This window comes from Salvelinus namaycush, chromosome 28 (genome assembly GCF_016432855.1).
Source record: "Salvelinus namaycush isolate Seneca chromosome 28, SaNama_1.0, whole genome shotgun sequence".
Taxonomy (NCBI): domain Eukaryota; kingdom Metazoa; phylum Chordata; class Actinopteri; order Salmoniformes; family Salmonidae; genus Salvelinus; species Salvelinus namaycush.
In genome coordinates, this window is record NC_052334.1 from 2586596 (window position 1) to 2658684 (window position 72089).

Consider the following 72089-nt stretch of genomic DNA (forward strand, 5'->3'; position numbering starts at 1 on the left):
AAGACCTGTAAGGATACAGTGAGAATGAAATCAATAGAGTTAGGTACAGTTAGACCTGAATACATCAAGACTCAGGTGAAGGGAACATATGCTTGGAAACATTAATATCTATAACTAGAGAAGACCTTCATTGTAAATAAGAATGTTGTTCTTAACTTTCCTGGTTAAATAAATGAAACATTATGAAACTGTACCTGCAGCACAGAGCAGTGAGACAGTAACAGTGGAGAGAAATGTGAACATGTTTGATCACGTTATATGTGAGAGTGCTGGAAAGAGTCTGGTATCAATGTCTATAAAACAAGAGGAGTGTCACATAGATGAATAGATGCCAATCAGTAGACCACGGCAGGTTCCACCATATTCAACATGTCAGTGAAGTGGGAGGGACTGATGATCTGAATACATCATGCTAATTAGTGGTCCAGACTGTAGAGACATTCACATTATTAAAGTTAGAGGTCCCCTACAGTCCATGATGAGACCATCAGCTCTTTACATATTATATTCTATCCTATAGAGCTCGCCAGCTTGTAGTCCTAAAACACGGAAATGAGTCAGCATTTTCTTCCTCTGGTTCGTTGACCATTGCTGTGGGAGAAATGAAGGGGTGAAATAATGGGGTTTTGGGATAAAAGGTCTGAAGTTAAAACAGGCTTTGGAGATATTATACATTTTGTTCTGGGCAATAACTTAAGGATCGGACCCTTTTTTTCAATTTCACCTAAAATGACATACCTGAATCTAACTGCCTGTAGCTCAGGACCTGAAGCAAGGATATGCATATTCTTGATCCCATTTGAAAGGAAACACTTTGAGGTTTGTGGATCTGTGAAATTAATGTAGGAGAATATAACACATTTAATCTGGTAAAATATCTGTAAAAAGAAAACGTACGTTTTCCCGACCGAAAAAAATGTATCATTTTTGAAATGCAAGAGAAAGGCCATACTTTCAGATTGGAGTCTAGGTGTAATTTATATTTTAGCCACCAGATGGCAGTAGTGTGTTTGCAAAGTTTCAGACTGATCCAGTGAAGAATTACATTACTACACAATATTTTGAATTAATCCTGATAGGAGTTTTACCAAATGTGCCAATTTTGGTCCATTGATATATTTTCAAGTACATAACTATAGAGAACACAGACAAATGATATGGCAATATCAAAGTAGAGTTTACACACTTCCAGAAATGTCATACATGATGGATCGTTAGCTCATTCACTAACATTCATACATCTAGATGCCCGGGCGGAGTGGGTATGGAGCCAGAGACAGCAGTGGGGTCAAACTGTAGAACATAAAACTAGATTTTATCAAACAAAACTATGCTACATTTTATCTCTGGGACCCTCAGGATGACACATCAGAGCCAGATTACTGAATGTAAGTACATTATTTACCTTCAGAGGTGAATGTATCAAACCAGTTGCCGTGATAAAAGTGTTTTGTTGTTGTGGACTCTCCTCAAACAATAGCATGGGATTTTTGTCAATGTAATAACTACTGGTGAACGGGTGAAAGTGAGTGGTGCCCGCTGGGATAGTGTCACGGCCGTCTTCGGGTGAAAGAGAGGACCAAGGCGCAGCGTGGTATAAATACATTATGTATTTATTTAAGAAAGACAAATAACACTAAAACAAACTAAACAAAACAACAAACAGACGACCGTGAAGCTATACAAACAAATAAGTGCAGACACTGGCAACTTACACATAAACAATTACCCACAACCTACCTAATGCCTATGGCTGCCTAAAATATGGCTCCCAATCAGAGACAACGATAGACAGCTGTCTCTAATTGAGAACCAATCCAGGCAACAATAGACTTACATTGGGCGGCTCCGGATTGAGGGGCGGCTCCGGACTGAGGGGCGGCTCCGGACTGAGGGGCGGCTCCGGACTGAGGGCCGGCTCATGACTGGAGGGCCGGCTCATGACTGGAGGGCCGGCTCATGACTGGAGGGCGGCTCATGACTGGAGGGCGGCTCATGACTGGAGGGCGGCTCATGACTGGCGGGCGGCTCATGACTGGCGGGCGGCTCATGACTGGCGGGCGGCTCTGGCGGCTCCTGACTGGCGGGCGGCTCTGGCGGCTCCTGACTGGCGGGCGGCTCTGGCGGCTCGGGACAGACGGGCGGCTCTGACGGCTCGGGACAGACGGGCGGCTCTGACGGCTCGGGACAGACGGTCGGCTCAGACGGCTCTGGGCAGGCGGGCAGCTCAGACGGCTCTGGGCAGGCGGGCAGCTCAGACGGCTCTGGGCAGGCAGGCAGCTCAGACGGCTCTGGGCAGGCAGGCAGCTCAGACGGCTCTGGGCAGGCAGGCAGCTCAGACGGCTCTGGGCAGGCAGGCAGCTCAGAAGGCTCTGGGCAGGCAGGCAGCTCAGACGGCTCTGGGCAGGCAGGCAGCTCAGACGGCTCTGGGCAGGCAGGCAGCTCAGACGGCTCTGGGCAGGCAGGCAGCTCAGATGGCTCTGGGCAGGCAGGCAGCTCAGATAGCGCTGGGCAGACGGCAGACTCTGGCCGGCTGAGGCGCACTGTAGGCCTGGTGTGTGGTGCTGGAACTGGAGGTACCGGGCTAAGGACACGCACCTCAAGGCTAGTGCGGGGAGCAGCAACAGGGCGCACAGGGCTCTGGAGACGCACAGGAGGCTTGGTGCGTGGTGCCGGAACTGGTGGTACTGGGCTGGAGACACGCACCACAGGGCGAGTGCGTGGAGGAGGAACAGGGCTCTGGAGACACACTGGAAGCCTGGTGCGTGGTGTTGGCACTGGTGGTACTGGGCTGGGGCGGGGAGGTGGCGACGGATATACCGGACCATGCAGGCGTACTGGCTCCCTTGAGCACCGAGCCTGCCCAACCTTACCTGGTTGAATGCTCCCCGTAGCCCGACCAGTGCGGGGAGGTGGAATAACCCGCACTGGGCTGTGTTGGCGAACCGGGGACACCATGCGTAAGGCTGGTGCCATGTATGCCGGCCCGAGGAGACGCACTGGAGACCAGACGCGTTGAGCCGGCTTCATTGCACCTGGCTCAATGCTCAATCTAGCCCGGCCGATACGAGGAGCTGGAATGTACCGCACCGGGCTAAGCACACGTACAGGAGACACCGTGCGCTTTACCGCATAACATGGTGTCTGCCCGTACTTTCGCTCTCCACGGTAAGCTCAAGGAGTTGGCGCAGGTTTCCTACCTGACTTCGACACACTCCCTCTTAGTCCCCCCCAAGAAATATTTGGGGCAGACTCTCAGGCTTCCAGCCTCGCTTCCGTGCTGCCTCCTCATACCACCGCCTCTCGGCTCTAGCTGCCTCCAGCTCTTCACGAGGGCGGCGATACTCTCCAGCTTGAACCCAAGGTCCCTTACCGTCCAGTATTTCTTCCCAAGTCCATGAATCCTGTGTTCGCTGCTCCTGCTGCTGCTGCCGCTTACCACGCTGCTTGGTCCGAGTGTGGTGGGTGATTCTGTCACGGCCATCTTCGGGTGAAAGAGAGGACCAAGGCGCAGCGTGGTATAAATACATTATGTATTTATTTAAGAAAGACAAATAACACTAAAACAAACTAAACAAAACAACAAACAGACGACCGTGAAGCTATACAAACAAATAAGTGCAGACACTGGCAACTTACACATAGACATAGACAATTACCCACAACCTACCTAATGCCTATGGCTGCCTAAAATATGGCTCCCAATCAGAGACAACGATAGACAGCTGTCTCTAATTGAGAACCAATCCAGGCAACCATAGACTTACATAAACACCTACACTGAACACAACCCCATGAACTCTACAAAACCCCCTAGACAATACAAACACCCTAGACTAGACAAAAACACACAAACATCCCCCATGTCACACCCTGACCTAACTAAAATAATAAAGAAAACAAAGATAACTAAGGCCAGGGCGTGACAGATAGAGAGGCTGTAAGGTATTTGGAGCAGAGGTATGAACAGTTGAATGGGAGATGTTTATAACCATTTATATTTATTATTGCTACATTTTATCGTAGAAACACCAGTGAATTTAAACAAGAAGGTAATGTCATCTAAAACAATAATTGGGTTCCATTACGTGGAACAACGTCTGAGATTGAAGTAAATGTTCCACCTGCTGATACCACAGTATGGTGTTGTAGCTGGGGAGAGTGTGTTCAACCTGCTGATACCACAGTATGGTGTTGTAGCTGGGGAGAGTGTGTTCCACCTGCTGACACCACAGTACGGTGTTGTAGCTGGGGAGAGTGTGTTCCACCTGCTGATACCACAGTATGGTGTTGTAGCTGGGGAGAGTGTGTTCCACCTGCTGATACCACAGTATGGTGTTGTAGCTGGGGAGAGTGTGTTCCACCTGCTGATACCACAGTATGGTGTTGTAGCTGGGGAGAGTGTGTTCCACCTGCTGATACCACAGTATGGTGTTGTAGCTGGGGAGAGTGTGTTCCACCTGCTGATACCACAGTATGGTGTTGTAGCTGGGGAGAGTGTGTTCCACCTGCTGATACCACAGTATGGTGTTGTAGCTGGGGAGAGTGTGTTCCACCTGCTGATACCACAGTATGGTGTTGTAGCTGGGGAGAGTGTGTTCCACCTGCTGATACCACAGTATGGTGTTGTAGCTGGGGAGAGTGTGTTCCACCTGCTGATACCACAGTATGGTGTTGTAGCTGGGGAGAGTGTGTTCCACCTGCTGATACCACAGTATGGTGTTGTAGCTGGGGAGAGTGTGTTCCACCTGCTGATACCACAGTATGGTGTTGTAGCTGGGGAGAGTGTGTTCCACCTGCTGATACCACAGTATGGTGTTGTAGCTGGGGAGAGTGTGTTCCACCTGCTGATACCACAGTATGGTGTTGTAGCTGGGGAGAGTGTGTTCCACCTGCTGATACCACAGTATGGTGTTGTAGCTGGGGAGAGTGTGTTCCACCTGCTGATACCACAGTATGGTGTTGTAGCTGGGGAGAGTGTGTTCCACCTGCTGATACCACAGGATGGTGTTGTAGCTGGGGAGAGTGTGTTCCACCTGCTGATACCACAGTATGGTGTTGTAGCTGGGGAGAGTGTGTTCCACCTGCTGATACCACAGTATGGTGTTGTAGCTGGGGAGAGTGTGTTCCACCTGCTGATACCACAGTAAGGTGTTGTAGCTGGGGAGAGTGTGTTCCACCTGCTGATACCACAGTATGGTGTTGTAGCTGGGGAGAGTGTGTTCCACCTGCTGATACCACAGTATGGTGTTGTAGCTGGGGAGAGGGTGTTCCACCTGCTGATACCACAGTATGGTGTTGTAGCTGGGGAGAGTGTGTTCCACCTGCTGATACCACAGTATGGTGTTGTAGCTGGGGAGAGTGTGTTCCACCTGCTGATACCACAGTATGGTGTTGTAGCTGGGGAGAGTGTGTTCCACCTGCTGATACCACAGTATGGTGTTGTAGCTGGGGAGAGTGTGTTCCACCTGCTGATACCACAGTATGGTGTTGTAGCTGGGGAGAGTGTGTTCCACCTGCTGATACCACAGTATGGTGTTGTAGCTGGGGAGAGTGTGTTCCACCTGCTGATACCACAGTATGGTGTTGTAGCTGGGGAGAGTGTGTTCCACCTGCTGATACCACAGTATGGTGTTGTAGCTGGGGAGAGTGTGTTCCACCTGCTGATACCACAGTATGGTGTTGTAGCTGGGGAGAGTGTGTTCCACCTGCTGATACCACAGTATGGTGTTGTAGCTGGGGAGAGTGTGTTCCACCTGCTGATACCACAGTATGGTGTTGTAGCTGGGGAGAGTGTGTTCCACCTGCTGATACCACAGTACGGTGTTGTAGCTGGGGAGAGTGTGTTCCACCTGCTGATACCACAGTATGGTGTTGTAGCTGGGGAGAGTGTGTTCCACCTGCTGATACCACAGTATGGTGTTGTAGCTGGGGACAGTTTGTCAACAGAACGGGACAGCAGTTTCTCCAGAACTCTGAAATACTGAAGATGGAGACTGAAGAACGCTGGAACAGAGGAGTTCACCTGTTACAGAAGAGGAGAGAGAGACCTGTTTGTTATAACTACTGTAGTCATTCGGGAAATATATGGAATTATAGATTATTTCAGATGAGATTCACGTTCATCGGTGGAAAATATCCAACAGTGAAATATTCTTAGTTTAACACTGAGTCAAGATTAACATTCAAAAGGACATGGATCTTCAGCTCTCAGACTCCTTACTACACACCATAGTTTACTGGGGTACTGTGTCTGGTGAGTCCACATGGATTTGTTGAGCTGTAACTCCCCCTACAGGAAAGACATGATATCATACCATACTGTATCATGGTCTCCTGTATATCAGAGGGAACCTCCCCTTTCTGTTAGACCAGCTGGTGAGTGTTTTGGCATTGAATCAGAGTCAGATACAGTGTGATGTTAATACAGGTGTGATTAGTCTACAGTACACCAGGGAGGAGGTTTTTGTAGAGCAGAGAGGGAGATCTGATGCACTGTGTAAACTAGCAGCACAGTAATACACAGCACTGCTATTTGGAGTTAGTTGATTGATGGTTAAGGTGCTGGTACCACCTGCATTGGCATCTCCTTCTATATCAAATCCAGTCTCAGGAAATCCAGTTTTCAATTGTATGTATCCTAAAAACACCAATTCTCTGTAGTTGGATTGCTTGTACCAGAGGATGACATTATAGGTTGATATACTATGTGAACACTCCATCTTAGCCAACTCTCCCTGGTTCTTGTACAGGGCTGCAGGTTTCTGGTGAACCTGGTTACTGAGAGAAGAACCTGGAGAGAGAGAAAGAGATTGAGAGAGAGAGTGAGAGAGACAAACATATTCACCTGAAACATAAAAACCAATCAAATGAGGATATTAGTAGTTGATGAAATCAGTGATGTGAATACCTGCAGCCCAGGCTGTGTAACCCATGGTGATGGAGATAAGAATTGTGATCATGTTGACTCACTGTTAAGGAGACAGAATGAGACAGACAAACCCCTCCACATGAATTAGAGGTGGCTTCTCATCAACTCATCTCAGTGATCTAATAGAGGGATGCTGCCTCCTTATGAGAACATCTAAAACATCAGAGACCTGAGATGAACCCTGCAGGAGGAGTCTATGTGGGACAGGAAGCAGGGTTTAGTAGAGCAGAGAGGGAGATCTGGCAAGATAGAACAGCACACTCTGGTAAGACGAGGGAGGGCGGTCTGTGCATATTTGTAAACAACAGCTGGTGCACGAAATCTAAGGAAGTCTCTAGATTTTGCTCACCTGAAGTAGAGTATATTGTGATAAATTGCAGGCCACACTACTTGCCAAGAGAGTTTTCAGCTATACCTTTTGTGGCAATTTTTTTACCACCACAGACAGATGCTGGCACTAAGACCGCACTCAGTCAGCTGTATAAGGAAATAATCAAACAGGAAAACGCTCACCCAGAGGCGGCGCTCCTTGTGGCCGGAGACTTTAATGCAGGGAAACTTAAATCAGTTCAACCAAATTTCTATCAACATGTTAAATGTGCAACCAGAGGGAATACAATTCCAGTTCACCTGTACTCCACACACAGAGGCGTGTACAAAGCTCTCCCTCTCCAACCACAACTCTATCCTCCTGATTCCTGCTTACAAGCAGAGATGAAAGCAGGAAGCACCAGTGACTCGGTCTATTAAAAAGTGATTAGATGAAGCAGATGCTAAACTACAGGACTGTTTCGCTGTCACAGACTGGAACATGTTCCGGGATTCCTCCGATGGCATTGAGGAGTACACCACATCAGTCACTGGCTTTATCAATAAGTGCATCGAGGACGTCGTCCCTACAGTGACTGTAGGTACATACCCCAACCAGAAGCCATGGATTACAGGCAACATTCGCACTGAGCTAAAGGGTAGAGCTGCCGCTTTCAAGGCGCGGGACTCTAACCCGGAAGCTTACAAGAAATCCTGCTATGCCCTGCGACGAACCATCAAACAGGCAAAGCGTCAATACAGGGCTAAGACTGAATCATACTACACCGGCTCCAACGCTCGTCTTATGTGGCAGGGCTTGCAAACTATTACAGACTACAAAGGAAAGCACAGCCGCGAGCTGACCAGTGACACGAGCCTACCACACGAGCTAAACCACTTCTTTGCTCGCTTCGAGGCAAGCAACACTGAGGCATGCATGAGAGCATCAGCTGTTCCGGACGACTGTGTGATCACGCTCTCCGTAGCCGACATGAGTAAGGCCTTTAAACAGGTCAACATACACAAGGCTGCGGAGCCAGACGGATTACCAGCATGTGCTGACCAACTGGCAGGGGTCTTCACTGACATTTTCAACATGTCGCTGATTGAGTCTGTAATACCAACATGTGTCAAGCAGACCACCATAGTCCCTGTACCCAAGAACACAAAGGCAACCTGCATAAATGACTACAGGCCCGTAGCACTCGTCCGTAGCCATGAAGTGCTTTGAAAGGTTGGTAATGCTCACATCAAAACAATTCTCCCAGAAACCCTAGACCCACTCCAATTTTCATACCGCCCAAACAGATCCACAGATGATGCAATCTCTATTGTACTCAAATCAAATCAAATGTATTTATATAGCCCTTCTTACATCAGCTGATATCTCAAAGTGCTGTACAGAAACCCAGCCTAAAACCCCAAACAGCAAGCAATGCAGGTGTAGAAGCACGGTGGCTAGGAAAAACTCCCTAGAAAGGCCAAAACCTAGGAAGAAACCTAGAGAAGAACCAGGCTATGAGGGGTGGTCACTCCTCTTCTGGCTGTGCCGGGTGGAGATTATAACAGAACATGGCCAAGATGTTCAAATGTTCATAAATGACCAGCATGGTCAAATAATAATAATCACAGTAGTTGTCGAGGGTGCAACAAGTCAGTACCTCAGGAGTAAATGTCAGTTGGCTTTTCATAGCCGATCATTGAGAGTATCTCTACCGCTCCTGCTGTCTCTAGAGAGTTGAAAACAGCAGGTCTGGGACAGGTAGCACGTCCGGTGAACAGGTCAGGGTTCCATAGCCGCAGGCAGAACAGTTGAAACTGGAGGTGGACTGGGGACAGCAAGGAGTCATCATGCCAGGTAGTCCTGAGGCATGGTCATAGGGCTCAGGTCCTCCGAGAGAGAGAAAGAAAGAGAGAAAGAGAGAATTAGAGAGAGCATACTTAAATTCACACAGGACACCGGATAAGACAGGAGAAGTACTCCAGATATAACAGACTGACCCTAGCCCCCCGACACATAAACTACTGCAGCATAAATAATGGAGGCTGAGACAGGAGGGGTCAGGACACACTGTGGCCCCATCCGATGATACCCCCGGACAGGGCCAAACAGGCAGGATAAGCCCCCACACCACTAGAGTGATATCTTCAACCACCAACTTACCATCCTGAGACAAGGCCAAGTATAGCCCACAAAGATCTCTGCCACGGCACAACCCAAGGGGGGCCGCCAACCCAAAGAGGAAGATCACGTCAGCGACTCAACCCACTCAAGTGACGCACCCCTCCTAGGGACGGCATTGAAGAGCACTGTAATAGCCCCTGTAATAGGGTTAGAGGCAGATAATCTCAGTGGAGAGAGGGGAACCGGCCAGGCAGAGACAGCAAGGATGGTCCGTTGCTCCAGAGCCTTTCCGTTCACCTTCACACTCCTGGGCCAGACTACACTCAATCATATGACCAATCATATAACCTACTGAAGAGATGAGTCTTCAGTAAAGACTTAAAGGTTGAGACCGAGTCTGCGTCTCTCACATGGGTAGGCAGAACATTCCATAAAAATGGAGCTCTATAGGAGAAACCCCTGCCTCCAGCTGTTTGCTTAGAAATTCTAGGGACAATTAGGAGGCCTGCGTCTTGTGACCGTAGCGTACATGTAGGTATGTACGGCAGGACCAAATCGGAAAGATAGGGAGGAGCAAGCCCATGTAATGCTTTGTAGGTTAGCAGTAAAACCTTGAAATCACTCCACACTGCCCTTTCCCAAAGGACAAAAGGAACACCTATGTGAGAATGCTGTTCAATGACTACAGCTCAGCGTTCAACAACATCAAAGCTCATCACTAAGCTAAGGATCCTGGTACTTAACACCTCAACTGGATCCTGGACTTCCTGATGGGCCGCCCCCAGGTGGTAAGGGATGGTAACAACACAACTACAGCGCTGATCCTCAACACGGGGACCCCTCAGGGCTGCGTGCTCAGTCCCCTCTTGTACTCCCTTTTCACTTATGAATCCATGGCCAGGCACGACTCCAACACCATCATCAAGTTTGCCAATGACAGAACAGTGGTAGGCCTGATCACCAACAATGATGAGACGTCCTATAGGGAGGAGTTCAGAGACCTGGCCGTGTGGTGCCAGGACAGCAACCTCTCCCTCAACGTGATCAAGACAAAGCAGATGATTGTGGACTACAGGAAAAGGAGGACCAAGCACGCCCCCATTCTCATCGACGGGGCTGTAGTGGAACAGGTTGAGAGCTTCAAATTCCTTGGTGTCCACATCAACAACAAACTATCATGGTCCCAACACACCAAGACAGTCGTGAAGAGGGCACGACAAAGCCTATTCCCCCCCAGGAGACTGAAAAGATTTGGATTGGGTCCTCAGATCCTCAAATGGTTCTACAGCTGCACCATCGAGAGCATCCTGACTCGTTGCATCACTGCCTGTTTTGGCAACTGCTCAGCCTCCCACCACAAGGCACTACAGAGGGTAGTGCGTACGGCCCAGGACATCACTGGGGCCAAGCTTGCTGCCATCCAGGACCTCTATACCAAGCAGTGTCAGAGGAAGGCCCTAAAAATTGTCAAACTCCAGCCACCCTAGTCATAGACTGTTCTCTCTGCTATCACACAGCAAGAGGTACCGGACCGCCAAGTCTAGGTACAAAAGGCTTCATAACAGCTTCTACCCCCAAGCCAGAAGACTCCTGAACAGCTAATCAAAGGGCTCCCCAGACCCGTCTTTTACACTGCTGCAACTCTCTGTTTATTGTCTATGCATAGTCACTTTAACTCTACATGTACATATTACCTCAATAACCTTGACTAACCGGTGCCCCCGCACATTGACTCTGTATCTATTTTTTACTTAACACTTTTTTTTTCTTAAAAACTTCTTAATGCATTGTTGGTTGAGGGCATTTAAGTAAGCATTTCAATGTAAAGTCTATACCTGCTGTATTCGGTGCATGTGACAAATAAAATTGAATGTGATTTGACATGCCAATCTCCTTTTGTCCAGACAGCATCAGATACATGGTCTACACATACGGAGACAGATGGGAGCTGTTTCACTGTCCAGACAGCATCAGATACATGGTCTACACATACGGAGACAGATGGGAGCTGTTTCACTGTCCAGACAGCATCAGATACGTGGTCTACACATACTGTGTCACGCTCGCTATCCTCAAACTCCCTGTCATAAATAAAACCAAGGCGCAGCGTGCATGTAGTTCCACATCTTTTAATGGGAATGAAAAACTTAACCAACAAAACAAACCGGTAAACAGCAAAGAAGGTGACGCAACCGAGGTGCACACAAACACACACGGAAAATAGTAATTACCCACAACATTAGGTGGGAAAAAAGGCTGCCTAAGTATGATTCTCAATCAGAGACAACGATAGAAAGCTGTCCCTGATTGAGAACCATACCCAGCCAAAACATAGAAATACAGAAACCTAGAAAACAAAACATAGAATGCCCACCCCACATCACACTCTGACTTAACCAAATAGAGAAATAAAACGGCCCTCTAAGGTCAGAGCGTGACATACGGAGACAGAGGGGAGCTGTTTCACTGTCCAGACAGCATCAGATACATGGTCTACACATAGAGAGACAGATGGGAGCTGTTTCACTGTCCAGACAGCATCAGATACATGGTCTACACATACTGAGACAGAGGAGAGCTGTTTCACTGTCCAGACAGCATCAGATACATGGTCTACACATACTGAGACAGAGAGGAGCTGTTTCACTGTCCAGACAGCATCAGATACATGGTCTACACATACGGAGACAGAGGGGAGCTGTTTCACTGTCCAGACAGCATCAGATACATGGTCTACACATACTGAGACAGAGGGGAGCTGTTTCACTGTCCAGACAGCATCAGATACATGGCCTACACATACGGAGACAGAGGGGAGCTGTTTCACTGTCCAGACAGCATCAGATACATGGTCTACACATACTGAGACAGAGAGGAGCTGTTTCACTGTCCAGACAGCATCAGATACATGGTCTACACATACTGAGACAGAGGGGAGCTGTTTCACTTGATCGGATGCATTATCTGAGATTGATGTGTCTTTCTGTTTGTGTACGTCTTGGTAAAATAAATTATTAATATTTAAACATTTTACTTAGAAGGGCAAGGAGGTACGGTAGGGCGGGCCAGGCCCCAAAGTGCCCTTACATACCACCGGCACTTGTCCAGGCCCCCTAGGGCCCTCCCATACCACCGGCCCTGGTCCAGGCCTCCTTGGTGCCCTCCCATACCACCGGCCCTGATCCAGGCCCCCTAGGGCCCTCCCATACCACTGACCCTGGTCCAGCCACCCTAGGGACTTCGCATACTACCGGACCAATTCCAGACCCGCTAGGATCCTCCTATACCACCGGCCTTGGCACAAGCCCCCTAGGGCCCTCCCATACCGCCTGGCCCTGGTCCAGACCCCCTAGGGCCCTCCCATACCGCCTGGCCCTGGTCCAGACCCCCTAGGGCCCTCCAAAACCACCGGCCCTGGTCCAGACCCCCTAGGGCCCTCCCATACCACCGGCCCTGGTCCAGACCCCCTAGGGCCCTCCCATACCACCGGCCCTGGTCCAGACCCCCTAGGGCCCTCCAAAACCACCGGCCCTGGTCCAGACCCCCTAGGGCCCTCCAAAACCACCGGCCCTGGTCCAGACCCCCTAGGGCCCTCCCATACCGCCTGGCCCTGGTCCAGACCCCCTAGGGCCCTCCCATACCGCCTGGCCCTGGTCCAGACCCCCTAGGGCCCTCCCATACCACCGGCCCTGGTCCAGACCCCCTAGGGCCCTCCAAAACCACCGGCCCTGGTCCAGACCCCCTAGGGCCCTCCAAAACCACCGGCCCTGGTCCAGACCCCCTAGGGCCCTCCCATACCGCCTGGCCCTGGTCCAGACCCCCTAGGGCCCTCCCATACCGCCTGGCCCTGGTCCAGACCCCCTAGGGCCCTCCCATACCACCGGCCCTGGTCCAGACCCCCTAGGGCCCTCCCATACCACCGGCCCTGGTCCAGACCCCCTAGGGCCCTCCCATACCGCCTGGCCCTGGTCCAGACCCCCTAGGGCCCTCCCATACCACCGGCCCTGGTCCAGACGCCCTAGGGCCCTCCCATACCACCGGCCCTGGTCCAGACCCCCTAGGGCCCTCCCATACCGCCTGGCCCTGGTCCAGACCCCCTAGGGCCTTCCCATACCGCCTGGCCCTGGTCCAGACCCCCTAGGGCCCTCCCATACCGCCTGGCCCTGGTCCAGGCCCACACACATTTAGAAAGCGCCTGAATCCCAAATGACACCCTATTCCCTATATAGGGCACTAACTTTGACCAGGGACCATAGAGTGCCACCATACAGCATCTTCTAAATGTGTGTTGAGAAACACTCCCTCCTGGTGGAGAACTGAGGAAGTGCACCTAAACCATCTAAACTAGCCACTTATAACAGTATCATTACCATCTGTTTGACATCAAATGGTTCATAGCAAAGTGTTGTTGAAGTGGTTGAAGACAGGTGCAGTTGTATAGAGCTGTAGTCAGTATTATATGAGAGGATCAGAGAGGGTTTTTGTAGAGGAGAGAGGGTATAGTGAAACACTGTGCTTTACTAGCAGCACAGAAATACACTGCACTGTCTTCAGCTTCTGTCACTTTGGGAATATGTAGATACGCCATTTTATTAGCTGCAGCATCTCCACTGACATTAAAACGCCCTTTAAAGGAATCTTCCACCGTTGGACTGGTGAATCTCACATACCCAATGAGTTTCAGAGCAGTGTTTTGGGCTGACTGTTGGTACCACAGTATCGTGTCGTATCTTGTATCAGTGTGGCTGCAGGTGAGATTAACTTTATCTTCAGGTCCTTTTAGTATTGCAGTAGGAGTCTGGTGAACTTTGTCTGTTGGTGACAGCCCTGTGGATGAAAACAGACAATATGAAATATACAGTATTACTCAGCATATTGACAGCAATATATTTCAGTAGTAAATCTATCTTTCATGAGGGATTTAGTACCTGTCACCCATAGTGGTAGAGTTGCTACATGTATGAGAAGCTTGATCATGTTGATGGTTCTGGAGAGAAGAGTCACATGGACAAGGAGAAAGGGTTTTCAGATAGTCAGAGATGTGATGTCATCTAGTGGGAGTGTCAAATGTATGTCAGCATCCCAAATGGCACCCTATTCCCTTTCTAGTGCACTACTTTAGACCAGAGCCCATAGGGGGGAGAGGAGAATAAGGCAATAGAGAAGGGGAGCTGAACTGAGCTGCCGGAGGGGAAGGAAATGACATCACTTTGACGTCAGAACTTGTGTTGATATTCAAGCAGATCCCTTGTTCACCTACAGGTCTCCTGTTCAACTTAAAGGTGTATTGTGGAACATACCGGTATCTACATCATTGAAAGTCTCTTTTAGTCTTTAGATTTGATCTGTGTTATAGATTCTGCGGTCATCACACTAGAAATAGGATGTAATTTGAAGAAATACCTGAACCGTTTCTTCAAGACAACAACATCAACCACATTATTTGGTCTAGAGGTTTGATATCAACTTCCTCCATGTGCTCAGACATCTACAGCGGTGGATAGCAGGTGTGCTGGGTGTTGATGTACACTGCAGTTATGGACTAAAGGATCAGAAGGGGGGTTTGTAGAAGAGAGAAGGGTATCTACATCACTGTGTTGACTTCAGGTCAGAACAGTAATACACTGCACTGACTTGAGGTCAGAACAGTAATACACTGCACTGACTTCAGGTCAGAACAGTAATACACTGCACTGACTTCAGGTCAGAACAGTAATACACTGCACTGACTTCAGGTCAGAACAGTAATACACTGCATTGACTTCAGGTCAGAACAGTAATACACTGCACTGACTTGAGGTCAGAACAGTAATACACTGCACTGACTTCAGGTCAGAACAGTAATACACTGCACTGACTTCAGGTCAGAACAGTAATACACTGCACTGACTTCAGGTCAGAACAGTAATACACTGCACTGACTTCAGGTCAGAACAGTAATACACTGCACTGACTTCAGGTCAGAACAGTAATACACTGCACTGACTTCAGGTCAGAACAGTAATACACTGCACTGACTTCAGGTCAGAACAGTAATACACTGCACTGACTTCAGGTCAGAACAGTAATAAACTGGACTGACTTCAGGTCAGAACAGTAATACACTGCACTGACTTCAGGTCAGAACAGTAATACACTGCACTGACTTCAGGTCAGAACAGTAATACACTGCACTGACTTCAGGTCAGAACAGTAATACACTGCACTGACTTCAGGTCAGAACAGTAATACACTGCACTGACTTCAGGTCAGAACAGAAGCTGAAAACATACTTATTTCAATCAATTTCCAGGGATTTCAAAGTGCTCTTTGAAAGAGAGAGAGGGGGGGGGGGCAGGGGAGGGGGAGAGAGAGAGAGAGGGGGGGCAGGGGATATAGCGAGAGAGTGGAGAGAGAGAGGGGGGAGTTAGAGGTCCCCCTACAGTATGTGATGAGACCATCTCTTTACATATTATATTACATCCTATTGAAATACTGGGGTTTTTGTGCAGCTGTACTTGTTGTCTGTATCACTGTGTTGACTCACAGCACAGAAGTACATGCCGCTGTCTCCTGCCTCCAACTTCTTCACTGTGAAAGATCCCCTCTCAGCTACAGTCTTGTTGGCTGAGAATTTGTCTTCACTGAAGTCTCCATATTCGGCTTTGCTATAACTACTTGTGTAGACTACCTGCTTCATTCCCTCTCCTGGAAGCTGTCTGTACCAGTACATCTGGTTGTAGCTAGCTCCCTTAGTGTGACTGCAGTTCATCTGAGCATCCCTGTCTTTCAGTTCCCAGAGTATGGTGGGTGTCTGAGTGACTTCACTCCCCTCAACAAGACCTGTAAGGATACAGTGAGAATGAAATCAATAGAGTTAGGTCCAGTTAGACCTGAATACATCAAGACTCAGGTGAAGGGAACATATGCTTGGAAACATCAATATCTATAACTAGAGAAGTCCTTCATTGTAAATAAGAATGTTGTTCTTAACTTTCCTGGTTAAATAAATGAAACATTATGAAACTGTACCTGCAGCACAGAGCAGTGAGACAGTAACAGTGGAGAGAAATGTGAACATGTTTGATCACGTTATATGTGAGAGTGCTGGAAAGAGTCTGGTATCAATGTATATAAAACAAGAGGAGTGTCACATAGATGAATAGATGCCAATCAGTAGACCACGGCAGGTTCCACCATATTCAACATGTCAGTGAAGTGGGAGGGACTGATGATCTGAATACATCATGCTAACTAGTGGTCCAGACTGTAGAGACATTCACATTATTAAAGTTAGAGGTCCTCCTACAGTCCATGATGAGACCATCAGCTCTTTACATATTATATTCTATCCTATAGAGCTCGCCAGCTTGTAGTCCTAAAACACGGAAATGAGTCAGCATTTTCTACCTCTGGTTCGTTGACCATTGCTGTGGGAGAAATGAAGGGGTGAAATAATGGGGTTTTGGGATATAAGGTCTGAAGTTAAAACAGGCTTTGCAGATATTGTACGTTTTGTTCTGTGCAGTAACTTAATTAAGGATCTGACCTTTCATTCCATCTTTCTACTAAAATGACATACCTGAATCTAACTGCCTGTAGCTCAGGACCTGAAGCAAGGATATGCATATTCTTGATCCCATTTGAAAGGAAACACTTTGAAGTTTGTGGATCTGTGAAATTAATGTAGAAAAAATAATAATAAGAAGAAAACGTACGTTTTCCCGACCAAAAAAATTAATCATCTTTGAAATGCAAGAGAAAGGCCATACTTCCAGATTGGAGTCTAGGTGTAATTTAAATTTTAGCCACCAGATGGCAGTAGTGTGTGTGAAAAGTTGCAGACTGATCCAGTGAAGAATTGCATTACTGCACAATATTTTGAAATAATCCTGACAGGAGTTTTACCAAATGTGCCATTTTTGGTCCATTGATATATTTTCAAGTACATAACTATAGAGAACACAGACAAATTATATGGTAATATCAAATTAGAGTTTACACACTTCCAGAAATGTCATACATGATGGATCATTAGCTCATTCACTAACATTCACACATCAAGATGGCCGAGCGGGGTGGGTATGGAGCCAGAGACAGCAGTGGGGTCAAACTATAGAACATAAAAGTCGGTTTTAACAAACAAAACTACACTACATTTTATCTCTGGGACCCTCAGGATGACACATCAGAGCAAAATTACTGAATGTAAGTACATTATTTACCTTCAGAGGTGAATTTGGAGCAGAGGTATGAATAGTTGAATGGGAGATGTTTTTAACCATTTATAATTATTATAAATACATTTTATCATTTGGGAAACACCAGTGAATTTAACAAAGAAGGTAATGTCATCTAAAACAATAATTGGGTTCCATTACGTGGAACAATGTCTGAGACTGAAGTAAATGTTCCCCCTGCTGATACCACAGTATGGTGTTGTAGCTGGGGAGAGTGTGTTCCACCTGCTGATACCACAGTATGGTGTTGTAGCTGGGGAGAGTGTGTTCCACCTGCTGATACCACAGTATGGTGTTGTAGCTGGGGAGAGTGTGTTCCACCTGCTGATACCACAGTATGGTGTTGTAGCTGGGGAGAGTGTGTTCCACCTGCTGATACCACAGTATGGTGTTGTAGCTGGGGAGAGTGTGTTCCACCTGCTGATACCACAGTATGGTGTTGTAGCTGGGGAGAGTGTGTTCCACCTGCTGATACCACAGTATGGTGTTGTAGCTGGGGAGAGTGTGTTCCACCTGCTGATACCACAGTATGGTGTTGTAGCTGGGGAGAGTGTGTTCCACCTGCTGATACCACAGTATGGTGTTGTAGCTGGGGAGAGTGTGTTCCACCTGCTGATACCACAGTATGGTGTTGTAGCTGGGGAGAGTGTGTTCCACCTGCTGATACCACAGTATGGTGTTGTAGCTGGGGAGAGTGTGTTCCACCTGCTGATACCACAGTATGGTGTTGTAGCTGGGGAGAGTGTGTTCCACCTGCTGATACCACAGTATGGTGTTGTAGCTGGGGAGAGTGTGTTCCACCTGCTGATACCACAGTATGGTGTTGTAGCTGGGGAGAGTGTGTTCCACCTGCTGATACCACAGTATGGTGTTGTAGCTGGGGAGAGTGTGTTCCACCTGCTGATACCACAGTATGGTGTTGTAGCTGGGGAGAGTGTGTTCCACCAGCTGATACCACAGTATGGTGTTGTAGCTGGGGAGAGTGTGTTCCACCTGCTGATACCACAGTATGGTGTTGTAGCTGGGGAGAGTGTGTTCCACCTGCTGATACCACAGTACGGTGTTGTAGCTGGGGAGAGTGTGTTCCACCTGCTGATACCACAGTATGGTGTTGTAGCTGGGGAGAGTGTGTTCCACCTGCTGATACCACAGTATGGTGTTGTAGCTGGGGAGAGTGTGTTCCACCTGCTGATACCACAGTATGGTGTTGTAGCTGGGGAGAGTGTGTTCCACCTGCTGATACCACAGTATGGTGTTGTAGCTGGGGAGAGTGTGTTCCACCTGCTGATACCACAGTATGGTGTTGTAGCTGGGGAGAGTGTGTTCCACCTGCTGATACCACAGTACGGTGTTGTAGCTGGGGAGAGTGTGTTCCACCTGCTGATACCACAGTATGGTGTTGTAGCTGGGGAGAGTGTGTTCCACCTGCTGATACCACAGTATGGTGTTGTAGCTGGGGAGAGTGTGTGAACAGGACAGCAGTTTCTCCAGAACTCTGAAATACTGAAGATGGAGACTGAAGAACGCTGGAACAGAGGAGTTCACCTGTTACAGAAGAGGAGAGAGAGACCTGTTTGTTATAACTACTGTAGTCATTCAGGAAATATATGGAATTATAGATTATTTTAGACGGTATCTAACCTGTGATCAAGAATAATCAAGAGATTCACGTTCGTAGGTGAAAAATATCCAATAGTGAAAGATTCTTAGTTTAACACTGAGTCAAGAGGAACATTCAAAAGGACATGGATCTTCAGCTCTCAGACTCCTTACTACACACCATAGTTTACTGTGGTACTGTGTCTGGTGAGTCCACATGGGTTTGTTGAGCTGTAACTCCCCCTACAGGAAAGACATGATATCATACCATACTGTATCATGGTCTCCTGTATATCAGAGGGATCCTCCCCTTTCTGTTAGACCAGCTGGTGAGTGTTTTGGCATGGAATCAGAGTCAGATACAGTGTGATGTTAATACAGGTGTGATTAGTCTACAGTACACCAGGGAGGAGGTTTTTGTAGAGCAGAGAGGGAGATCTGATGCACTGTGTAAACTAGCAGCACAGTAATACACAGCACTGCTATTTGGAGTTAGTTGATTGATGGTTAAGGTGCTGGTACCACCTGCATTAGCATCTCCTTCTATATCAAATCCAGCCTCAGGAAATCCAGATGTCCCTACCATGTATCCTAATAGCATTAATTCTCTGTAGTTGGATTTCTTGTACCAGAGGATGACATTATAGGTTGATATACTATGTGAACACTCCATCTTAGCCGACTCTCCCTGGTTCTTGTACAGGTCTTCAGGTCTCTGGTGAACCTGGTTACTGAGAGAAGAACCTGGAGAGAGAGACAAAGAGAAGGAGAGAGAGAAGAGAGAGAGAGGTGAAACAACATATAAAGAAACATATTCACTTGAAACATGAAAACTAATCAAATGAGGATATTAGTAGTTGATGAAATCAGTGATGTGAATACCTGCAGCCCAGGCTGTGTAACCCATGGTGATGGAGATAAGAATTGTGATCATGTTGACTCACTGTTAAGGAGACAGAATGAGACAGACAAACCCCTCCTCATGAATTAGAGGTGGCTTCTCATCAACTCATCTCAGTGATCTAATAGAGGGATGCTGCCTCCTTATGAGAACATCTAAAACATCAGAGACCTGAGATGAACCCTGCAGGAGGAGTCTATGTGGGACAGGAAGCAGGGTTTAGTAGAGCAGAGAGGGAGATCTGATGCACTGATATCTGGAGGTAGTTGATTGATGATTAAAGGAAAGATTCACCCATTTTGAATGTTATATAAATTTTTTCCATCTCTGAGTGAGGTTATATTGATGCCATGGGTCATGTCATGTTTTAATGTGTATCTGAGTTATTGGCGTTCCATCAGGCAGAAATCCTTCCGGTTGTCACGTTCTGACCTTAGTTCTTTTGTTATGTCTTTGTTTTAGTATGGTCAGGGCGTGAGTTGGGTGGGTTGTCTATGTTCGTTTTTCTATGTTGTGTTTTGCGTTTGGCCTGGTATGGTTCTCAATCAGAGGCAGGTGTCGTTAGTTGAGTATGATTCTCTGATTGAGAATCATACTTAGGTAGCCTTTTTTCCACCTGTGTTTGGTGGGTGATTATTTTCTGTTCTGTGTTTTGTATTTTCACCGTTCAGGACTGTTTAGTTTCGTTCTCGTGTTTTGTTGTTTTTGTTCAAGTATTCGTTTTCATTAAAAGAGATAATGAATACTTACCACGCTGCACCTTGGTCCTCCTCTCTTTCTCCCAACGACGAACGTTACAGAATCACCCACCACCAAAGGACCAAGCAGCGTGGTAACGGGCAGCAGCAGCAGCAGCAGCAGCAGCAGCAGCAGCAGCGGACAAAATCTCAGGACTCTTGGACATGGGAGGAGATTTTGAACGGAGAAGGACCCTGGGCTCAGGCTGGAGAATATCGCCACCCCAAAGCAGAGCTGGAGGCAGCGAAAGCTGAGCGGCGGTGGTATGAGGAGGCAGCACGGCAGCGCGGTTGGAAGCCCGAGAGGCAGCCCCAAAAATGTATTGGGGGGGGGAACATGGGGGGTGTGGCTAAGTCAGGTAGGAGACCTGAGCCAACTCCCCGTGCTTACCGTGGAGAGAGAGGGACCGGGCAGGCACCGTGTTATGCCGTGAGGCGCACGGTGTCCCCGGTGCGCAGGCATAGCCCGGTGCGGTACATAGCAGCGCCTCGTATCGGCCGGTCTAGAGTGGGCATCGAGCCAGGTGCCATGAAGCCGGCTCAGCGAATCTGGTTTCCAGTGCGTCTCCTCGGGCCGGGGTACATGCCCTACGCATGGTGTCCCCGGTTCGCCAGCACAGCCCAGTGCGGGCTATTCCACCTTGCCACACTGGCCTGGCTACGGGGAGCATTCAGCCAGGGTTGGGCAGGCTCGGTGCTCGATACCTGCAGTGCGCCTCCACGGTCCGGTCTATCCATTGCCGCCTCCACGCACCAGCCCTCCGGTGGCAGCCCCCCGCACCAGGCTGTCTCTCCGTGTCCTCCCTACAGGTGCTCCCGCCTGTTCAGTGCTGCCAGAGTCTTCCTCATGCCCAGCGCTGCCAGAGCCGCCCGTCAGCCAGGAGCTGCCAGAGCCGCCCGTCAGCCAGGAGCTGCCAGAGCCGCCCGTCAGCCAGGAGCTGCCAGAGCCGCCCGTCAGCCAGGAGCTGCCAGAGCCGTCCGTCAACCAGGAGCTGCCAGAGCCGCCCGTCAGCCAGGAGCTGCCAGAGCCTCCCGTCAGCCAGGAGCTGCCAGAGCCTCCCGTCAGCCAGGAGCTGCCAGAGCCGTCCGTCAGCCAGGAGCTGCCAGAGCCGTCCGTCAGCCAGGAGCTGCCAGAGCCGTCCGTCAACCAGGAGCTGCCAGAATCGCCCGTCACACCGGCGCTGCCGGAATCGCCCTTCACTCCGGAGATGCCGGAATCTCCCGTCCATTCGGGACCCGTGGCTAGGGTCCCCAGTCCGAGGTCGGCGGCGAGGGTCGCCGCGCTAAAGAGGCCACGGAGGCGGTTTAAGAGGCGGAGAAAGACTATGGTGGAGTGGGGTCCACGTCCAGCGCCAGAGCTGCCACCGCGGACAGACACCCACCCAGACCCTCCCCTATAGGTTCAGGTTTTGCGGCCGGAGTCCGCACTTTTGGGGGGGGGGTGGGTACTGTCACGTTCTGACCTTAGTTCTTTTGTTATGTCTTTGTTTTAGTATGGTCAGGGCGTGAGTTGGGTATAACTGTTCACAAAAAATATTGTTCTCACATATTAGTGTTATTTAACACTGTAAAATATAGGAATGAGTGGATTTGGGAGGATTATATCTTGTCAATTTTAGGTCTATATTTTTTGAAAAATATGTTATTTCAAGCACTTTTGGACAATTACTGTATATCTCCAGACAGAGGAACAGTTATAGGGGTGAGTTGTATCTCCAGACAGAGGAACAGTTATAGTGGTGAGTTGTATCTCCAGACAGGGGAACAGTTATAGTGGTGAGTTGTATCTCCAGACAGAGGAACAGTTATAGTGGTGAGTTGTATCTCCAGAGGAACAGTTATAGTGGTGAGTTGTATCTCCAGACAGAGGAACAGTTATAATGGTGAGTTGTATCTCCAGAGGAACAGTTATAGTGGTGAGTTGTATCTCCAGACAGAGGAACAGTTATAGTGGTGAGTTGTATCTCCAGAGGAACAGTTATAGTGGTGAGTTGTATCTCCAGACAGAGGAACAGTTAAAGTGGTGAGTTGTATCTCCAGAGGAACAGTTATAGTGGTGAGTTGTATCTCCAGAGGAACAGTTATAGTGGTGAGTTGTATCTCCAGACAGAGGAACAGTTATAGTGGTGAGTTGTATCTCCAGACAGAGGAACAGTTATAGTGGTGAGTTGTATCTCCAGAGGAACAGTTATAGTGGTGAGTTGTATCTCCAGAGGAACAGTTATAGTGGTGAGTTGTATCTCCAGACAGAGGAACAGTTATAGTGGTGAGTTGTATCTCCAGAGGAACAGTTATAGTGGTGAGTTGTATCTCCAGACAGAGGAACAGTTAGAGTGGTGAGTTGTATCTCCAGAGGAACAGTTAGAGTGGTGAGTTGTATCTCCAGAGGAACAGTTATAGTGGTGAGTTGTATCTCCAGACAGAGGAACAGTTATAGTGGTGAGTTGTATCTCCAGAGGAAAAGGTATAGTGGTGAGTTGTATCTCCAGACAGAGGAACAGTTATAGTGGTGAGTTGTATCTTCAGAGGAACAGTTATAGTGGTGAGTTGTATCTTCAGAGGAACAGTTATAGTGGTGAGTTGTATCTCCAGACAGAGGAACAGTTATAGTGGTGAGTTGTATCTCCAGACAGAGGAACAGTTATAGTGGTGAGTTGTATCTCCAGAGGAACAGTTATAGTGGTGAGTTGTATCTCCAGACAGAGGAACAGTTATAGTGGTGAGTTTTATCTCCAGAGGAACAGTTATACTGGTGAGTTGTATCTTCAGAGGAACAGTTATAGGGGTGAGTTGTATCTCCAGAGGAACAGTTATAGTGGTGAGTTGTATCTTCAGAGGAACCGTTATAGTGGTGAGTTGTATCTCCAAACAGAGGAACAGTTATAGTGGTGAGTTGCATCTCCAGAGGAACAGTTATAGTGGTGAGTTGTATCTTCAGAGGAACCGTTATAGTGGTGAGTTGTATCTCCAAACAGAGGAACAGTTATAGTGGTGAGTTGTATCTCCAGAGGAACAGTTATAGTGGTGAGTTGTATCTCCAGAGGAACAGTTATAGTGGTGAGTTGTATCTCCAGGGGAACAGTTATAGTGGTGAGTTGTATCTCCAGACAGAGGAACAGTTATAGTGGTGAGTTGTATCTCCAGACAGAGGAACAGTTATAGTGGTGAGTTGTATCTCCAGAGGAACAGTTATAGTGGTGAGTTATATCTCCAGACAGAGGAACAGTTATAATGGTGAGTTGTATCTCCAGAGGAACAGTTATAGTGGTGAGTTGTATCTCCAGACAGAGGAACAGTTATAGTGGTGAGTTGTATCTCCAGAGGAACAGTTATAGTGGTGAGTTGTATCTCCAGACAGAGGAACAGTTAGAGTGGTGAGTTGTATCTCCAGAGGAACAGTTAGAGTGGTGAGTTGTATCTCCAGAGGAACAGTTATAGTGGTGAATTGTATCTCCAGACAGAGGAACAGTTATAGTGGTGAGTTGTATCTCCAGACAGAGGAACAGTTATAGTGGTGAGTTGTATCTCCAGGGGAACAGTTATAGTGGTGAGTTGTATCTCCAGAGGAACAGTTATAATGGTGAGTTGTATCTCCAGAGGAACAGCTATAGTGGTGAGTTGTATCTCCAGACAGAGGAACAGTTATAGTGGTGAGTTGTATCTCCAGAGGAACAGTTATAGTGGTGAGTTGTATCTCCAGACAGAGGAACAGTTAAAGTGGTGAGTTGTATCTCCAGAGGAACAGTTATAGTGGTGAGTTGTATCTCCAGAGGAACAGTTATAATGGTGAGTTGTATCTCCAGACAGAGGAACAGTTATAGTGGTGAGTTGTATCTCCAGAGGAAAAGGTATAGTGGTGAGTTGTATCTCCAGACAGAGGAACAGTTATAGTGGTGAGTTGTATCTTCAGAGGAACAGTTATAGTGGTGAGTTGTATCTTCAGAGGAACAGTTATAGTGGTGAGTTGTATCTCCAGACAGAGGAACAGTTATAGTGGTGAGTTGTATCTCCAGAGGAACAGTTATAGTGGTGAGTTGTATCTCCAGAGGAACAGTTATAGTGGTGAGTTGTATCTCCAGACAGAGGAACAGTTATAGTGGTGAGTTGTATCTCCAGAGGAACAGTTATAGTGGTGAGTTGTATCTCCAGAAGAACAGTTATAGTGGTGAGTTGTATCTCTAGAGGAACAGTTATAGTGGTGAGTTGTATCTCCAGAGGAACAGTTATAGTGGTGAGTTGTATCTTCAGAGGAACCGTTATAGTGGTGAGTTGTATCTCCAGACAGAGGAACAGTTATAGTGGTGAGTTGTATCTCCAGAGGAACAGTTATAATGGTGAGTTGTATCTCCAGAGGAACAGTTATAGTGGTGAGTTGTATCTTCAGAGGAACAGTTATAGTGGTGAGTTGTATCTCCAGAGGAACAGTTATAGTGGTGAGTTGTATCTCCAGACAGAGGAACAGTTATAGTGGTGAGTTGTATCTCCAGACAGAGGAACAGTTATAGTGGTGAGTTGTATCTCCAGACAGAGGAACAGTTATAGTGGTGAGTTGTATCTCCAGAGGAACAGTTATAGTGGTGAGTTGTACCTTCAGAGGAACAGTTATAGTGGTGAGTTGTATCTTCAGAGGAACAGTTATAGTGGTGAGTTGTATCTCCAGACAGAGGAACAGTTATAGTGGTGAGTTGTATCTCCAGAGGAACAGTTATAGTGGTGAGTTGTATCTCCAGAGGAACAGTTATAGTGGTGAGTTGTATCTCCAGACAGAGGAACAGTTATAGTGGTGAGTTGTATCTCCAGAGGAACAGTTATAGTGGTGAGTTGTATCTCCAGAGGAACAGTTATAGTGGTGAGTGGTATCTCCAGACAGAGGAACAGTTATAGTGGTGAGTTGTATCTCCAGGTGAACAGTTATAGTGGTGAGTTGTATCTCCAGAGGAACAGTTATAGTGATGAGTTGTATCTCCAGAGGAACAGTTATAGTGGTGAGTTGTATCTCCAGACAGAGGAACAGTTATAGTGGTGAGTTGTATCTCCAGAGGAACAGTTATAGTGGTGAGTTGTATCTCCAGAGGAACAGTTATAGTGATGAGTTGTATCTCCAGAGGAACAGTTATAGTGGTGAGTTGTATCTCCAGACAGAGGAACAGTTATACTGGTGAGTTGCATCTCCAGACAGACGAACAGTTATAGTGGTGAGTTGTATCTCCAGACAGACGAACAGTTATACTGGTGAGTTGTATCTCCAGACAGACGAACAGTTATACTGATGAGTTGTATCTCCAGACGAACAGTTATAGTGGTGAGTGGTATCTCCAGACAGAGGAACAGTTATAGTGGTGAGTTGTATCTCCAGGTGAACAGTTATAGTGGTGAGTTGTATCTCCAGAGGAACAGTTATAGTGATGAGTTGTATCTCCAGAGGAACAGTTATAGTGGTGAGTTGTATCTCCAGACAGAGGAACAGTTATAGTGGTGAGTTGTATTTCCAGCCAGAGGAACAGTTATAGTGGTGAGTTGTATCTCCAGAGAAACAGTTATAGTGATGAGTTGTATCTCTAGAGGAACAGTTATAGTGGTGAGTTGTATCTCCAGAGGAACAGTTAAAGTGGTGAGTTGTATCTCCAGAGGAACAGTTATAGTGGTGAGATGTATCTCCAGAGGAACAGTTATAGTGGTGAGTTGTATCTCCAGACAGGGGAACAGTTATAGTGGTGAGTTGTATCTCCAGAGGAACAGTTATAGTGGTGAGTTGTATCTCCAGAGGAACAGTTATAGTGGTGAGTTGCATCTCCGAAGGAACAGTTATAGTAGTGAGTTGTATCTCCAGAGGAACAGTTATAGTGGTGAGTTGTATCTCCAGACAGAGGAGCAGTTATAGTAGTGAGTTGTATCTCCAGAGGAACAGTTATAGTGGTGAGTTGTATCTCCAGAGGAAAAGTTATAGTGGTGAGTTGTATCTCCAGAGGAACAGTTATAGTGGTGAGTTGTATCTCCAGACAGAGGAACAGTTATAGTGGTGAGTTGTATCTCCAGAGGAACAGTTATAGTGGTGAGTTGTATCTCCAGACAGAGGAACAGTTATAGTGGTGAGTTGTATCTCCAGAGGAACAGTTATAGTGGTGAGTTGTATCTCCAGAAGAACAGTTATAGTGGTGAGTTGTATCTCTAGAGGAACAGTTATAGTGGTGAGTTGTATCTCCAGAGGAACAGTTATAGTGGTGAGTTGTATCTTCAGAGGAACCGTTATAGTGGTGAGTTGTATCTCCAGACAGAGGAACAGTTATAGTGGTGAGTTGTATCTCCAGAGGAACAGTTATAGTGGTGAATTGTATCTCCAGAGGAACAGTTATAGTGGTGAGTTGTATCTTCAGAGGAACAGTTATAGTGGTGAGTTGTATCTCCAGAGGAACAGTTATAGTGGTGAGTTGTATCTCCAGACAGAGGAACAGTTATAGTGGTGAGTTGTATCTCCAGACAGAGGAACAGTTATAGTGGTGAGTTGTATCTCCAGACAGAGGAACAGTTATAGTGGTGAGTTGTATCTCCAGTGGAACAGTTATAGTGGTGAGTTGTACCTTCAGAGGAACAGTTATAGTGGTGAGTTGTATCTTCAGAGGAACAGTTATAGTGGTGAGTTGTATCTCCAGACAGAGGAACAGTTATAGTGGTGAGTTGTATCTCCAGAGGAACAGTTATAGTGGTGAGTTGTATCTCCAGAGGAACAGTTATAGTGGTGAGTTGTATCTCCAGACAGAGGAACAGTTATAGTGGTGAGTTGTATCTCCAGAGGAACAGTTATAGTGGTGAGTTGTATCTCCAGACAGAGGAACAGTTATAGTGGTGAGTTGTATCTCCAAACAGACGAACAGTTAGTGGTGAGTTGTATCTCCAGACAGACGAACAGTTATACTGGTGAGTTGTATTTCCAGACAGAGGAACAGTTATAGTGGTGAGTTGTATCTCCAGAGGAACAGTTATAGTGGTGAGTGGTATCTCCAGACAGAGGAACAGTTATAGTGGTGAGTTGTATCTCCAGGTGAACAGTTATAGTGGTGAGTTGTATCTCCAGAGGAACAGTTATAGTGATGAGTTGTATCTCCAGAGGAACAGTTATAGTGGTGAGTTGTATCTCCAGACAGAGGAACAGTTATAGTGGTGAGTTGTATTTCCAGACAGAGGAACAGTTATAGTGGTGAGTTGTATCTCCAGAGAAACAGTTATAGTGGTGAGTTGTATCTCTAGAGGAACAGTTATAGTGGTGAGTTGTATCTCCAGAGGAACAGTTATAGTGGTGAGTTGTATCTCCAGAGGAACAGTTATAGTGGTGAGATGTATCTCCAGAGGAACAGTTATAGTGGTGAGTTGTATCTCCAGACAGGGGAACAGTTATAGTGGTGAGTTGTATCTCCAGAGGAACAGTTATAGTGGTGAGTTGTATCTCCAGAGGAACAGTTATAGTGGTGAGTTGCATCTCCGAAGGAACAGTTATAGTAGTGAGTTGTATCTCCAGAGGAACAGTTATAGTGGTGAGTTGTATCTCCAGACAGAGGAGCAGTTATAGTAGTGAGTTGTATCTCCAGAGGAACAGTTATAGTGGTGAGTTGTATCTCCAGAGGAAAAGTTATAGTGGTGAGTTGTATCTCCAGAGGAACAGTTATAGTGGTGAGTTGTATCTCCAGACAGAGGAACAGTTATAGTGGTGAGTTGTATCTCCAGAGGAACAGTTATAGTGGTGAGTTGTATCTCCAGACAGAGGAACAGTTATAGTGGTGAGTTGTATCTCCAGAGGAACAGTTATAGTGGTGAGTTGTATCTCCAGAAGAACAGTTATAGTGGTGAGTTGTATCTCTAGAGGAACAGTTATAGTGGTGAGTTGTATCTCCAGAGGAACAGTTATAGTGGTGAGTTGTATCTCCAGACAGAGGAACAGTTATAGTAGTGAGTTGTATCTCCAGAGGATCAGTTATAGTGGTGAGTTGTATCTCCAGAGGAACAGTTATAGTGGCGAGTTGTGTGTGCTTAGGGTTGTTGTCCTGTTGGAAGGTGAACGTTTGCCCCAGACAGAGGAACTAATGAGATGTCTTTGCTGTGGTAACACATTATTTAAGCGTCCATAATTATCCATTTACAAGGCATTTACAAACCGTTTATGAATCATTACTAACACGTTTGTAAATGTTAGTAGGCTAGTTATTTATAAATGTGTATATATAGGGTGAGTATATATATATACCAGGGCCCTCTAGGGCCCTCCAATAGCACCGGCCCTGGCCCACGCCCCCTAGGGCCCTCCCATACCACCGGCCCTGGTACAGGCCCCCTAGGGCCCTCCCATACCACCAACCTTGGACCAGGCCCCCTAGTGCCCTCCCATACCACCAGCCCTGGTCCAGGCCCCCTAGGGCCCTCCCATACCACCGGCCCTGGTCCAGGCCCCCTAGGGCCCTCCCATACCACCGGCCCTGGTCCAGGCCCCCTAGGGCCCTCCCATACCACCAGCCCTGGTCCAGGCCCCCTAGGGCCCTCCCATACCACCGGCCCTGGTCCAGGACCATAGAGTGCCACAATACAGCATCTTCTAAATGTGTGTTGAGAAACACTCCCTCCTGGTGGAGAACTGAGGAAGTGCACCTAAACCATCTAAACTAGCCACTTCTAACAGTATCATTACCATCTGTTTGATATCAAATGGTTCATAGCAAAGTGTTGTTGAAGTGGTTGAAGACAGGTGCAGGTGTATAGAGCTGTAGTCAGTATTATATGAGAGGATCAGAGAGGGTTTTTGTAGAGGAGAGAGGGTATAGTGAAACACTGTGCATCACTAGCAGCACAGAAATACACTGCACTGTCTTCAGCTTCTGTCACTTTGGGAATATGTAGATACGCCATTTTATTAGCTGCAGCATCTCCACTGACATTAAAACGCCCTTTAAAGGAATCTTCCACCGTTGGACTGGTGTTACTCACATACCCAATGAGTTTCAGAGCAGTGTTTTGGGCTGACTGTTGGTACCACAGTATCATGTAGTAACTTGTATCAGTGTGGCTGCAGGTGAGATTAACTTTATCTTCAGGTCCTTTTAGTATTGCAGTAGGAGTCTGGTGAACTTTGTCTGTTGGTAAAAGCCCTGTGGATGAAAACAGACAATATGAAATATACAGTATTACTCAGCATATTGACAGCAATATATTTCAGTAGTAAATCTATCTTTCATGAGGGATTTAGTACCTGTCACCCATAGTGGTAGAGTTGCTACATGTATGAGAAGCTTGATCATGTTGATGGTTCTGGAGAGAAGAGTCACATGGACAAGGAGAAAGGGTTTTCAGATAGTCAGAGATGTGATGTCATCTAGTGGGAGTGTCAAATGTATGTCAGCATTCCAAATGGCTCCCTATTCCCTTTCTAGTGCACTACTTTAGACCAGAGCCCATAGGGGGGAGGGGAGAATAAGGCAATAGAGAAGGGGAGCTGAACTGAGCTGCCGGAGGGGAAGGAAATGACATCACTTTGACGTCAGAACTTGTGTTGATATTCAAGCAGATCCCTTGTTCACCTACAGGTCTCCTGTTCAACTTAAAGGTGTATTGTGGAACATACCGGTATCTACATCATTGAAAGTCTCTTTTAGTCTTTAGATTTGATCTGTGTTATAGATTCTGCAGTCATCACACTAGAAATAGGATGTAATTTGAAGAAATACCTGAACCGTTTCTTCAAGACAACATCAACCACATTATTTGGTCTAGAGGTTTGATATCAACTTCCTCCATGTGCTCAGACATCTACAGCGGTGGATAGCAGGTGTGCTGGGTGTTGATGTACACTGCAGTTATGGAGTAAAGGACCAGAAGGGGGGTTTGTAGAAGAGAGAAGGGTATCTACATCACTGTGTTGACTTCAGGTCAGAACAGTAATACACTGCACTGACTTCAGGTCAGAACAGTAATACACTGCACTGACTTCAGGTCAGAACAGTAATACACTGCACTGACTTCAGGTCAGAACAGTAAAACACTGCACTGACTTCAGGTCAGAACAGTAATACACTGCACTGACTTCAGGTCAGAACAGTAATACACTGCACTGACTTCAGGTCAGAACAGTAATACACTGCACTGACTTCAGGTCAGAACAGTAATACACTGCACTGACTTCAGGTCAGAACAGTAATACACTGCACTGACTTCAGGTCAGAACAGTAATACACTGCACTGACTTCAGGTCAGAACAGTAATACACTGCACTGACTTCAGGTCAGAACAGTAATACACTGCACTGACTTCAGGTCAGAACAGTAATACACTGCACTGACTTCAGGTCAGAACAGTAATACACTGCACTGACTTCAGGTCAGAACAGTAATACACTGCACTGACTTCAGGCCAGAACAGTAATACACTGCACTGACTTCAGGTCAGAACAGTAATACACTGGACTGACTTCAGGTCAGAACAGTAATACACTGCACTGACTTCAGGTCAGAACAGTAATACACTGCACTGACTTCAGGTCAGAACAGTAATACACTGCACTGACTTCAGGTCAGAACAGTAATACACTGCACTGACTTCAGGTCAGAACAGTAAGGGAGAGAGAGAAGGGAGAGCGAGAAGGGAGAGAGCGAAAGAGGGGAGAGAGGGAGAGAGGGAGAGAGAGAGATAGAGAGTAGTCATGTGAATCACATCTATTCAGGGGGAGAGTAATGGAATATGACATTGTAACATTGCATAATGTATGTTAATGAGTGATGACACTAAACTGTAGATACTGGTATACTGTACTAGGACAGATATCACCTTGCTTATGCCATCATCCATCTGTGTTTATTCATTGGCACTGAGTCAAAGTCAAAGCTCAGATGCAGGTGTTCTGAGCCGTGGTGTAATATTACCATCAGACAGGGTTTTTGTAGAGGACAGGAGGAAGTCTACATCACTGTGCTGGCTGGCTGCACAGTAATAAACTGCACTGTGTTCAGGTCCTCTCAGACTCACTAGATGAAGATACGCCTCTTTCCCACCGTCTCCACTCACATTGAAGTGCTTTACAAATGATTTCTCCATGGTTATTAACTTGGTATTTGCATAACCAATGAGTTTCATAGCAGTGTCTCCTGCTGACTGTTTGTACCATAGTATCACGTAGTAGTTAGGGATAGTATGGCTGCAGGTGAGTTGAACGTTTCCTCCAGGTCCTTCTGTTAGTGCCACAGGACTCTGATGAACCATGCTACTAAACGACTGTCCTGTGGACAGAGAGAGAGAGAGAGAGAGGGAGAGAGAGAAGAGAGGAGAGAGGGAGAGAATGTGACAGAGAGAGAGAGAGAGGGGAGAGGGGAGAAGGTGAGAGAGAAGGAGAGAGAAGAGAGGAGAGAGGGAGAGAAGGTGAGAGAGAAGGAGCGAGAGAAAATATATTTTATTCAGTTTGATGACATTCGTAGTCTCGTTAGGCTTCTCATCGTAAGTGATTTAATACCTGTCACCCAAAGTGGTAGAGCCGCCAGGTGAATCAGAACTCTGAACATCATGATGAAGAAAAAGATTATGACGATGATGAAGATGATGAAAATGCTGAGGAAGACGATGATGATGAGGATGTGATATGAGTGTCTCCTGGATGAAGCTCTGAGGTGAAAGGAGATTGGCTGTAGTAGTATCATGTTTCCTTCTGGGTGGTGGATAGTGACAGTGTTAGAGGGAGTGTCAGGAAGCCTGTACTGTAAAGCTTGCTCATAGGACCTCACTGTGAACATGACTGATTACATGATCATGACAATGAAACCATCAGACATTAGAAGAACTAGAGTTAGAGGTACAGTATGTGATGAGATCATCAGACATTAGTAGAACTAGAGTTAGAGGTCCCCCTACAGTATGTGATGAGACCATCAGACATTAGTAGAACTAGAGTTAGAGGTCCCCCTACAGTATGTGATGAGACCATCAGACATTAGAGGAACTAGAGTTAGAGGTCCCCCTACAGTATGTGATGAGACCATCAGACATTAGAAGAACTAGAGTTAGAGGTCCCCCTACAGTATGTGATGAGACCATCTCTTTACATATTATATTACATCCTATTGAAATACTGGGGTTTTTGTGCAGCTGTACTTGTTGTCTGTATCACTGTGTTGACTCACAGCACAGAAGTACATGCCGCTGTCTCCTGCCTCCAACTTCTTCACCTTGAAAGATCCCCTCTCAACTACAGTCTTGTTGGCTGAGAATTTGTCTTCACTGAATTCCCCTGAATACTCAGGTTTGGAACTGGGAGTAGTGAAGGCTACCTGCTTCATTCCCTCTCCTGGAAGCTGTCTGTACCAGTACATCTGAATGTGTCTTACATCCTTAGTGTGACTGCAGTTCATCTGAGCATCCCTGTCTTTCAGTTCCCAGAGTATGGTGGGTGTCTGAGTGACTTCACTCCCCTCAACAAGACCTGTAAGGATACAGTGAGAATGAAATCAATAGAGTTAGGTTCAGTTAGACCTGAATACATCAAGACTCAGGTGAAGTGAACATATGCTTGGAAACATCAATATCTATAACTAGAGAAGTCCTTCATTGTAAATAAGAATGTTGTTCTTAACTTTCCTGGTTAAATAAATGAAACATTATGAAACTGTACCTGCAGCACAGAGCAGTGAGACAGTAACAGTGGAGAGAAATGTGAACATGTTTGATCACGTTATATGTGAGAGTGCTGGAAAGAGTCTGGTATCAATGTATATAAAACAAGAGGAGTGTCACATAGATGAATAGATGCCAATCAGTAGACCACGGCAGGTTCCACCATATTCAACATGTCCGTGAAGTGGGAGGGACTGATGATCTGAATACATCATGCTAATTAGTGGTCCAGACTGTAGAGACATTCACATTATTAAAGTTAGAGGTCCCCCTACAGTCCATGATGAGACCATCAGCTCTTTACATATTATATTCTATCCTATAGAGCTCGCCAGCTTGTAGAGCCTAAAACACGGAAATGAGTCAGCATTTTCTACCTCTGGTTCGTTGACCATTGCTGTGGGAGAAATGAAGGGGGAAAATAATGGGGTTTTGGGATATAAGGTCTGAAGTTAAAACAGGCTTTGCAGATATTGTACGTTTTGTTCTGTGCAGTAACTTAAGGATCTGACCTTTTTTTCCCAAATTTCTACTAAAATGACATACCTGAATCTAACTGCCTGTAGCTCAGGACCTGAAGCAAGGATATGCATATTCTTGATCCCATTTGAAAGGAAACACTTTGAAGTTTGTGGATCTGGGAAATTAATGTAGGAGAATATAACACATTTAATCTGGTAAAATATCAGTAAAAACAAAACATACGTTTTCCTGACCGAAAAAATTAATCGTCTTTGAAATGCAAGAGAAAGGCCATACTTTCAGATTGGAGTCTAGGTGTAATTTAAATTTTAGCCACCAGATGGCAGTAGTGTGTGTGAAAAGTTTCAGACTGATCCAGTGAAGAATTGCATTACTGCACAATATTTTGAAATAATCCTGACAGGAGTTTTACCAAATGTGCCATTTTTGGTCCATTGATATATTTTCAAGTACATAACTATAGAGAACACAGACAAATTATATGGTAATATCAAATTAGAGTTTACACACTTCCAGGAATGTCATACATGATGGATCATTAGCTCATTCACTAACATTCACACATCTAGATGGCCGGGCGGGGTGGGTATGAAGCCAGAGACAGCAGTGGGGTCAAACTGTAGAACATAAAACTAGATTTTATCAAACAAAACTATGCTACATTTTATCTCTGGGACCCTCAGGATGACACATCAGAGCCAGATTACTGAATGTAAGTACATTATTTACCTTCAGAGGTGAATGTATCAAACCAGTTGCCCTGATAAAAGTGTTTTGTTGTTGTGGACTCTCCTCAAACAATAGCATGGTATTTTAGTCAATGTAATAACTACTGGTGAACGGGTGAAAGTGAGTGGTGCCCGCTGGGCTAGAGCGGCTGTAAGGGCTGCATGTGGGATATTTGGAGCAGAGGTATGAATAGTTGAATGGGAGATGTTTTTAACCATTTAAAATTATTATAAATACATTTTATCGTTTGGGAAACACCAGTGAATTTAACCAAGAAGGTAATGTCATCTAAAACAATAATTGGGTTCCATTATGTGGAACAACGTCTGAGACTGATGTAAATGTTCCACCTGCTGATACCACAGTATGGTGTTGTAGCTGGGGAGAGTGTGTTCCACCTGCTGATACCACAGTATGGTGTTGTAGCTGGGGAGAGTGTGTTCCACCTGCTGATACCACAGTATGGTGTTGCAGCTGGGGAGAGTGTGTTCCACCTGCTGATACCACAGTATGGTGTTGTAGCTGGGGAGAGTGTGTTCCACCTGCTGATACCACAGTATGGTGTTGTAGCTGGGGAGAGTGTGTTCCACCTGCTGATACCACAGTATGGTGTTGTAGCTGGGGAGAGTTTGTTCCACCTGCTGATACCACAGTATGGTGTTGTAGCTGGGGAGAGTGTGTTCCACCTGCTGATACCACAGTATGGTGTTGTAGCTGGGGAGAGTGTGTTCCACCTGCTGATACCACAGTATGGTGTTGTAGCTGGGGAGAGTGTGTTCCACCTGCTGATACCACAGTATGGTGTTGTAGCTGGGGAGAGTGTGTTCCACCTGCTGATACCACAGTATGGTGTTGTAGCTGGGGAGAGTGTGTTCCACCTGCTGATACCACAGTATGGTGTTGTAGCTGGGGAGAGTGTGTTCCACCTGCTGATACCACAGTATGGTGTTGTAGCTGGGGAGAGTGTGTTCCACCTGCTGATACCACAGTATGGTGTTGTAGCTGGGGAGAGTGTGTTCCACCTGCTGATACCACAGTATGGTGTTGTAGCTGGGGAGAGTGTGTTCCACCTGCTGATACCACTTTATGGTGTTGTAGCTGGGGAGAGTGTGTTCCACCTGCTGATACCACAGTATGGTGTTGTAGCTGGGGAGAGTGTGTTCCACCTGCTGATACCACAGTATGGTGTTGTAGCTGGGGAGAGTGTGTTCCACCTGCTGATACCACAGTATGGTGTTGTAGCTGGGGAGAGTGTGTTCCACCTGCTGATACCACAGTACGGTGTTGTAGCTGGGGAGAGTGTGTTCCGAATGCTGATACCACAGTATGGTGTTGTAGCTGGGGAGAGTGTGTTCCACCTGCTGATACCACAGTATGGTGTTGTAGCTGGGGAGAGTGTGTTCCACCTGCTGATACCACAGTATGGTGTTGTAGCTGGGGAGAGTGTGTTCCACCTGCTGATACCACAGTATGGTGTTGTAGCTGGGGAGAGTGTGTTCCACCTGCTGATACCACAGTATGGTGTTGTAGCTGGGGAGAGTGTGTTCCACCTGCTGATACCACAGTATGGTGTTGTAGCTGGGGAGAGTGTGTTCCACCTGCTGATACCACAGTATGGTGTTGTAGCTGGGGAGAGTGTGTTCCACCTGCTGATACCACAGTATGGTGTTGTAGCTGGGGAGAGTGTGTTCCACCTGCTGATACCACAGTATGGTGTTGTAGCTGGGGAGAGTGTGTTCCACCTGCTGATACCACAGTATGGTGTTGTAGCTGGGGAGAGTGTGTTCCACCTGCTGATACCACAGTATGGTGTTGTAGCTGGGGAGAGTGTGTTCCACCTGCTGATACCACAGTATGGTGTTGTAGCTGGGGAGAGTGTGTTCCACCTGCTGATACCACAGTATGGTGTTGTAGCTGGGGAGAGTGTGTTCCACCTGCTGATACCACAGTATGGTGTTGTAGCTGGGGAGAGTGTGTTCCACCTGCTGATACCACAGTATGGTGTTGTAGCTGGGGAGAGTGTGTTCCACCTGCTGATACCACAGTATGGTGTTGTAGCTGGGGAGAGTGTGTTCCACCTGCTGATACCACAGTATGGTGTTGTAGCTGGGGAGAGTGTGTTCCACCTGCTGATACCACAGTACGGTGTTGTAGCTGGGGAGAGTGTGTTCCACCTGCTGATACCACAGTATGGTGTTGTAGCTGGGGAGAGTGTGTTCCACCTGCTGATACCACAGTATGGTGTTGTAGCTGGGGAGAGTGTGTTCCACCTGCTGATACCACAGTATGGTGCTGTAGCTGGGGAGAGTGTGTTCCACCTGCTGATACCACAGTATGGTGTTGTAGCTGGGGAGAGTGTGTTCCACCTGCTGATACCACAGTATGGTGTTGTAGCTGGGGAGAGTGTGTTCCACCTGCTGATACCACAGTATGGTGTTGTAGCCGGGGAGAGTGTGTTCCACCTGCTGATACCACAGTATGGTGTTGTAGCCGGGGAGAGTGTGTTCCACCTGCTGATACCACAGTATGGTGTTGTAGCTGGGGAGAGTATGTTATTTTAGACGGTATCTAACCTGTGATCAAGAATAATGAGAGATTCACGTTCATAGGTGAATAATATCCAACAGTGAAAGAGTCTTAGTTCAACAGTGAGTCAAGATGAACATTCAAAAGGACATGGATCTTCAGCTCTCAGACTCCTTACTACACACCATAGTTTACTGTGGTACTGTGTCTGGTGAGTCCACATGGATTTGTTGAGCTGTAACTCCCCCTACAGGAAAGACATGATATCATACCATACTGTATCATGGTCTCCTGTATATCAGAGGGAACCTCCCCTTTCTGTTAGACCAGCTGGTGAGTGTTTTGGCATTGAATCAGAGTCAGATACAGTGTGATGTTAATACAGGTGTGATTAGTCTACAGTACACCAGGGAGGAGGTTTTTGTAGAGCAGAGAGGGAGATCTGGTGCACTGTGTAAACTAGCAGCACAGTAATACACAGCACTGCTATTTGGAGTTAGTTGATTGATGGTTAAGGTGCTGGTACCACCTGCATTAGCATCTCCTTCTACATTAAATCCAGCCTCAGGATATCCAGTTTTCCCATTCTGGTATCCTAAATACACAGGTTCTCTGTAGTTGGATTGCTTGTACCAGAGGATACGATTATAGCTTGATATACTATGTGAACACTCCATCTTAGCCGACTTTCCCTGGTTCTTGTACAGGGATGCAGGACTCTGGTAAACCTGGTTACTGAGAGAAGAACCTAGAGAAAGAGACAGACAGACAGAAAGAGAGAGAGAGAGAGAGAGAGAGAGAGAGAGAGAGAGAGAGCGAGAGAGAGGCAACATATAAAGAAACATTTTCACCTGAAACATAAAAAACAATCAAGTGAGGATATTAGTAGTTGATGAAATCAGTGATGTGAATACCTGCAGCCCAGGCTGTGTAACCCATGGTGATGGAGATAAGAATTGTGATCATGTTGACTCACTGTTAAGGAGACAGAATGAGACAGACAAACCCCTCCTCATGAATTAGAGGTGGCTTCTCATCAACTCATCTCAGTGATCTAATAGAGGGATGCTGCCTCCTTATGAGAACATCTAAAACATCAGAGACCTGAGATGAACCCTGCAGGAGGAGTCTATGTGGGACAGGAAGCAGGGTTTAGTAGAGCAGAGAGGGAGATCTGGCAAGATAGAACAGCACACTCTGGTAAGACGAGGGAGGGCTGTCTGTGCATATTTGTAAACAACAGCTGGTGCACGAAATCTAAGGAAGTCTCTAGATTTTGGTCACCTGAAGTAGAGTATATTGTGATAAATTGCAGGCCACACTACTTTGCCAAGAGAGTTTTCAGCTATACCTTTTGTGGCTATTTTTTTACCACCACAGACAGATGCTGGCACTAAGACCGCACTCAGTCAGCTGTATAAGGAAATAAGCAAACAGGAAAACGCTCACCCAGAGGCGGCACTCCTAGTGGCCGGAGACTTTAACTTCTCTGGGATAGTTGGGACGCTAGCGTCCCCAACTGACAAGCACCCCCAACCCCCCCCTCACTGATTTGCATCGCGTCACAATTAAATAGTAGCATCTAAATATCATTAAATCACAAGTCCAAGACACCAAATGAAAGATACAGATCTTGTGAATAAAGCCACCATTTCAGATTTTTAAAATGTTTTACAGGGAAGACAAAATATGTAAATCTATTAGCTAACCACGTTAGCAAAAGACACCATTTTTCTTTGTCCACCATTTTTTCTCTCCACCAGTAGCTATCACCAATTCGGCCAAATAAAGATATTGATAGCCACTAACCAAGAAAAAACCTCATCAGATGACAGTCTGATAACATATTTATTGTATAGGATAGGTTTTGTTAGAAAAATGTGCATATTTCAGGTAGAAATCATAGTTTACAATTGCACCCACCATCACAACTCGACTAGAATAAATACAGAGAGCAACGTGTATTACCTAATTACTAATCATAAAACATTTCTTAAAAATACACAGCTCACAGCAATGGAAAGACACAGATCTTGTGAATTCAGACAATATTTCAGATGTTCTAAGTGTTTTACAGCGAAAACACAATAAATCGTTATATTAGCATACCACATATGCAAACGTTACCCGAGCATTGATTCAAGCCAAAGAGAGCGATATCGTTATCATCGCCAAAATATATTAATTTTTTCACTAACCTTCTCAGAATTCTTCCGATGACACTCCTGTAACATCATATTACAACATACATATAGAGTTTGTTCGAAAATGTGCATATTTAGCCACAAAAAAACGTGGTTATACAATGAGAATAGTAGCCAACCTGGGCTGAAAATGTCGGGCGCCATTTTGGACAGTGATCTAGCGTAATGAATAACTAATCATAAACTTTACTAAAAAATATAGGGTGGACAGCAATCGAAAGACAAATTAGTTCTTAATGCAATCGCTGAATTACATTTCTAAAATTATCCTTACTGTGCAATACAGGGTTCGCCAAGCGAAGCTACACAAAACAAAATGGCGGCTTATGCGTTTGACATTTTTCAACAGAATAACGATTTATCATCAAAAATAGTTCTTACTATGAGCTGATCTTCAATCAGAATCTTGGGCAATGTATCCTTTCTCCGGTCTAATCGTCTTTTGGTCGAAAGATGTCCTCTTGTCCTGTCGAAATGGCCACTAACGTTCGGCATGTACTGGAAACGTGACCAGCTCTTCAAAGTACGTCACAAAGAAATGCCTCAAAATCGCACTAAACGGATATAAATTGCTATAAAACGGTTTAAATTAACTACCTTATGATGTCTTTAACACCTATAACGAATAAAAACATGACCGGCGATATATAAGTGGCTAAACCAAAGCTTGGAAGGAGGCCAGTCCGACGACCACTCTGCGTCGAGCGCACTGTTGAAAAGGACGTTCTTTCCGCTCCAGGGTCTATTTATAGAGCCCGGATTGCGCAATCCACTCCATTCAAAATCTCCCCGCTTACTGACATCTAGAGGAAGGCGTAGGCAGTGTTTGTAGCATCATAGCATTCACAGGGACTTATGAACTGACCTGGGAGCAGGGGCCAAGATTTCTGAAATCTCACTCCCTGGCAGGAAAAGTGCTGTAGAATGAGTTCTGTTTCACTCAGAGACATAATTCCAACGGTTATAGAAACTAGAGAGTGTTTTCTATCCAATAATAACAATAATATGCATATTGTACGAGCAAGAATTGAGTACTAGGCAGTTTAATTTGGAGACCAATTTTCGCTAAGTCGAAACAGCACCCCCTATATCCCAGAGAGGTTAATGCAGGGAAACTTAAATCAGTTCTACCAAATTTCTATCAACATGTTAAATGTGCAACCAGAGGGAATACAATTCCAGTTCACCTGTACTCCACACACAGAGACGCGTACAAAGCTCTCCATCGCCCTCCATTTGGTAAATCCGACCACAACTCTATCCTCCTGATTCCTGCTTACAAGCAGAAATGAAAGCAGGAAGCACCAGTGACTCGGTCTATTAAAAAGTGGTCAGATGAAGCAGATGCCAAACTACAGGACTGTTTCGCTATCACAGACTGGAACATGTTCCGGGATTCCTCCGATGGCATTGAGGAGTACACCACATCAGTCACTGGCTTTATCAATAAGTGCATCGAGGACGTCGTCCCCATAGTGACTGTACGTTCATACCCCAACCAGAAGCAATGGAATACAGGCAACATTCGCACTGAGCTAAAGGGTAGAGCTGCCGCTTTCAAGGTGCGGGACTCTAACCCGGAAGCTTACAAGAAATCGTGCTATGCCCTGCGACGAACCATCAAACAGGCAAAGTGTCAATACAGGGCTAAGACTGAATCATACTACACCGGCTCCAACGCTCGTCTTATGTGGCAGGGCTTGCAAACTATTACAGACTACAAAGGGAAGCACAGCCGCGAGCTGCCCAGTGACACGAGCCTACCACACGAGCTAAACCACTTCTTTGCTCGCTTCGAGGCAAGCAACACTGAGGCATGCATGAGAGCATCAGCTGTTCCGGACGACTGTGTGATCACGCTCTCCGTAGCCGACGTGAGTAAGGCCTTTAAACAGGTCAACATACACAAGGCTGCGGAGCCAGACGGATTACCAGCATGTGCTGACCAACTGGCAGGTGTCTTCACTGACATTTTCAACATGTCGCTGATTGAGTCTGTAATACCAACATGTGTCAAGCAGACCACCATAGTCCCTGTACCCAAGAACACAAAGGCAACCTGCATAAATGACTACAGGCCCGTAGCACTCGTCCGTAGCCATGAAGTGCTTTGAAAGGTTGGTAATGCTCACATCAAAACAATTCTCCCAGAAACCCTAGACCCACTCCAATTTTCATACCGCCCAAACAGATCCACAGATGATGCAATCTCTATTGTACTCAAATCAAATCAAATGTATTTATATAGCCCTTCTTACATCAGCTGATATCTCAAAGTGCTGTACAGAAACCCAGCCTAAAACCCCAAACAGCAAGCAATGCAGGTGTAGAAGCACGGTGGCTAGGAAAAACTCCCTAGAAAGGCCAAAACCTAGGAAGAAACCTAGAGAAGAACCAGGCTATGAGGGGTGGTCACTCCTCTTCTGGCTGTGCCGGGTGGAGATTATAACAGAACATGGCCAAGATGTTCAAATGTTCATAAATGACCAGCATGGTCAAATAATAATAATCACAGTAGTTGTCGAGGGTGCAACAAGTCAGTACCTCAGGAGTAAATGTCAGTTGGCTTTTCATAGCCGATCATTGAGAGTATCTCTACCGCTCCTGCTGTCTCTAGAGAGTTGAAAACAGCAGGTCTGGGACAGGTAGCACGTCCGGTGAACAGGTCAGGGTTCCATAGCCGCAGGCAGAACAGTTGAAACTGGAGGTGGACTGGGGACAGCAAGGAGTCATCATGCCAGGTAGTCCTGAGGCACGGTCATAGGGCTCAGGTCCTCCGAGAGAGAGAAAGAAAGAGAGAATTAGAGAGAGCATACTTAAATTCACACAGGACACCGGATAAGACAGGAGAAGTACTCCAGATATAACAGACTGACCCTAGCCCCCCGACACATAAACTACTGCAGCATAAATAATGGAGGCTGAGACAGGAGGGGTCAGGACACACTGTGGCCCCATCCGATGATACCCCCGGACAGGGCCAAACAGGCAGGATAAGCCCCCACACCACTAGAGGGATATCTTCAACCACCAACTTACCATCCTGAGACAAGGCCAAGTATAGCCCACAAAGATCTCCGCCACGGCACAACCCAAGGGGGGCCGCCAACCCAAAGAGGAAGATCACGTCAGCGACTCAACCCACTCAAGTGACGCACCCCTCCTAGGGACGGCATTGAAGAGCACTGTAATAGCCCCTGTAATAGGGTTAGAGGCAGATAATCTCAGTGGAGAGAGGGGAACCGGCCAGGCAGAGACAGCAAGGATGGTCCGTTGCTCCAGAGCCTTTTCGTTCACCTTCACACTCCTGGGCCAGACTACACTCAATCATATGACCAATCATATGACCTACTGAAGAGATGAGTCTTCAGTAAAGACTTAAAGGTTGAGACCGAGAGTGCGTCTCTCACATGGGTAGGCAGAACATTCCATAAAAATGGAGCTCTATAGGAGAAACCCCTGCCTCCAGCTGTTTGCTTAGAAATTCTAGGGACAATTAGGAGGCCTGCGTCTTGTGACCGTAGCATACGTGTAGGTATGTACGGCAGGACCAAATCGGAAAGATAGGGAGGAGCAAGCCCATGTAATGCTTTGTAGGTTAGCAGTAAAACCTTGAAATCACTCCACACTGCCCTTTCCCACCTGGACAAAAGGAACACCTATGTGAGAATGCTGTTCAATGACTACAGCTCAGCGTTCAACAACATCAAAGCTCATCACTAAGCTAAGGATCCTGGTACTTAACACCTCAACTGGATCCTGGACTTCCTGACGATACTGGTGTATCTCACATACCCAATGAGTTTCAGAGCAGTGTTTTGAACAGTAATACACTGCACTGACTTCAGGTCCGAACAGTAATACACTGCACTGACTTCAGGTCCGAACAGTAATACACTGGACTGACTTCAGGTCAGAACAGTAATACACTGCACTGACTTCAGGTCAGAACAGTAATATAATGCACTGTCTTCAGGTCAGAACAGTAATACACTGCACTGACTTCAGGTCAGAACAGTAATACACTGCACTGACTTCAGGTCAGAACAGCAATACACTGCACTGACTTCAGGTCAGAACAGTAATACACTGCACTGACTTCAGGACAGAACAGTAATACACTGCACTGACTTCAGGTCAGAACAGTAATACACTGCACTGACTTCAGGACAGAACAGTAATACACTGCACTGACTTCAGGTCAGAACAGTAATATAATGCACTGTCTTCAGGTCAGAACAGTAATACACTGCACTGACTTCAGGTCAGAACAGTAATACACTGCACTGACTTCAGGTCAGAACAGAAGCTGAAGAGATGCTTCTTTCGATCCATTTCCAAGGATTTCAAAATGCTCTTAAAATGATCCTTCAACTGTCTGACTTTTATTATACACAAATCCAATCAGTTTCAGACTAGTATCATCTATTGACTGCTGGTACCATAATAAAGTATTGTATAAACTAGTAGTATGGCTGCTGGTACTATAATATAGTATTGTATAAACTAGTAGTATGGCTGCTGGTACCATAATATAGTATTGCATAAACTAGTAGTATGGCTGCTGGTACCATAACATAGTATTGTATAAACTAGTAGTATGACTGCTGGTACCATAACATAGTATTGTATAAACTAGTAGTATGTCTGCTGGTACCATAATATAGTATTGCATAAACTAGTAGTATGGCTGCTGGTACCATAATATAGTATTGTATAAACTAGTAGTATGGCTGCTGGTACTATAATATAGTATTGTATAAACTAGTAGTATGGCCACTGGTACTATAATATAGTATTGTATAAACTAGTAGTATGGCTGCTGGTACTATAATATAGTATTGTATAAACTAGTAGTATGGCCACTGGTACTATAATATAGTATTGTATAAACTAGTAGTATGGCTGCTGGTACCATAATATAGTATTGTATAAACTAGTAGTATGGCTGCTGGTACTATAATATAGTATTGTATAAACTAGTAGTATGGCCACTGGTACTATAATATAGTATTGTATAAACTAGTAGTATGGCTGCTGGTACCATAATATAGTATTGTATAAACTAGTAGTATGGCTGCTGGTACTATAATATAGTATTGTATAAACTAGTAGTATGGCTGCTGGTATCATAACATAGTATTGTATAAACTAGTAGTATGACTGCTGATACCATAACATAGTATTGTATAAACTAGTAGTATGGCTGCTGGTACCATAATATAGTATTGTATAAACTAGTAGTATGACTGCTGGTACCATAACATAGTATTGTATAAACTAGTAGTATGGCTGCTGGTACTATAATATAGTATTGTATAAACTAGTAGTATGGCTGCTGGTACCATAATATAGTATTGTATAAACTAGTAGTATGGCTGCTGGTACTATAATATAGTATTGTATAAACTAGTAGTATGGCTCCTGGTACCATAATATAGTATTGCATAAACTAGTAGTATGGCTGCTGGTACCATAACATAGTATTGTATAAACTAGCAGTATGACTGCTGGTACCATAACATAGTATTGTATAAACTAGTAGTATGGCTGCTGGTACCATAATATAGTATTGCATAAACTAGTAGTATGGCTGCTGGTACCATAATGTAGTATTGTATAAACTAGTAGTATGGCTGCTGGTACCATAATATAGTATTGAATAAACTAGTAGTATGGCTGCTGGTACCATAATATAGTATTGTATAAACTAGTAGTATGGCTGCTGGTACTATAATATAGTATTGTATAAACTAGTAGTATGGCCACTGGTACTATAATATAGTATTGTATAAACTAGTAGTATGGCTGCTGGTACCATAATATAGTATTGTATAAACTAGTAGTATGGATGCTGGTACCATAATATAGTATTGTATAAACTAGTAGTATGGCTGCTGGTACTATAATATAGTATTGTATAAACTAGCAGTATGGCTGCTGGTATCATAACATAGTATTGTATAAACTATTAGTATGACTGCTGATACCATAACATAGTATTGTATAAACTAGTAGTATGACTGCTGGTACCATAACATAGTATTGTATAAACTAGTAGTATGGCTGCTGATACTATAATATAGTATTGAATAAACTAGTAGTATGGCTGCTGGTAACATAATATAGTATTGCATAAACTAGTAGTATGGCTGCTGGTACCATAACATAGTATTGTATAAACTAGTAGTATGACTGCTGGTACCATAACATAGTATTGTATAAACTAGTAGTATGTCTGCTGGTACCATAATATAGTATTGCATAAACTAGTAGTATGGCTGCTGGTACCATAATATAGTATTGTATAAACTAGTAGTATGGCTGCTGGTACTATAATATAGTATTGTATAAACTAGTAGTATGGCCACTGGTACTATAATATAGTATTGTATAAACTAGTAGTATGGCTGCTGGTACTATAATATAGTATTGTATAAACTAGTAGTATGGCCACTGGTACTATAATATAGTATTGTATAAACTAGTAGTATGGCTGCTGGTACCATAATATAGTATTGTATAAACTAGTAGTATGGCTGCTGGTACTATAATATAGTATTGTATAAACTAGTAGTATGGCCACTGGTACTATAATATAGTATTGTATAAACTAGTAGTATGGCTGCTGGTACCATAATATAGTATTGTATAAACTAGTAGTATGGCTGCTGGTACTATAATATAGTATTGTATAAACTAGTAGTATGGCTGCTGGTATCATAACATAGTATTGTATAAACTAGTAGTATGACTGCTGATACCATAACCTAGTATTGTATAAACTAGTAGTATGGCTGCTGGTACCATAATATAGTATTGTATAAACTAGTAGTATGACTGCTGGTACCATAACATAGTATTGTATAAACTAGTAGTATGGCTGCTGGTACTATAATATAGTATTGTATAAACTAGTAGTATGGCTGCTGGTACCATAATATAGTATTGTATAAACTAGTAGTATGGCTGCTGGTACTATAATATAGTATTGTATAAACTAGTAGTATGGCTCCTGGTACCATAATATAGTATTGCATAAACTAGTAGTATGGCTGCTGGTACCATAACATAGTATTGTATAAACTAGCAGTATGACTGCTTGTACCATAACATAGTATTGTATAAACTAGTAGTATGGCTGCTGGTACCATAATATAGTATTGCATAAACTAGTAGTATGGCTGCTGGTACCATAATGTAGTATTGTATAAACTAGTAGTATGGCTGCTGGTACCATAATATAGTATTGAATAAACTAGTAGTATGGCTGCTGGTACCATAATATAGTATTGTATAAACTAGTAGTATGGCTGCTGGTACTATAATATAGTATTGTATAAACTAGTAGTATGGCCACTGGTACTATAATGTAGTATTGTATAAACTAGTAGTATGGCTGCTGGTACCATAATATAGTATTGTATAAACTAGTAGTATGGATGCTGGTACCATAATATAGTATTGTATAAACTAGTAGTATGGCTGCTGGTACTATAATATAGTATTGTATAAACTAGCAGTATGGCTGCTGGTATCATAACATAGTATTGTATAAACTATTAGTATGACTGCTGATACCATAACATAGTATTGTATAAACTAGTAGTATGACTGCTGGTACCATAACATAGTATTGTATAAACTAGTAGTATGGCTGCTGGTACTATAATATAGTATTGAATAAACTAGTAGTATGGCTGCTGGTAACATAATATAGTATTGTATAAACTAGTAGTATGGCTGCTGGTACCATAATATAGTATTGTATAAACTAGTAGTATGGCTGCTGGTACCATAATAGAGTATTGTATAAACTAGTAGTATGGCTGCTGGTACCATAATATAGTATTGTATAAACTAGTAGTATGGCTGCTGGTACTATAATATAGTATTGTATAAACTAGTAGTATGGCTGCTGGTACCATAATATAGTATTGTATAAACTAGAAGAATGGCTGCTGGTACTATAATATAGTATTGTATAAACTAGTAGTATGGCTGCTGGTACTATAATATAGTATTGTATAAACTAGTAGTATGGCTGCTGGTACCATAATATAGTATTGTATAAACTAGTAGTATGGCTGCTGGTACTATAATATAGTATTGTATAAACTAGTAGTATGGCTGCTGGAACCATAATATAGTATTGTATAAACTAGTAGTATGACTGCTGGTACCATAATATAGTATTGTATAAACTAGTAGTATGGCTGCTGGTACTATAATATAGTATTGTATAAACTAGTAGTATGGCTGCTGGTACTATAATATAGTATTGTATAAACTAGTAGTATGGCTGCTGGTACCATAATATAGTATTGTGTAAACTAGTAGTATGGCTGCTGGTACCATAATATAGTATTGTATAAACTAGTAGTATGGCTGCTGGTACTATAATATAGTATTGTATAAACTAGTAGTATGGCTGCTGGTACCATAATATAGTATTGTATAAACTAGTAGTATGGCTGCTGGTACCATAACATAGTATTGTATAAACTAGTAGTATGACTGAGTATGAGACCATCAGACATTAGAAGAGCTAGAGTTAGAGGTCCCCCTACAGTATGTGATGAGACCATCAGACATTAGTAGAACTAGAGTTAGAGGTCCCCCTGCAGTATGTGATGAGATATCAGACATTAGAAGAACTAGAGTTAGAGGTCCCCCTACAGTATGTGATGAGACCATCAGACATTAGAAGAACTAGAGTTAGAGGTCCCCCTACAGTATGTGATGAGACCATCAGACATTAGTAGAACTAGAGTTAGAGGTCCCCCTACAGTATGTGATGAGACCATCAGACATTAGTAGAACTAGAGTTAGAGGTCCCCCTACAGTATGTGATGAGACCATCTCTTTACATATTATATTACATCCTATTGAAATACTGGGGTTTTTGTGCAGCTGTACTTGTTGTCTGTATCACTGTGTTCACTCACAGCACAGAAGTACATTCCACTGTCTCCTGCCTCCAACTTCTTCACTGTGAAAGATCCCCTCTCAACTACAGTCTTGTTGGCTGAGAATTTGTCTTCACTGAAATCCCCTGAATACTCAGGTTTGGAACTGGGAGTAGTGAAGGCTACCTGCTTCATTCCCTCTCCTGGAAGCTGTCTGTACCAGTACATCTGGAAGTAGCTTCCACCCTTAGTGTGACTGCAGTTCATCTGAGCATCCCTGTCTTTCAGTTCCCAGAGTATGGTGGGTGTCTGAGTGACTTCACTCCCCTCAACAAGACCTGTAAGGATACAGTGAGAATGAAATCAATAGAGTTAGGTTCAGTTAGACCTGAATACATCAAGACTCAGGTGAAGGGAACATATGCTTGGAAACATCAATATCTATAACTAGAGAAGTCCTTCATTGTAAATAAGAATGTTGTTCTTAACTTTCCTGGTTAAATAAATGAAACATTATGAAACTGTACCTGCAGCACAGAGCAGTGAGACAGTAACAGTGGAGAGAAATGTGAACATGTTTGATCACGTTATATGTGAGAGTGCTGGAAAGAGTCTGGTATCAATGTATATAAAACAAGAGGAGTGTCACATAGATGAATAGATGCCAATCAGTAGACCACGACAGGTTCCACCATATTCAACATGTCAGTGAAGTGGGAGGGACTGATGATCTGAATACATCATGCTAATTAGTGGTCCAGACTGTAGAGACATTCACATTATTAAAGTTAGAGGTCCCCCTACAGTCCATGATGAGACCATCAGCTCTTTACATATTATATTCTATCCTATAGAGCTCGCCAGCTTGTAGTCCTAAAACACGGAAATGAGTCAGCATTTTCTTCCTCTGGTTCGTTGACCATTGCTATGGGAGAAATGAAGGGGTGAAATAATGGGGTTTTGGGATATAAGGTCTGAAGTTAAAAATGGCTTTGGAGATATTATACATTTTGTTCTGTGCAATAACTTAAGGATCGGACCCTTTTTTTCAATTTCACCTAAAATGACATACCTGAATCTAACTGCCTGTAGCTCAGGACCTGAAGCAAGGATATGCATATTATTGATACCATTTGAAAGGAAACACTTTGAAGTTTGTGGATCTGTGAAATTAATGTAGGAGAATATAACACATTTAATCTGGTAAAATATCAGTAAAAACAAAACGTACGTTTTCCTGACCGAAAAAATTAATCGTCTTTGAAATGCAAGAGAAAGGCCATACTTTCAGATTGGAGTCTAGGTGTAATTTAAATTTTAGCCACCAGATGGCAGTAGTGTGTGTGAAAAGTTTCAGACTGATCCAGTGAAGAATTACATTACTGCACAATATTTTGAATTAATCCTGAAAGAAGTTTTACCAAATGTGCCATTTTTGGTCCATTGATATATTTTCAAGTACATAACTATAGAGAACACAGACAAATTATATGGTAATATCAAATCAGAGTTTACACACTTCCAGAAATGTCATACATGATGGATCATTAGCTCATTCACTAACATTCACACATCAAGATGGCCGGGCGGGGTGGGTATGAAGCCAGAGACAGCAGTGGGGTTAAACTGTAGAACATAAAACTAGATTTTATCAAACAAAACTATGCTACATTTTATCTCTGGGACCCTCAGGATGACACATCAGAGCCAGATTACTGAATGTAAGTACATTATTTACCTTCAGAGGTGAATGTATCAAACCAGTTGCCGTGACAAAAGTGTTTTGTTGTTGTGGACTCTCCTCAAACAATAGCATGGTATTTTAGTCAATGTAATAACTACTGGTGAACAGGTAAAAGTGAGTGGTGCCCGCTGGGCTAGAGAGGCTGTAAGGGCTGCATGTAAGGTATTTGGAGCAGAGGTATGAATAGTTGAATGGGAGATGTTTTTAACCATTTATAATTATTATTGCTACATTTTATCGATTGGGAAACACCAGTGAATTTATCCAAGAAGGTAATGTCATCTAAAACAATAATTGTTTTCCATTAAGTGGAACAACGTCTGAGACTGAAGTAAATGTTCCATCTGCTGATACCACAGGATGGTGTTGTAGCTGGGGAGAGTGTGTTCCACCTGCTGATACCACAGTATGGTGTTGTAGCTGGGAGAGTGTGTGAACAGGATATCAGTTTCTCCAGAACTCTGAAATACTGAAGATGGAGACTGAAGAACGCTGGAACAGAGGAGTTCACCTGTTACAGAAGAGGAGAGAGAGACCTGTTTGTTATAACTACTGTAGTCATTCAGGAAATATATGGAATTATAGATTATTTTAGATGGTATCTAATCTGTGTTCCAGAATAATCAAGAGATTCACGTTCATAGGTGGAAAATATCCAACAGTGAAAGATTCTTAGTTTAACAGTGTCAAGATGAACATTCAAAAGGACATGGATCTTCAACTCTCAGACTCCTTACTACACACCATAGTTTACTGTGGTACTGTGTCTGGTGAGTCCACATGGGTTTGTTGAGCTGTAACTCCCCCTACAGGAAAGACATGATATCATACCATACTGTATCATGGTCTCCTGTATATCAGAGGAAACCTCCCCTTTCTGTTAGACCAGCTGGTGAGTGTTTTGGCATGGAATCAGAGTCAGATACAGTGTGATGTCAATACAGGTGTGATTAGTCTACAGTACACCAGGGAGGAGGTTTTTGTAGAGCAGAGAGGGAGATATGATGCACTGTGTAAACTAGCAGCACAGTAATACACAGCACTGCTATTTGGAGTTAGTTGATTGATGGTTAAGGTGCTGGTACCACCTGCATTAGCATCTCCTTCTATATCAAATCCAGCCTCAGGATATCCAGTTTTCGCTATCATGTATCCTAAAAACACAAATTCTCTGTAGTTGGATTGCTTGTACCAGAGGATACGATTGTAGCCTGATATACTATGTGAACACTCGGTCTTAGCCGACTCTCCCTGGTTCTTGTACAGGGATGCAGGACTCTGGTAAACCTGGTTACTGAGAGAAGAACCTGGAGAAAGAGAGAGAGAGAAAGCGAGAGAGAGAGAGAGAAAGAGAGAGACAGAGAGAGAGACAGAGAGAGATGAAACAACAGATAAAGAAACATATTCATCTGAAGCATAAAACCAATCAAATGAGGATATTAGTAGTTGATGAAATCAGTGATCTGAATACCTGCAGCCCAGGCTGTGTAACCCATGGTGATGGAGATAAGAATTGTGATCGTGTTGACTCACTGTTAAGGAGACAGAATGAGACAGACAAACCCCTCCTCATGAATTAGAGGTGGCTTCTCATCAACTCATCTCAGTGATCTAATAGAGGGATGCTGCCTCCTTATGAGAACATCTAAAACATCAGAGACCTGAGATGAACCCTGCAGGAGGAGTCTATGTGGGACAGGAAGCAGGGTTTAGTAGAGCAGAGAGGGAGATCTGATGCACTGCTATCTAGAGTTAGCTGATTGATGGTTAAAAACTTATTATGGCTGCAATCCCGTTAACGGGATGATATGACAACAGCCAGTGAAAGTGCAGGGCGCCAAATTCAAAAAACATAAATCTCATAATTAAAATTCCTCAGACATACATGTGTCTTATACCATTTTAAAGGTAATCGTGTTGTTAATCCCACCAATTTCAAATATGCTTTTCAGCGAAAGCCCTACAAACGATTATGTTAGGTCACACCAAACCACAATAAGCATTTTTGCACCAAACCACAGCCATTTTTCCAGCCAAAGATAGCAGTCAGAAAAAGCACAAATAGAGATAAAATTAATCACTAACCTTTGATGCTCTTCATCAGATGACACTCATAGGACTTCATGTTACACAATACATGTATGTTTTGTTTGATAATGTTCATATTTATATAAAATAATCTGAGTTTACATTGGTGCGTTACATTCACTAGTTCCAAAAACATAGAGGGATTTTGCATAGCCACATCATTTCAACAGAAATACTCATCATAAATGTAGATGATAATACAAGTTATACACATGGAATTATAGATATACCTCTCCTTAATGCAACCGCTGTGTCAGAATTCAAAAAAACTTTACGGAAAAAGCAAACCATGCAATAATATGAGACGGAGCTCAGAACAATAGTCAAATTAGCCGCCATGTTGGAGTCAACAGAAACCAGAAATTACATGATAAATATTCCCTTACCTTTGATGATCTTCATCAGAATGCACTCCCAGGAATCCCAGGTCCACAATAAATGCTTGATTTGTTCGATAATGTCCGTTATTTATGTCCAATTAGCTACTTTGGTTAGCGCGTTTGGTAAACAATTCCAAAGTCACGAAGCGCGTTCACTAAAACCTGACGAAATGTCCAAAAGTTCCGTAACAGTCAGTAGAAACATGTCAAACGATGTATTGAATCAATCTTTAGAATGTTGTTAAAATAAATCTTGAATAACGTCCCAACCGGAGAATTAGATTGACTTCAGATGAGCGATGGAACGGAGCTGCCTATCACGTGAACGCGCGTGGTCAAAGAATGTTCACCTCATGGCAGTGGTGACTAATTCTACTCTCATTCGGCTCCCCTTCACATTAGAGTAATCATACAAAGTTCTACAGACTGTTGACATCTAGTGGAAGCCGTAGGGAGTGAATACTCATTCATATCTCGCTGTGATTTCAATGGGATCTTGGTTGAAACTCGACCAGCCTCAGAATTTCCACTTCCTGTTTGGATTTTTTCTCAGGTTTTTGCCTGCCATATGAGTTCTGTTATACTCACAGACATAATTCAAACAGTTTTAGAAACTTCAGAGTGTTTTCTATTCAATACTAATAATAATATGCATATATTTGTAACTAGGACTGAGGAGCAGGCCGTTTACTCTGGGCACCTTTCATCCAAGCTACTCAATACTGCCCCTGCAGCCATAAAAGGTAAAGGAAAGAATCACCCATTTTTAATGTTATATTATTTTTGTGCATCTCTTAGTGATTTTCTATTGATTCCCTGGGTCATGTCATGTTTTAATGTGTATCTGAGTTATTGGCGTTCCATCAGTCAGAAATATGTCCGGTATGACGTAGTACTGTGGTAAAGTCTCTCTAAGTATGACGTAGTACTGTGGTAAAGTCTCTCTCAGTATGACGTAGTACTGTGGTAAAGTCTCTCTCAGTATGACGTAGTACTGTGGTAAAGTCTCTCTCAGTATGACGTAGTACTGTGGTAAAGTCTCTCTCAGTATGAGGTAGTACTGTGGTAAAGTCTCTCTCAGTATGACGTAGTACTGTGGTAAAGTCTCTCTCAGTATGACGTAGTACTGTGGTAAAGTCTCTCTCAGTATGGCGTAGTACTGTGGTAAAGTCTCTCTCAGTATGACGTAGTACTGTGGTAAAGTCTCTCTCACAACACTGGAAGTTAACAGGAATATGAATTGTAGATCACTAAAATGTCTATCAAACATGTCAGATTACAATACTGGCTGATGTCATAACTCAGGACAATGTGTTCTCTCAAATGAGCCATTGATCATTTTTTTGTGATATTCCTACCTGGAGAAACGTGTAATTTAACGTACCTTCTCCGCTATGCAATCTGGTTTTTGAGCTGGTCATGGGTGCACCTCAGCCACGCTCAAGGTCCTAAACGGTATCATAACAGCAATCGATAAAAGACAATACCGTGCAGCCGTCTTAATCGACCTGGCCAAGGCTTTTGACTCTGTCAATCACTGCAATCTTATCGGCAGACTCAACAGCCTTGGTTTCTCAAATGACTGCCTCACCTGGTTCACCAACTACTTCTCAGACAGAGTTCAGTGTGTCAAATCGTCCGGACCTCTGGCAGTCTCTATGGGGGTGCCATAGGGTTCAATTCTCAGGCCGACTCTTTTCTCTGTATACATCAATGATGTTGCTCTTGCTGCTGGTGATTCTCTGATCCACCTCTATGCAGACGACACCATTCTGTATACTTCTGGCCCTTCTTTGGACACTGTGTTAACTAACATCCAGACGAGCATCAATGCCATACAACTCTCCTTCCGTGGCCTCCAACTGCTCTTAAATGCAAGAAAAACTAAATGCATGCTCTTCAACCAATCGCTGCCCGCACCTGCCCGCCTGTCTAGCATCACTACTCTGGACAGTTCTGACTTACAATATGTGGACAACTACAAATACCTAGGTATCTGGTTAGACTGTAAACTCTCCTTCCAGACTCACATTAAGCATCTAAATCCAAAATTAAATCTAGAATCGGTTTTCTATTTCGCAACAAAGCCTCCTTCACTCATGCTGCCAAACATACCCTTGTAAAACTGACTATCCTACCGATTCTTGACTTCGGCGATGTCATTTACAAAATAGCCTCCAACACTCTACTCAGCACACTATATGCAGTCTATCACAGTGCCATCCGTTTTGTCACCAAAGCCCCATATACTACCCACCACTGCGACCTGTATGCTGTCGTTGGCTTCATATTCGTCGCCAGACCAACTGGGTCCAGGTCAACTATAAGTCTTTGCTAGATAAAGTCCTGCCTTATCTCAGCTCACTGGTCACCATAGCAACACCCACCCGTAGCACATGCTCCAGCAGGTATATTACACTCTGGTCACCGCCAAAGCCAATTCCTCATTTGGCCGAATTTCCTTCCAGTTCTCTGCTGCAAATGACTGGAACGAATTGCAAAAATCACTGAAGCTGGAGACTAATATCTCCCTCACTAGCTTTAAACACTTAGGGTTGTTGTCCTGTTGGAAGGTGAACCTTTGCCCCAGTCTGAGGTCCTGAGCACTCTGAGGCAGGTTTTCATCAAGGATCTCTCTGTATGTTGCTCCGTTCATCTTTCCCTCGATCCTGACTAGTTTCCTAGTCCCTGCCGCTGAAAAACATCCACACAGTATGACGCTACCACCACCATGCTTCACCGGAGGGATGATGCCAAGTTTCCTCCAGACGTGACGCTTGGCATTCAGACCAAAGAGTTGAATCTTGGTTTCATCAGAGCAGAGAATCATGAGAGTCCTTTAGGTGCCTTTTGGCCAACTCCAAGTGGGCTGTCATGTGCCTTTTACTGAGGAGTGGCTTCCGTCTGGTCATTCTACCATAAAAGCCTGATTGGTGAAGTGCTGCAGAGATGGTTGTCCTTCTAGAAGGTTCTCCTATCTCAACAGAGGAGATCTCTAACTGACCACATGGGGTTCTTGGTCACCTCCCTGACCAAGGCCATTCTCCCCCTATTGCTCAGTTTGGCAGGGCGGCAAGCTCTAGGTTTTGAATAAAACATGTATTTTTATTTAACCAGGCAAGAACAATTCTTATTTACAATGATGGCCTACACCGACCAAACCCAGACGGGCCATATGTGCGCCTCCCAATGGGACTCCCATAACAGCCGGTTGTGATACAGCCTGGATACGAACCAGGGTGTCTGTAGTGATGCCTCTAGCACTGAGATGCAGTGCATTAGACCGATTTTTTTGGTACCCTTCCCCAGATCTGTGCCAATCCTGTCTCGGAGCTCTACGGACAATTCCTTAGACCTCATGGCTTGGTTTTTGCTCTGACATGCACTGTCAACTGTGGGACCTTTGTCAATATGTGGTATTGCTGAGGATTGTTTATTTATTTAATCCATTTAATAATACGGCTGTCGTAACAATATGTGGAAAAAGTCAAAGTGTCGGAATTCTCTGTATATCCTCATGTCTTTAAAACTCAGCCATCCTCATGTCTCTATCACTCAGCCATCCTCATGTCTCTATCACTCAGCCATCCTCAGGTCTCTATCACTCAGCCATCCTCAGGTCTTTAAAACTCAGCCATCCTCAGGTCTCTATCACTCAGCCATCCTCAGGTCTTTAAAACTCAGCCATCCTCAGGTCTCTATCACTCAGCCATCCTCAGGTCTCTATCACTCAGCCATCCTCAGGTCTCAACCACTCAGCCATGCTCAGGTCTCTACCACTCAGCCATCCTCAGGTCTCTACGACTCAGCCTTCCTCAGGTCTCTAACACTCAGCCATCCTCAGGTCTCTACGACTCAGCCATCCTCAGGTCTCTACTACTCAGCCATCCTCAGGTCTATACTACTCAGCCACACACACTGAATGTTAGGCGGAGCAACACAGGGGAACCCACGAGCAGACTCAGATGAGGAAACAGGGATGAATGAACCAAGATATTTATTGTAACACAGGGAGATATGGAGATCCGGGGAAGCTCAGATGAGTTGTAGAAAACCAGATGTGGAGACTGAGGTTGGAGTGAGCTGGGTAGAACCAGGTGAACAGGTCGGGAGGGGAATCCAAGGTAGTGGTGGTGAGCTGAATCCAGAACAGGGTAGTGGGGTGGTGAGATGTGGAACGGGAGACAGGAGCCAGAGACAGAGCGGTAAACTGCAATGAGAGGATAAACAGCGTCAGGCAGGGAAACAGGCACAGCAGAGTAACAGGATCTTGAATAATTATAAATAGCTAGAAGAACTGACTGAGCAGAGATTACCATCTGGCAGAAAATCACATTGTATGTATTGAGTGTGTGGACAGGTGTCTTTTATACAGGTAACGAGTTCAAACAGGTGCAGTTAATACAGGTAATGAGTGGAGAACAGGAGGGCTTCTTAAAGAAAAACTAACAGGTCTGTGAGAGCCGGAATTCTTACTGGTTGGTAGGTGATCAAATACTTATGTCATGCAATAAAATGCAAATTAATTACTTAAAAATCATACAATGTGATTTTCTAGATTTTTGTTTTAGATTCCGTCTCTCGTGTACCTATGATAAAAATTACAGACCTCTACATGCTTTGTAATTAGGAAAACCTGCAAAATCGGCAGTGTATCAAATACTTCTTCTCCCCACTGTACATATAAACACACACTCATTCACCCATGCTCAGTCACTCAATACAGTACGTAGCCCTTGTATCTGATGATGTCTGGACAGATAAAGTATGACACGCCATACTCTTTTTGTCCAGACAGCATCAGATACATGTTCTACACATACGGAGACAGATGGTCACCAGGACCAGGCCCCCAAGGGCCCTCCCATACCACCTGCCCTGTCTCAGACCCCCTAGGGCCCTCCCATACCACCGGCCCTGGTCCAGGCACCCATAATGTCCCAAATGACACCCTATTCCCTATACAGTGCTCTAACTTTGACCAAGGCCCATAAAGTGCCAATATACCGCATCTTCAAAATGTGTATTGAGAAACACTCCCTCCTTGTGGAGAACTGAGGAAGTGCACCTAAACCATCTAAACTAGCCACTTATAACAGTATCATTACCATCTGTTTGATATCAAATGGTTCATAGCAAAGTGTTGTTGAAGTGGTTGAAGACAGGTGCAGGTGTATAGAGCTGTAGTCAGTATTATATGAGAGGATCAGAGAGGGTTTTTGTAGAGGAGAGAGGGTATAGTGAAACACTGTGCATCACTAGCAGCACAGAAATACACTGCACTGTCTTCAGCTTCTGTCACTTTGGGAATATGTAGATACACCATTTTATTAGCTGCAGCATCTCCACTGACATTAAAACGCCCTTTAAAGGAATCTTCCACCGTTGGACTGGTGAATCTCACATACCCAATGAGTTTCAGAGCAGTGTTTTGGGCTGACTGTTGGTACCAGAGTATCGTGTCGTATCTTGTATCAGTGTGTCTGCAGGTGAGATTAACTTTATCTTCAGGTCCTTTTAGTATTGCAGTAGGAGTCTGGTGAACTTTGTCTGTTGGTGACAGCCCTGTGGATGAAAACAGACAATATGAAATATACAGTATTACTCAGCATATTGACAGCAATATATTTCAGTAGTAAATCTATCTTTCATGAGGGATTTAGTACCTGTCACCCATAGTGGTAGAGTTGCTACATGTATGAGAAGCTTGATCATGTTGATGGTTCTGGAGAGAAGAGTCACATGGACAAGGAGAAAGGGTTTTTTAGATAGTCAGAGATGTGATGTCATCTAGTGGGAGTGTCAAATGTATGTCAGCATCCCAAATGGCTCCCTATTCCCTTTCTAGTGCACTACTTTAGACCAGAGCCCATAGGGGGGAGAGGAGAATAAGGCAATAGAGAAGGGGAGCTGAACTGAGCTGCCGGAGGGGAAGGAAATCATATCACTTTGACGTCAGAACTTGTGTTGATATTCAAGCAGATCCCTTGTTCACCTACAGGTCTCCTGTTCAACTTAAAGGTGTATTGTGGAACATACCGGTATCTACATCATTGAAAGTCTCTTTTAGTCTTTAGATTTGATCTGTGTTATAGATTCTGCAGTCATCACACTAGAAATAGGATGTAATTTGAAGAAATACCTGAACCGTTTCTTCAAGACAACAACATCAACCACATTATTTGGTCTAGAGGTTTGATATCAACTTCCTCCATGTGCTCAGACATCTACAGCGGTGGATAGCAGGTGTGCTGGGTGTTGATGTACACTGCAGTTATGGAGTAGAGGATCAGAAGGGGGGTTTGTAGAAGAGAGAAGGGTATCTACATCACTGTGTTGACTTCAGGTCAGAACAGTAATACACTGCACTGACTTCAGGTCAGAACAGTAATACACTGCACTGACTTCAGGTCAGAACAGTAATACACTGCACTGACTTCAGGTCAGAACAGTAATACACTGCACTGACTTCAGGTCAGAACAGTAATGCACTGCACTGACTTCAGGTCAGAACAGTAATACACTGCACTGACTTCAGGTCAGAACAGTAATACACTGCACTGACTTCAGGTCAGAACAGTAATACACTGCACTGACTTCAGGTCAGAACAGTAATACACTGCACTGACTTCAGGTCAGAACAGTAATACACTGCACTGACTTCAGGTCAGAACAGTAATACACTGCACTGACTTCAGGTCAGAACAGTAATACACTGCACTGACTTCAGGTCAGAACAGTAATACACTGCACTGACTTCAGGTCAGAACAGTAATACACTGCACTGACTTCAGGTCAGAACAGAAATACACTGCACTGACTTCAGGTCAGAACAGTAATACACTGCACTGACTTCAGGTCAGAACAGTAATACACTGCACTGACTTCAGGTCAGAACAGAAATACACTGCACTGACTTCAGGTCAGAACAGTAAGGGAGAGAGAGAGAGGAGAGAGAGAGTAGTCATGTGAATCACATCTATTCAGGGGGGAGTAATGGAATATAACATTGTAATATTGCATAATTTATGTTAATGAGTGATGACACTAAACTGTAAATACTGGTATACTGTACTAGGACAGATATCACCTTGCTTATGCCATCATCCATCTGTGTTTATTCATTGGCACTGAGTCAAAGTCCGTGGTCTAATATTACCATCAGACAGGGTTTTTGTAGAGGGCAGGAGGAAGTTTACATCCCTGTGTTGGCTGGCTGCACAGTAATAAACTGCACTGTGTTCAGGTCCTCTCAGACTCACTAGATGAAGATACGCCTCTTTCCCACCGTCTCCACTCACATTGAAGTGCTTTACAAATGATTTCTCCATGGTTATTGACTTGTAATTTGCATAACCAATGAGTTTCATAGCAGTGTCTCCTGCTGACTGTTTGTACCATAGTATCATGTAGTAGTTAGGGATAGTATGGCTGCAGGTGAGTTGAATGTTTCCTCCAGGTCCTTCTGTTAGTGCCACAGGCCTCTGATGAACCATGCTACTAAACGACTGCCCTGTGGACAGAGAGAGAGAGGAGAGAGGGGAGAAGGTGAGAGGGAGAGAGGAGAGAGGGAGAGAGAGAGAGAGAGAGAGAGAGAGAAGAGAGGTGACAGAGAGAGAGAGGAGAGAGGGAGAGAGAGAGAGGAGAGAGAGGAGAGAGAGGAGAGAGAGAGGAGAGAGGGGAGAAGGTGAGAGGGAGAGAGGAGAGAGGGGAGAAGGTGACAGAGAGAAGGAGCGAGAGAAAGGATATTTTATTCAGTTTGATGACATTCGTAGTCTCGTTAGGCTTCTCATCGTAAGTGATTTAATACCTGTCACCCAGAGTGGTAGAGCTGTCAGGTGAATCAGAACTCTGAACATCATGATGAAGAAGAATATTATGATGATGATGAAGATGATGAATATGCTGAAGAAGACGATGATGATGATTGTCTCCTGGACGAAGCTCTGAGGTGAAAGGAGATTGGCTGTTGTAGTAGCATGTTTCCTTCAGGGTGGTGGATAGTGACAGTGTTAGAGGGAGTGTCAGGAAGCCTGTACTGTAACGCTTGCTCTGAGGACCTCACTGTGAACATGACTGATTACATGATCATGACAATGAAACCATCAGACATTAGAAGAACTAGAGTTAGAGGTCCCCCTACAGTATGTGATCAGACCATCATACATTAGTAGAACTAGAGTTAGAGGTCCCCGTACAGTATGTGATGAGACCATCAGACATTAGAATAACTAGAGTTAGAGGTCCCCCTACAGTATGTGATGAGACCATCTCTTTACATATTATATTACATCCTATTGAAATACTGGGGTTTTTGTGCAGCTGTACTTGTTGTCTGTATCACTGTGTTCACTCACAGCACAGAAGTACATTCCACTGTCTCCTGTCTCCAACTTCTTCACTGTGAAAGATCCCCTCTCAGCTACAGTCTTGTTGGCTGAGAATTTGTCTTCACTGAAGTCTCCATATTCGGCTTTGCTATAACCTTTACCGAACCTCAACCCCGTATCCGGGATCACCCCCCACCCCCCACACACTGATTAGCATAGCTAGCATAGCTTCACAAGTAGATAGTAGCATCTAAATATCATTAAATCACAAGTCCAAGACACCAGATGAAAGATACAGATCTTGTGAATAAAGCCACCATTTCAGATTTTTAAAATGTTTTACAGGGAAGACAAAATATGTAAATCTATTAGCTAAACACGTTAGCAAAATACACCACTATTCTAACTCCATCAGTTTCTTACTCCTTCAGGTGCTATCACCAATTCGGCTCAACTAAGATATTGATAGCCAATAACCTATAAAAAAAACCATCAGATGACAGTCTGATAACATATTCATGGTATAGGATAGTTTTTGTTAGAAAAAAGTGCATATTTCAGGTAGAAATCACAGTTTACAATTGCACCGACCATCACAAATCGACTAGAATTACTAGATAGAGCAACGTGTATGACCAATTTACTCATCATAAAACATTTCATAAAAATAGACAAAGCATAGCAATGGAAAGACCCAGTTCTTGTGATTTCAGACCATATTTCAGATTTTCTAAGCGTTTTTCAGCGAAAACACAATAAATCGATAAGTTAGCATACTACATGTGCAAACGTTACCAGAGCATCGATTCCAGCCAAAGAACGCTATAACGTCAACATCGCCAAAAGATATTAATTTTTTCACTAACCTTCTCAGAATTCTTCCGATGACACTCCTGTAACATCATTTTACAACATACATATACAGTTTGTTCGAAAAGGTGCATATTTAGCCATACAAAACCGTGGTTACACAATAAAAATACTAGGAAATCAAGCCTCAATATGTCTGACGTCATCTATCAGAGTGATCTAGTTTAATTGAAAGCTAATCATATACTTGACTAAAAAATACAGGGTTGACAGGAATCGAAAGACAAATTAGTTCTTAATGCAACCGCTGATTTACATTTGTAAAATTATCCTTACTTTTCAATACAGGGTTCGCCAAGTGAAGCTACACCAAACAAAATGGCGAAATATGCGTTTAAAATATTTCGACAGAACAACAATTTATCATATTAAATATTGCTTACTATGAGCTGTTCTTCCATCATATTCTTGGGCAATGTATCCTTTCTATGTTATAAACGTCTTTTGGTCGATAGATGTCCTCTGTCCTTCGAAATATCCACTAACGATCGAACGGGACTCCAAAACGTGTCCAAAGTTTCAGAGTGCACAACAAAGAAATTCCTCAAAATCGCACTAAACGGATATAATTTCCTATAAAACGGTTTAAATTAACTACCTTATGATGTTTCTAAGTCCTATATCGAATTAAATTACAGACGGATACATTTCAAGTTGATAACCGAGCCTGTGAAAATGGCGTCCGGAGGTCCCTTCCTGCGTAAGGGCGAGCGTCGAAAGGGGGGCTACTCTCACTCCTTGGTCTTTTATAACCTCTGAGAGCTACGGAGAAGGCCCATTCCACTTCTCATTGGTTACTGACATCCAGGGGAAGGCGGGTGCAGTTCGTGTCGTTCCATAGGATAGACAGAGACCTTAAAAACTGATCTGAAACCAGAGCTTCGCTCTCAGACCTTTCACTGTCTGTCATGGATTTCGCTGTAGAAAGAGTTCTGGGTCACCCACAGACATCATTCCAACTTTGTATGAAACTAGAAAGTGTTTTCTTTCCAATAGAATTAATAATATGCATATTGTACGAGCAAGAATTGAGTACTAGGCAGTTTAATTTGGAGACGACAAAATGCTAATTCGGAACAGCACCCCCTGTAGTCGCAAGAAGATAACTACTTGTGTAAACTACCTGCTTCATTCCCTCTCCTGGAAGCTGTCTGTACCAGTACATCTGGTTGTAGGTAGCTCCCTTAGTGTGACTGCAGTTCATCGGAGCATCCCTGTCTTTCAGTTCCCAGAGTATTGTGGGTGTCTGAGTGACTTCACTCCCCTCAACAAGACCTGTAAGGATACAGTGAGAATGAAATCAATAGAGTTAGGTCCAGTTAGACCTGAATACATCAAGACTCAGGTGAAGTGAACATATGCTTGGAAACATCAATATCTATAACTAGAGAAGTCCTTCATTGTAAATAAGAATGTTGTTCTTAACTTTCCTGGTTAAATAAATGAAACATTATGAAACTGTACCTGCAGCACAGAGCAGTGAGACAGTAACAGTGAAGAGAAATGTGAACATGTTTGATCACGTTATATGTGAGAGTGCTGGAAAGAGTCTGGTATCAATGTATATAAAACAAGAGGAGTGTCACATAGATGAATAGATGCCAATCAGTAGACCACGGCAGGTTCCACCATATTCAACATGTCAGTGAAGTGGGAGGGACTGATGATCTGAATACATCATGCTAATTAGTGGTCCAGACTGTAGAGACATTCACATTATTAAAGTTAGAGGTCCCCCTACAGTCCATGATGAGACCATCAGCTCTTTACATATTATAATCTATCCTATAGAGCTCGCCAGCTTGTAGTCCTAAAACACGGAAATGAGTCAGCATTTTCTACCTCTGGTTCGTTGATCATTGCTATGGGAGAAATGAAGAGGTGAAAGAATGGGGTTTTGGGATATAAGGTCTGAAGTTAAAACAGGCTTTGGAGATATTATACATTTTGTTCTGTGCAATAACTTAAGGATCTGACTTTTTTTTTCATTTTTCTCCTAAAATGACAAACCTGAATCTAACTGCCTGTAGCTCAGGACAACGAAGGCAACGATATGCATATTCTTGATACCATATGAAAGGAAACACTTTGAAGTTTGTGGATCTGTGAAATTAATGTAGGAGAATATAACACATTACATCTGGTAAAAGATAATACAAAAGATAACATGCGTTTTTCCCCTCAAAAATGAATCATCTATGAAATGCAAGAGAAAGCCATACTTTCATATTGGAGTCTAGGTGTAATTTATATTTTGGCCACCAGATGGCAGTAGTGTGTTTGCAAAATTTCAGACTGATCCAGTGAAGAATTACATTACTGCACAATATTTTGTATTAATTCTGACAGGAGTTTGCCCAAATGTGTAAATTTTTGGACAATTTAGATATTTTCAAGTACTTAACTACAGAGAACATAGGAAAATGATATGGTAATAACAAATTAAAGTTTACACACTTCCAGAAATGTCATACATGATGGATCATTAGCTCATTCACTAACATTCACACATCTAGATGGCCGGGCGGGGTGGGTGTGGAGCCAGAGACAGCAGTGGGGTCAAACTGTAGAACATAAAACTGGGTTTTAACAAACAAAACTATGCTACATTTTATCTCTGGGACCCTCAGGATGACACATCAGAGCAAAATTACTGAATGTAAGTACATTATTTACCTTCAGAGGTGAATGTATCAAACCAGTTGCCTTGATAAAAGTGTTTTGTTGTTGTGGACTCTCCTCAAACAATAGTATGGTATTTTTTCAATGTAAAGGCTGGTGAACGGGTGAAAGTGAGTGGTGCCCGCTGGACTAGAGAGGCTGTAAGGGCTGCATGTGGGATATTTGGAGCAGAGGTATGAACAGTTGAATGGGAGATGTTTTTAACCATTTCTAATTATTATTACTTGTGGTGTTTCATTTCTTTACTATCAAAAGTCTTCACTTGAATGATGCCAAAGACACAACAGTGGTGTCTCTGAGATCCCAAGTTTGAGGGATCCCTCGTGCACGATTTACCCAGGTCGTCAGGAGAGGTCACCAGGTGGAGATTATTATCCAATCCTCGTCGCCAAATGTGGTGGTTCATTTCTTTACTTTCAAATCAGGAGAGACAAACTTATCACACAAGTCCGAGCTATACTTAAACAAAATCTTTAATAGCGAGAGCTTTGCAATAGCGATGGCCGGTAAACAAATCACCGTTTCTGATGATCCGTTGAGAGACCCGAAACAAAAGTTCAAAGGTTTTATATAGCCAAGACACACCCCTTTCAACCTACATGACGAACAACAGATATATAGAATGGGTCACAAGGTTAAGATTTGTATGAAAGATACCTATAATACATAGCAGACAGTATGCTAAGTCAACAGTTTTCATTGTGTACAGACCAGTGTCTGGCCCTTCGACTCCAAACTGGAACCATCTCTCCCTGGTACTGTATAGAACAGAAACATTAACTCATGTTCTCTGGAATGCTCTTTAGGTTTTATCACCCAAAAGACATCGGACATCTCCTGTCAGTGTAATCTCCCAGATCCTCAGTAGAACAAACACAGTAGTTAAGAATGCTCGATTCTGTTGAAGAAAACGACCATTTAAAGCAATAAACGTATTATAACATTATCTTGCAATTTTCCATTGGGGGAGAGTGTGTTCCACCTGCTAATACCACAGCACGGTGTTGTAGCTGGGGAGAGTGTGTTCCACCTGCTGATACCACAGTACGGTGTTGTAGCTGGGGAGAGTGTGTTCCACCTGCTGATACCACAGTATGGTGTTGTAGCTGGGGAGAGTGTGTTCCACCTGCTGATACCACAGTATGGTGTTGTAGCTGGGGAGAGTGTGTTCCACCTGCTGATACCACAGTATGGTGTTGTAGCTGGGGAGAGTGTGTTCCACCTGTTGATACCACAGTACGGTGTTGTAGCTGGAGAGTGTGTGAACAGGATATCAGTTTCTCCAGAACTCTGAAATACTGAAGATGGAGACTGAAGAACGCTGGAACAGAGGAGTTCACCTGTTACAGAAGAGGAGAGAGAGACCTGTTTGTTATAACTACTGTAGTCTTTCAGGAAATATATGGAATTATAGATTTTTTAGACGGTATCTAACCTGTGTTCCAGAATAATCAAGAGATTCACGTTCATAGGTGGAAAATATCCAACAGTGAAAGATTCTTAGTTCAACAGTGAGTCAAGATGAACATTCAAAAGGACATGGATCTTCAGCTCTCAGACTCCTTACTACACACCATAGTTTACTGGGGTACTGTGTCTGGTGAGTCCACATGGATTTGTTGAGCTGTAACTCCACCTACAGGAAAGACATGATATCATACCATACTGTATCATGGTCTCCTGTATATCAGAGGGAACCTCCCCTTTCTGTTAGACCAGCTGGTGAGTGTTTTGGCATTGAATCAGAGTCAGATACAGTGTGATGTTAATACAGGTGTGATTAGTCTACAGTACACCAGGGAGGAGGTTTTTGTAGAGCAGAGAGGGAGATCTGATGCACTGTGTAAACTAGCAGCACAGTAATACACAGCACTGCTATTTGGAGTTAGTTGATTGATGGTTAAGGTGCTGGTACCACCTGCATTAGCATCTCCTTCTATATCAAATCCAGCCTCAGGAAATCCAGATGTCCCTACCATGTATCCTAATAGCATTAATTCTCTGTAGTTGGATTGCTTGTACCAGAGGATGACATTATAGGTTGATATACTATGTGAACACTCCATCTTAGCAGACTCTCCCTGGTTCTTGTACAGGTCTGCAGGTCTCTGGTAAACCTGGCTACTGAGAGAAGAACCTGGAGAGAGAGACAGAGAGAGAGAGAGAAAGAGAGAGAGAGGTGAAACAACATATAAAGAAACATATTCACTTGAAACATGAAAACTAATCAAATGAGGATATTAGTAGTTGATGAAATCAGTGATGTGAATACCTGCAGCCCAGGCTGTGTAACCCATGGTGATGGAGATAAGAATTGTGATCATGTTGACTCACTGTTAAGGAGACAGAATGAGACAGACAAACCCCTCCTCATGAATTAGAGGTGGCTTCTCATCAACTCATCTCAGTGATCTAATAGAGGGATGCTGCCTCCTTATGAGAACATCTAAAACATCAGAGACCTGAGATGAACCCTGCAGGAGGAGTCTATGTGGGACAGGAGGCAGGGTTTAGTAGAGCAGAGAGGGAGATCTGATGCACTGATATCTGGAGGTAGTTGATTGATGATTAAAGGAAAGATTCACCCATTTTGAATGTTATATAAATTTTTTCCATCTCTGAGTGAGGTTATATTGATGCCATGGGTCATGTCATGTTTTAATGTGTATCTGAGTTATTGGCGTTCCATCAGGCAGAAATCCTTCCGGTTGTCACGTTCTGACCTTTGTTCTTTTGTTATGTCTTTGTTTTAGTATGGTCAGGGCGTGAGTTGGGTGGGTTGTCTATGTTCGTTTTTCTATGTTGTGTTTTGCGTTTGGCCTGGTATGGTTCTCAATCAGAGGCAGGTGTCGTTAGTTGAGTATGATTCTCTGATTGAGAATCATACTTAGGTAGCCTTTTTTCCACCTGTGTTTGGTGGGTGATTATTTTCTGTTCTGTGTTTTGTATTTTCACCGTTCAGGACTGTTTCGTTTCGTTCTCGTGTTTTGTTGTTTTTGTTCAAGTATTCGTTTTCATTAAAAGAGATAATGAATACTTACCACGCTGCACCTTGGTCCTCCTCTCTTTCTCCCAACGACGAACGTTACAGAATCACCCACCACCAAAGGACCAAGCAGCGTGGTAACGGGCAGCAGCAGCAGCAGCAGCGGACGAAATCTCAGGACTCTTGGACATGGGAGGAGATTTTGAACGGAGAAGGACCCTGGGCTCAGGCTGGAGAATATCGCCACCCCAAAGCAGAGCTGGAGGCAGCGAAAGCTGAGCGGCGGTGGTATGAGGAGGCAGCACGGCAGCGCGGTTGGAAGCCCGAGAGGCAGCCCCAAAAATGTATTGGGGGGGGCACACAGGGGGTGTGGCTAAGTCAGGTAGGAGACCTGAGCCAACTCCCCGTGCTTACCGTGGAGAGAGAGGGACCGGGCAGGCACCGTGTTATGCCGTGAGGCGCATGGTGTCCCCGGTGCGCAGGCATAGCCCGGTGCGGTACATAGCAGCGCCTCGTATCGGCCGGTCTAGAGTGGGCATCGAGCCAGGTGCCATGAAGCCGGCTCAGCGCATCTGGTTTCCAGTGCGTCTCCTCGGGCCGGGGTACATGCCCTACGCATGGTGTCCCCGGTTCGCCAGCACAGCCCAGTGCGGGCTATTCCACCTTGCCACACTGGCCTGGCTACGGGGAGCATTCAGCCAGGGTTGGGCAGGCTCGGTGCTCGATACCTGCAGTGCGCCTCCACGGTCCGGTCTATCCATTGCCGCCTCCACGCACCAGCCCTCAGGTGGCAGCCCCCCGCACCAGGCTGTCTCTCCGTGTCCTCCCTACAGGTGCTCCCGCCTGTTCAGTGCTGCCAGAGTCTTCCTCATGCCCAGCGCTGCCAGAGCCGCCCGTCAGCCAGGAGCTGCCAGAGCCGCCCGTCAGCCAGGAGCTGCCAGAGCCGCCCGTCAGCCAGGAGCTGCCAGAGCCGCCCGTCAGCCAGGAGCTGCCAGAGCCGCCCGTCAGCCAGGAGCTGCCAGAGCCGCCCGTCAGCCAGGAGCTGCCAGAGCCTCCCGTCAGCCAGGAGCTGCCAGAGCCTCCCGTCAGCCAGGAGCTGCCAGAGCCGTCCGTCAGCCAGGAGCTGCCAGAGCCGTCCGTCAGCCAGGAGTTGCCAGAGCCGTCCGTCAACCAGGAGCTGCCAGAGCCTCCCGTCAGCCAGAGCCTCCCGTCAGCCAGGAGCTGCCAGAGCCGTCCGTCAGCCAGGAGCTGCCAGAGCCGCCCGTCAGCCAGGAGCTGCCAGAGCCGTCCGTCAGCCAGGAGCTGGCAGAGGCGTCCGTCAGCCAGGAGCTGCCAGAGGCGTCCGTCAGCCAGGAGCTGGCGGAATCGCCCGTCAGCCAGGAGCTGGCGGAATCGCCCGTCACACCGGCGCTGCCGGAATCGCCCTTCACTCCGGAGATGCCGGAATCTCCCGTCCGTCCGGTGCTGCCGGAATCTCCCGTCCATTCGGGACCCGTGGCTAGGGTCCCCAGTCCGAAGGTCGGCGGCGAGGGTCGCCGCGCTAAAGAGGCCACGGAGGCGGTTTAAGAGGCGGAGAAAGACTATGGTGGAGTGGGGTCCACGTCCAGCGCCAGAGCTGCCACCGCGGACAGACACCCACCCAGACCCTCCCCTATAGGTTCAGGTTTTGCGGCCGGAGTCCGCACTTTTGGGGGGGAGGGGGGGGTACTGTCACGTTCTGACCTTAGTTCTTTTGTTATGTCTTTGTTTTAGTATGGTCAGGGCGTGAGTTGGGTATAACTGTTCACAAAAAATATTGTTCTCACATATTAGTGTTATTTAACACTGTAAAATATAGGAATGAGTGGATTTGGGGGGATTATATCTTGTCAATTTTAGGTCTATATTTTTGAAAAATATGTTATTTCAAGCACTTTTGGACAATTACTGTATATCTCCAGACAGAGGAACAGTTATAGGGGTGAGTTGTATCTCCAGACAGAGGAACAGTTATAGTGGTGAGTTGTATCTCCAGACAGGGGAACAGTTATAGTGGTGAGTTGTATCTCCAGACAGAGGAACAGTTATAGTGGTGAGTTGTATCTCCAGACAGAGGAACAGTTATAGTGGTGAGTTGTATCTCCAGACAGAGGAACTAATGAGATGTCTTTGCTGTGGTAACACATTATTTAAGGGTCCATAATAATCCATTTACAAGGCATTTACAAACCGTTTATGAATCATTACTAACACGTTTGTAAATGTTAGTAGGCTAGTTATTTATAAATGTGTATACATCTCTATACTGTCTTAAATGTCCTGTGTTGTTTGCTTGTTCTATTTCAACAGGAATGTCTTCCAATAGCATGGTCATCTTTCTGGGAGAAATTACACTGGTCACTCAAAACATGTATCAAGTATTTATAAAGTATAAATAGCACTCTCTTTAGATGTGGGACTGCAATAAGACCTGACGGGTGATTAGATTAGTACATGGTTTAATAATGTTTAGAGTGAATTAATAAATGTTGACCACAACTACTGCCGGCCCTGGTCCAGGCCCCCTAGGGCCCTCCCATACCACCGGTCCTGGTACAGGCCCCCTAGGGCCCTCCCATACCACCGGCCCTGGTCCAGGCCCCCTAGGGCCCTCCCATACCACCGGCCCTGGTCCAGGCCCCATAGGATCCCCCCATACCACCGGCCCTGGTCCAGGCCCCCTAGGGCCCTCCCATACCACCGGCCCTGGTCCAGGCCCCCTAGGGCCCTCCCATACCACCGGCCCTGGTCCAGGCCTCCTAGTGCCCTCCAATAGCACCGGCCCTGGCCCAGGCCCCCTAGTGCCCTCCCATACCATCAACCCTGGTCCAGGCCCCCTAGGGCCCTCCCATACCACCGGCCCTGAACCTGGCCCCCTAGGGCCCTCCCATACCACCAGCCCTGGTCCAGGCCCCCTAGGGCCCTCCCATACCACCGGCCCTGGTCCAAGCCCCCTAGGGCCCTTCAATAGCACCGGCCCTGGCCCCCTAGGGCCCTCCCATACCACCGACCCTGGTCCAGGCCCCCTAGGGCCCTTCAATAGCACCGGCCCTGGCCCAGGCCCCCTAGGGCCCTCCCATACCACCGACCCTGGTCCAGGCCTCCTAGTGCCCTCCCATACTGCCGGCCCTGGTCCAGGCCCCATAGGATCCCCCCATACCACCGGCCCTGGTCCAGGCCCCCTAGGGCCCTCCCATACCACCGGCCCTGGTCCAGGCCCCCTAGGGCCCTCCCATACCACCGGCCCTGGTCCAGGCCTCCTAGTGCCCTCCAATAGCACCGGCCCTGGCCCAGGCCCCCTAGTGCCCTCCCATACCATCAACCCTGGTCCAGGCCCCCTAGGGCCCTCCCATACCACCGGCCCTGAACCTGGCCCCCTAGGGCCCTCCCATACCACCAGCCCTGGTCCAGGCCCCCTAGGGCCCTCCCATACCACCGGCCCTGGTCCAAGCCCCCTAGGGCCCTTCAATAGCACCGGCCCTGGCCCCCTAGGGCCCTCCCATACCACCGACCCTGGTCCAGGCCTCCTAGTGCCCTCCCATACTGCCGGCCCTGGTCCAGGCCCCCTAGGATCCCCCCACACCACCAGCCCTGGTCCAGGCCCCCTATGGCCCTCCCATACCATCAGCCCTGGTCCAGGACCATAAACCTAATAATGAGGTGTATTCATCCCAAATGACACCCTAATCCCTATATATGGGCACTAACTTTGACCAAGGCCTATATTGGGCCACTATACAGCATCTTCTAAATGTGTGGAGAAACACTCCCTCCTGGTGGAGAACTGAGGAAGTACACGTAAACCATCTAAACTAGCCACTTATAACAGTATCATTACCATCTGTTTGATATCAAATGGTTCATAGCAAAGTGTTGTTGAAGTGGTTGAAGACAGGTGCAGGTGTATAGAGCTGTAGTCAGTATTATATGAGAGGATCAGAGAGGGTTTTTGTAGAGGAGAGAGGGTATAGTGAAACACTGTGCTTTACTAGCAGCACAGAAATACACTGCACTGTCTTCAGCTTCTGTCACTTTGGGAATATGTAGATACGCCATTTTATTAGCTGCAGCATCTCCACTGACATTAAAACGCCCTTTAAAGGAATCTTCCACCGTTGGACTGGTGTTCCTCACATACCCAATGAGTTTCAGAGCAGTGTTTTGGGCTGACTGTTGGTACCACAGTATCATGTAGTAACTTGAAACAGTGTGTCTGCAGGTGAGATTAACTTTATCTTCAGGTCCTTTTAGTATTGCAGTAGGAGTCTGGTGAACTTTGTCTGTTGGTGACAGCCCTGTGGATGAAAACAGACAATATGAAATATACAGTATTACTCAGCATATTGACAGCAATATATTTCAGTAGTAAATCTATCTTTCATGAGGGATTTAGTACCTGTCACCCATAGTGGTAGAGTTGCAACATGTATGAGAAGCTTGATCATGTTGATGGTTCTGGAGAGAAGAGTCACATGGACAAGGAGAAAGGGTTTTCAGATAGTCAGAGATGTGATGTCATCTAGTGGGAGTGTCAAATGTATGTCAGCATCCCAAACGGCTCCCTATTCCCTTTCTAGTGCACTACTTTAGACCAGAGCCCATAGGGGGGAGAGGAGAATAAGGCAATAGAGAAGGGGAGCTGAACTGAGCTGCCGGAGGGGAAGGAAATCACATCACTTTGAC

General features: G+C 45.0%; 2 gene segments (V, D, J or C); both read right to left on the bottom strand.

The window, feature by feature from the left end:
* Positions 1 to 416: 416 nt before the first annotated feature.
* On the bottom strand, positions 417 to 16425 carry LOC120022983. The segment is given in 5 exon segments: positions 417 to 429; positions 6679 to 6793; positions 14294 to 14352; positions 15863 to 16187; positions 16377 to 16425. Coding segments are annotated over 5 exon segments (561 nt in total).
* Positions 16426 to 19125: 2700 nt separating this feature from the next.
* LOC120022984 lies at positions 19126 to 33504 on the bottom strand. The segment is given in 5 exon segments: positions 19126 to 19129; positions 19813 to 19927; positions 21998 to 22104; positions 32939 to 33266; positions 33456 to 33504. Coding segments are annotated over 5 exon segments (603 nt in total).
* Positions 33505 to 72089: the final 38585 nt, after the last annotated feature.